Below are 72,089 nucleotides of genomic sequence, written 5' to 3' on the forward strand. Positions count from 1 at the left end.
TGGTTTGTGTTGTTTTTACTCTTTATAATTTATAAGCATGTTTAGTTTAAATGGCATTTCCTCCTTTCCATAATTGTTTGTGGGGGAGTTTTTTGTCTCCAGTCAAGGATATTTGGAGCTTTGAAGCAAAGTGAAGGAATAAAAGGGGCTTCATCTATTTTTGGGACTTTGTTTGTTTTGTATCCCACCCTGGGTCATCACACTAATGCTGGGAATGATTGAGGGCAAAAGAAGAAATGGACGACCAAGAATGAGATGGATGGATGGAGTCATTGAAGCATCCAGCTTCGGTGTGAGCCTAAATGGACTCTGGGGGATGGTAGAGGACAGGAAAGCCTGGAGGAACATTGTCCATGGGGTCATGATGGGTTGGACACAACTTCATGACTAACAACAATAAGGCAGTATAGTAACAGAATCAACTATTTGTTGTGATCTATCAGTTTGAAACTTTAAGGAAAGACACTAATATGGGAAAGGCATACTGGATACAAATAATAGTTTATCAATTATAATTTGACATAATTTGATCCATTATTTTAGAAGATGGATAGGCTATTGATTTTCAGGTGATACTGAGCAAAATAAAAGAAGCATCCACTGGGTTAGGGTAGGACATGACTTCACAACTAACAACAACAACAATAACATTTGAAGATTTGGATATTCAAATTTGGATATTCTGTGTTTATGTGCATGTTTGCAAATAAGGCAAGTTTGATGTCTTGAATTACATTTAAAAAAGATGGGATAAACAAATAATAAAAGTAACAATGATTCAAAGTGCCAATAGTGCAAAGGAGCAGAAGAAGTAGATTATATACTTAGCACGTGCAAGATTGCACAAACTGATGTAGACAGTCCTCCATTTACATCAGTTTACTAAGTGACCATTCGAAGTTTCAATGGCACTGAAAAAAGTGACTTATGACCGTTTTCACAATTATGACTGTCGCAACATCCTCATGCTCACGTGATCGAAATTTGGATGCTTGGCAACTGGCTCACATTTATGATGGTTGTAGTGTCCTGGGATCATGTGATCACCTTTTGTGACCTTCTGACAAATAAAGTCAATGGGGAAGCCAGATTCACTTGACAACTGCACTATGAACTTAACAACTGTGGGGATTCATTTAACAATTGTGGTGATAAAATGGGGAAAAATTCACTTAACAAATGTCTCCCTTAGCAACAAGAACATTTGGGATCAATTGAGATCGTAAGTTGAGGACTATCTGTATAAAACGCTGAAGTTGTTCCAGAATGACTACCGGTATGTGCACCTCAAAAAAAGAACTAATTTGAATTTCACATGAAAAGACCACTGCAGAATAACATTCTGCTCTTCATTAAAGAAGACTGAAGAAATGCTGGTTGAATTAAGGATTAATACATAGTTAGGGTGATTGAGTTATAGGAAGAGTTGGAAGTCAATGCCCTCTTTTCTTTCTTTTTCTCTACCTTTGTATTTCACACCATCTTTTTCCAGTTCCCTTTCCCTTCCTTAATTTCCTATTTTCTTTTTATATAATGATGATGATTTTATATAATGATGATTTTATATAATGATGATGATTTTATATAATGATGATGATTTTATATGATGATGATGATGATGATGATGATGATGATGATGATGATGATGATGATGATGATGATAAGGTCTTTATGTGATCAGTGATATACATAGCAACTTGGAATTCTACCATATTCAGTTTATCTGTAAAACTACAAATATTTATATGGAAAGCAACAGAACAACTGTTATTAAATACTTCATTTTTTAAAAAACACATAGTTATGGTGATTGCACAAATTCTGCAGCACTTCTAATGATATGTGAAGCCCTCCAGTGGTGGGATTAAAATGTTTTACTACCAATTCTGTGGGCGTGGCTTGGTGGGCATGGCGTGGCTTGGTGGCGTGGCAGCGGAAGGATACTGCAAAATCCCCATTCCGTCCCCACTCCTGGGGAAAGGTTATTGCAAAATCCCATTCCCACCCCACCCCACTAACCTGCTTTCCAGCTCTGTTCTCCTGTGCAGGGCAACAAAAGAAGACCCAGCTGATCATCTGGGATTCGGGAGGCAGAGAATTGATGGGGGTGGGCCAGTCAGAGGTGGTATTTGCTGGTTCTCTGAACTACTCAAAATTTCCACAACTGGTTTTCCAGAACTGGTCAGAACTTGCTGAATACCACTTCTGAAGCCTTCCCTTCCCCTGAGTAGAATCCCTAGGGCTCCATCTATCTTACAACTCCAAATAGGGCCAAAGAGGGGCTACGATCACACGAGGTCCAAGCGACTTCTTACAAATCATTTTAAAGCATTGTTCAGAGTTTTCATACTATTTTGCATAGTATGGTAAAGCAAGTGAGATATTGTACCTCATTTTCAATATGTCTTTGGGGGGTATAGAAAAAAAAATCCAGTTATACTATATTTTTCAGCCACAGCCAGCATAATAGACCACTGCCATAAAACATTAGCCAATAAAGCTAGATGAACCACATTATGCATAGGAGTTTTAATATTTAAAAACCATATACATTTATACATATATTACCCTGTTGAACATGTTTCAGGATTGGCTTCAAATCATTTAGGAGAGTTGGGAATGACTTTTGACTTGACACTGTGGTTTTGGAATATTAATGTTTTTTGTATAATGGACTGTTTTTAATAAATTTCCATCTAATATGTGGAAAAGAACTTAACCTTTACAGATGTACAGGGTTAGGAGTGGGATTGCATCTAATGTTTTGTGTTTGAGAGAGATATCTATAGCAGTGAGCACAAAGACTTTTTTTTTTTTTTGCAATCTTCTACTATATATGTAAATAGAAAATTTAGAATAACTTTATTCTCACTGTTTGAATGTACACTAATCAGCATACATTAAAATGAAATTTCGCTGCATACTGCTCTCGGAAAGAGTCACCACCTCCAATATATACTACCGTGTTTTTTCTCTGTACAAAATAAGGCCGGGCCTTATTGTTTTTTGTCCCTCCAGCATGAACCCGAAGGTGCCACTGGGAGAGGCTGCCCAAGGCAGTGATAGAGCCCACCCGTCCGTGGACAGGGAGGCAAGGTGATGGCAGTGCTGCTTCCTGACCGGGGAGAGAGCCGAAGTCGCCCGTCCTTTCCACCCCTCGCCCATCCCGTCCCCATCCCCATGCATCTCCAAATGTGCTGGCAGCTCCAAATGCTGCAGCAGAACGGGCATCAGGCCCAGGCGCCGACTCTGGTGGGGCTCAGCTTGGAGGAGGACGCGGTGCAGGCCGTCGCCTTCCCTCCCTGTCCACAGATGGGTGGGCGCTATCACTGCCTCGGGCAGCCTCTCCCAGTGGAACCTTCGGGTTCACGCTGGAGAGACTTGGGAAGGAAGCCAAGCTTGGGTTGGCCCGGCTCTTTCACTTGGCAGGCAAGCGCACACCCGCGGCTCGCTTTCCCAGCTCTGCCCAGCCCGCATGGCTCCAGCGTGGCCCTGGTGGGATGACCGGAGGGCCCGGCGGGGAGGCGCTCGCTGCCTTGGTGAGAGCTCTGCTGCCGGGCAGGAGGACCCGCCTGTTAGCTGCACTGGATGCCCCAGGCGAATCTCTTCGTGCTCTGCCTGGCGCCAGGCAGGGATGGCAGCTGGGTGCTTCTCCCGGGGTGGGCCAATCCTACGCTGGGGCCTCGGGAGATTCGCCTCCCCATGTGGGGTTGGGCTGCCCTCTCAGGCAGTGGAGGCTTTGTTGTAGTAGGGTGTCATTTTTTAAAGAATTGGCTTTACCTTCGAAGACAAAGGGAAAGTGGCGACAGGAGTGCCTGAAGCCAAGTGTCTCCGCAGAGCTCCGGTTGCAGGGAGGAGCCCTGGCTGCCCGCGCATGGCTGCGCCAAATGCCACGGCGTTGCTCTAAATGCTGCGGCAGTAAGGGAGAAGGGAAAGCAACGGTGGCAGAAGGTCTCCCAATACAAAGTGCCCCACCAACGCAGGCATCACCATATCTGGGTATGCAAGAAAAGTACTTCCTAACCGCAAGCCCCCCCGCCATTCCCCCCCATTTTGCATGTTTAATATGGGGGAGGGGGCCTTAATTTGGGGGGAGGTAATTAATTTGATTTTATGCCCTGTAAAACATGCTGGGCCTTCCTATTGGTGGAGGCCGTATTGTTGGAGAAACACGGTACATAAACATAAATAAATAAACAAACTAACTAATAAACGAATAAATAAATAAATATGCACTGGTGAGGCCACACTTGGAATACTATGTCTAGTTCTGATCACCATGATACGAAAAAGAGGCCATAGAAGCAGTGGTGGGATTCAAATTTTTTTACTACTGGTTCTGTGGGTATAGCTTGGTGGGCATGACAGGGAAAGGATACTGTAAAATCTCTATTCTTTCCCAACTCCTGGGGGAAGGTGACTGTAAAATCCCATTCCCTCCCCACCCCACTAACCTGCTTTCCAGCTCCATTCTCCTGTGCAGGGCAACAAAAGAAGACCCAGCTAATCAGCTGGGACTCGGGAGGCAGAGAATAGATGGGGCAGAGGCAGTCAGAAGTGCTATTTATTGGCTCTCTGAACTACTCAAAATTTCCACTACAGTTTCTCCAGAACTAGTCAGAATCTGCTGATTACCACCTCTGCATAGAAAGAGTTCAGAGAAGAGTAACCAAGATGATATGTGATCTGGAAGTTAAACTATACAATGGATACAGGAATTGGATGTGCTTAGCCTAAGAAAGTGAAGGGTTAGAGGTAACACGATAGCCTCTTCCAATATTTGAAGAGCTGTCCAAGGGAAGAAGAGGGTTGATTTATTCTCCAAAGAGGGGCAAGACAAGAAGCGTGAGTACAAGGTCATCAGAGGGAGATCCAATTTGGAACTAAGGAGAAATGTCCTGACAGTGAAGGGCTGTCACGGGGAAGAGTTGGGTTGATTTATTCTCCAAAGACCTAAAGGTAGGACAAGAAATGTGGGTATAAACTCATCAGATGGAGATTCAACTTGGAACTAAGAAGAAATTTCCTCCCAGAGTTGTGGATGCTCTATTAGCAAAGGTTTTCAAGAAAAGATTTGTCCAGGAGGAAATAAGGACTCCTGCCTTGGGTTGGAGCAGGGGTGGGATTCAAATTTTTTAACAACCTGTTCTGTGGGCATGGCTTAGCTGGTGGGTATGGCTTGGTGGTCATGTGACTGAGTAGGCATGGCCAACTCGATGTCACTCACATTGAGGGGCGCTTCTCCTTGCCTGGCCTCTCATGACAGTAGGGATGCTGAAATGGTCGTGTGAAAAACAGTCATGAGTCACTTCTTTCAGTGTCATTGTAACTTTAAATGGTCACTAAATGAACTGTTGTAAGTTAAGGTTTACCTGTACAAAACTACAAAAAGCTTCTTTGCTTGCAAAAAGTGGCCCTAAATACCAATCATTAGATTAAAAATACCTGCAAGCCAGAGTTACAAATCAGGCAGGGTGCCCAAGCACCTTGAGGAATTAAAATAGTTAAAATGCAATGATAACTATCAACAGCCAACTTTTGCTCATAAAGTGACATCCTTTAGCAGAGAGGTCATTTAAGCTCTCCTGAAAGAGCACACCCAGGAAAAGCAATCCTTAGATCCATTTGCACCACTTAAAGATACCAGCTGGTCTCACTCACCTCACAAGATATCCTAAGGAAATCCTCCAGGTTTAAGGAAAGATCACATGCCTCCCCCCCCCCCGAAAGGCAGTAAAAAAAATCAGTGGCAAGCTTGCATCCACCAAAAGGATAGTGCCAGGAACCACTAAATCAGTGAAGGAAGACCCCCTCCCCAGATAAAAAAAGAAACCATGAGGCAGGAAAAAATTCAAACACAATACAAATAATTAAATCACTACAGTAGCTGTTGCTCATTAAACCAATTACCAGAACAAATAGACACAGAACTAGCCAGATTTCTCAACTCAGTTTCTTTTCAGGAACAGGGATTAACCTTTTTCCTTCCAAACAAAGCTGAATAGGAAAAATTATCCCATCAATAAACACAGGATTAAACATAACCAAGGACAGAATTAAACTTTACCAAAAACCAGTTTTAGACCAAAACTCAGAAAGGGTATGTAAACTCATATTTGAATATCAATCTTTCTAGCTAGCCAAGAAGCCTTGCTGAATATCACTCATATTGGTTCCTTGTCATTAAAAGCTTCTTTCTGACAGCTCAGCTTCGTTATTCAATTATTTCTTCAAAGTGCTGATCCCGGCTGGAAGAACTCCAACAGGGGAGTATTTCCTCCCAACAGCAGTGTAAAAAGCTTAAAACAACCCTTCCCTTTTAAGAAAGTATCAGCAAAAAAAAACAAAAAACCCTCCTTCAGAGACAGTAAGTCTAGGCATACTGCCAAGAATGTAATAAGGGTGGAAAAAAACAAAAGGAGATTTCTTCCAAGAACTCGTTCGCCGAACTGCTTAGAAAGTTAACAACCAGTTCTAGCAAATTGGTGAGAATTTCATAGAATTTTATAGAATTTTTTTCTATATGTTTAATTATTGTATTCATTCCGCTGTTGATTTCTTACCTAAGAATCCATCAATGGTTGATGGTGAAAGGGAGAGGTTCATAATGTAATACTAGAATTTATTATTTGGGTGTTGTTACTTTGGGGTATCTCTGGCTTTTCAAATTTTACTGTCATATAGTTTCTTTATATGTAAGAGATTAATTTAATGCTTAATTTTGTTCATCAGTAAGAGACTATCATTTCCTATTGGTTGCAGAAGAGATCCTCAAAGATAAAGGCATTTATTTGTGAAGTGTACTTTCATTTCCCTGAATTGAAGGGGCTTATTATTGCTGGAACTACTACCAACAGTAGTTAACCTCAAATGCATAATCTTCAGCCTGACATCCTTTTAGTCACTTGGGATCTCTTCAAGCATCATATTTCAAAATAACAGGAATAATGCAGATAAAGTACTACAGGAATGAGTTTTAAGCATAATGCACATAACATGTTATTTATCAACAAATGCACTTTGGAAAAATTCACTGAGCAGCAATTTGAAGGTTGCCAACAAACAACGTTTGATAGTTCACTGAAGACGTCACCTTTGAGTACACAGATTTATTGAAAGTTTTATCACATATTTTTAGCCCTTCCTTTGTCTTTTAAGATACATAGATATAACCAGTTCTTCCTGTTTTTTTTGTTTGATTTCCCTATTTTTTAAAGATTGAAGGTATATATAAAACATATTATGTAACATGTATCTATTGCAGGGGTGTCAAACTCAAGGCCCAGGGGCCAGATCTGGCCCATGAGATGCTTAAATCTAGCCTGCAGAGCCACCTTGGAAACAACGAAGGCCCGGCCAGCATTGCCTCTGCAAGTGAAAATGGAGCTCAGGAGGGCTGCTCGATTTTCGCTGGCAGAAGATTACAGGAGGCTGTCGCAGGCAAAAACAGAGCTTGGGAGCCTGATTTAACTGACAAGAGCTCTCAAGCCACCAGAGGTGCCCCCGACACAAGTCACATTGAGCTGACCATGACCACCCTGGCCACATCTCCCCTGTCCCCCCACCGAGGTCAACCCCGATGCGGCCCTCAATTAAATCAAGTGACACATCTGCTCTATTGGATAAAATGGGCATTTAAAAAAAAATAGACTCTATCAAGGTGTAGGTCCACAAAAGAACAGTTAAATCTGTAAGTTGCTAGATATGGCATTGTGGTAAAATGTCCATTTAGTACAAGTTTATTGTATGTTTGTTATACAATAAACCTTGTACAAAAATGCCACATCTGAAACCTTGCAGTTTCTCTCTTTCTTTTTCTCTGTCTCTGTCTCTCTGTCTCTTTCTTACACACACACACACACCTACCTTCCTAGATTTCTACTATCAGTACAATCAAAACATCTGATTTCCTATTTGAGACTTACTGTTTGGTTAGTTTCACTTTTTGTTTGCTTGATGATATCAGTCCCTGAAGTCAGAAATACTTTATTACCCAGAAACCATTTTATTTTACAACATTATTTACCTGTCTATAAAAGCTTAATGTGGCTGATATCCTCAAAAGATCAGAGTCAGTCATATGCAAACTGAGTTCTGTGACTTGAATTTGTACTGAAAGTTAAGATTGTAAGATTTTTCTTAGAAGAATCCAGTTTGTCAGGAGTGTTTGTAAGCAAAAATAGTAACATAACTTTGTAAATATATGTTATATGCTGTCATGAAAAACTATAAAAAGGTATACAAAATGGGGAAAAAATACTGCAAATGCATATTTTTCACACTCTATTACTCAGATAGTATAGAACTGGATTATTATTACAGATAATAGAAAACTTGCAGCATAACTGCAACAGCTTTAATATTTCTCACACAAAAATTGCTATGTCTTCAAGGCTCTGCAGCAAAATCTCCCTTTACTATGACAATAATCGCCTGATTAGATAGAATATGAAATAAAGAAACATGCATGCTGCACTACCTAACTATGCATTTGGAGCTGTTTCTTTTTCTCCCCCTTTCTTTCAGCTTTCATTTAGTATAAATGTCTAAAATAATCTTTTCTTTTGATATTGTCCCAGATGTTCCAGTAGGACTCCTGTAAATATTCCCTGGGGCCAAAATAATTGGAAAACCATAAAGAAGTTGGGGACAGGAGGTGAACAAAACCTATTAAAACTCCTGAAGCTAGAATTAGAAATAGAGAACAGAAATGCAACAAAATGCACACAGTACGCAGCACAGCAGAACCCCCAGTGCAAATACAACATTAAGTATATGAGAATCAGAGACGAAAATTGAAGAATTATCAGCTATAGAGATGCTATAATAATCCTTGAGCAAATTTAAGTGCCACATAGGGAGGAACATAACATTTTTTTTCTGTACTTCTGGGGAGATTACTAAAGAAATAAAATCTAATTGAAGAATTGGATTGGATTGGATAAATTGCCATTGAACTATCTGGAAATCTTTTAAAAAGAAACACATTTGCTTTATTATTTTCTAGGAGTAAGTATCAGCTTGGCCCAAATCTCTTACCTCAACTTGAGTCATGGAGAGTGAGATATTATTCCTACAGAGTTACTGGAAGATATGAGCTGCTACATTCAATTATAATTTCCCCAGTATATGTAAAAGAATGGAGAGTGGGAAAAGCATGGAATAATGTGACTGATAGATATATCTAATAAAAACAACAACAATAACAACAACAACAATAACAACAACAATAATAATAACAATAACAACAACAACAATAATAACAATAATAATAACAATAATAATAATAACAACAATAACGATAATAATACTTTATTGTCATTATACGGATATACACAGTATACACATACAATGAAATTCACATAACACCCAGAGACCAGACCCAACACGCACACACACACGACAATCCCCAAACACACCCCACCCGCCAAGGTTCCCTACCCCCTAAAAACACACAAGCATCCATACAACAGACCAAGTAATACTGTCCAACAGTTCACTGATGCTGGTCCTTAAGTTCATTGTTAAGTGCAATTATAGCTCTGGGATAAAAACTGTTCAGAAAATGTGTGGTCTATGTTTTAATTGTTCTGTATCTTCTGCCAGAAGGCAACAGTTCACAAAAATTGTGAAGGAAGGGAAGAGGAATTGCTCAGTGGTTCTCCAATAAAATTGCTGTAAGTCCTTTGCTTAGTAGAAAAATAAAAGCTGCAGTATCAAATATATGTCATCACAAATTCTGTTTTCCTTCTACAACTTTATTTTTATTTATTTGTTTGTTTGTTTGTCAAACATGCACAAGATAGCAGGTATAAGTATGAACATAAACATGAATGAAGGAAGTGAATACAGATAAATGGAACAGCAAAACAGGGACAGTAGGCACATTGGTGCGCTTATGCACGCCTCCTTTATGGACCTCTTAGGAAGGGGGTGAGGTCCATGGTAGACAGTTTGAGGTTGAAGCTGTAAGGGTTTGTGGATGTAACAAGGAGTCAGGTAGAGCATTCCAGGCATTGAGCACTCTGTTGCTGAAGTCATATTTTCTGCAATCAAGTTTGAAGCAGTTTACCTTGAGTTTGTATCGATCGTTTGCCCATGTACTATTGTGGTTTAAGCTGAAGAAGTCATTGACAGGTAAGACATTGTAGCAGACAATTTTGTGTACTATGGTTAGATCGGACCACAGGCAGCACAGTTCCAGATTGTCCAAGCCCAAAATTTTAAGCTTGGTGGCATAAGGGATTCTTTTGTGAATAGAGGAGTAGAGTATTCTTCTCGAGAAATATTTTTGAATCTGCTCAATCACGTTAATGTTCAAAATACAGTGAGGATTCCAGGCGTATGAGGTGTATTCAAGAATTGGTCTGGCAAAGGTTTTGTATGCCCTAGTTAGCAATACAATGTTACTGGAGAAGAAGTTTCACAAAATTAACTTGCTCCTCCCTCAGATATTACTCTGAAACTGGGCAGGTATGATCCCCATAGGATGAACAATAATGCATAATTTTAATTTCAATCTATTAAAAAAAAATCACAGAACAGATTTTTAAAAAACGTACACTTTTTCATTTGATAAGTTTTTTTAAAAACTAAGACAAACTTTTGTCTGCAATTTTCATGGAAATCATCTATATGATAGGAAACATACAAATTCACACACACATATACATTCCCGCCAATGCATAATCTATGGATCTGATCATACACAAGATTTTTATGTCTAGCATTCAAAAACTGAATTTTACTCTTGTAACTGTGATCCAAATGTGTTCTAAAACAATGTGATAGACATTTATAAGAAAGCACAATTAAAATATTTTAGCCCTGAAACACTTAGATTTACTTATCTGCCATTTAACAGATTTATATTCCATCATAAATCTCTGGTTTAGCTACAACTTTTATTCAACTTTTTTTAGTCTTCTGTTAAATAATAAAAAGATATAGCTATTTATATGAATTTTCTGTTTCCCAAATCTTCCTTCTGATATGAGTAATATTTAAAGTGGCCAGTCTTCCATCTGATCTATTTTTCTGAAGAATGAAATTGGGCCTATACAGACAGAATCTTGTCTTCAGTGCACAACTCCTATTATTATTCTTCATATTGGAATAATATGCTAACATTCAGCACAATTTTCATGCTTTCCATTTCCTTCCTACTTGACACTTTTCATTATTCCTTCATTTCTTTAAAGAGAGAAAAACTCATTAGTATTATCCTGTAGTATCATTCCACAGGAATAGCTGAACTCTTCCAAATTGGGCAACATGTATTATCACCTCATGTTACTGAAAGGAATATTTAATGCAATTTTGTGTTCACAAGTGGGTTTGAAAATGTTTTTTTCCCTTTCTTTTTATGTTTAATGTTTGAATAATTCTTAATGTTTGTAAAATATTATAACTGATTTTTTTTAAAAAAATGTTTTTGTCCTTTAAGGTTAAAGAATTTGAGAGAGGTAAAGGTAAAGGTTCCCCTCACACATACATGCTGGTCGTTTCTGGCTCTAGGGGGCGGTGCTCGTCTCCATTTCAAAGCCGAAGAGCCAGTGCTGTCCGAAGATGTCTCCATGGTCATGTTGCTGGCATGACTAAACGCTAAAGGCACACGGAACCTTCCTATCACAGTGGTCCCTATGTTTCTACTTGCATTTTTACATGCTTTCGAACTGTTAAGTTGGCAGAAGCTAGGACAAGTAATGGGAGTTCACTCCATTACATGGTGCTAGGGATTCAAACCGCTGAACTGCCGACCTTTCTGATCGACAAGTTCAGCATCTTAGCCACTGAGCCCCCCCATCCCCATATAGTAAATTGTGTTAATATAAATGATGATAGTTTATAAAGATTAATAGGTATAAACAGAAATATATACAATATATATATAACATAACCCTGCAATCCCTTGCTTCAGGGTGGAGTCAGGGTGATTGATTGGAACCAAGTGTTTACTGGCCAGATGCCCTACACAGAGTTCACAGCATACTATTATTCATTGATCCTAGAGAGAGAAATATTTGCCTCTATCAGGATCGAACTGTGCCTTCTGATTGTGAGGCAAGAGCTCCACTTCTACATCCCACACCGCTCAGAAATGGATGGTATATATTGTTGTGTAAAAGTAAAAAGTTGAGGTCGTAGTGTTATTATCTTCTACTGTGCTAAGGAGGGCTGGAAGTCAACTTTTTTTTTCTTTCTCCCCTTTTACCTCACATTCTTTTCTTTTCCCTTGTCCTTCCTACTTCCCATTATTTTTATTTTCTTTGTATTTTTTATTCTAGAAACTAATACAATTTTCAAGTAAAAAGTCATCGCTTCATTCTTTGTCCTTCTGGAAAACATTGTTTTAATACTTTTCAGAATGCCTCACAGAGACGATGGTATACTGTTTGATTTCTTTCCCCTGGAATTTCATTTATTTCTCTTAAATTTCTTTGTCTGTACAAACTCATCTTGTTAAAATGAGTGTACAACTCCTGTGTAATGATTTGAATTTTCATATGCATAAGGATAAGCCTGCGTTTCATTTGCCTTCATTCTAATCAAGGCTATAGATCTTGGCTTCAGTGAACAACTATTTATAACTGCTGTGCAGGAAAAGTTCAAGACCTCAATACGGACTAATTAGCAACTATTTCTTCTCTCTCTCTCTCTCTCTCTCTCTCTCTCTCTCTCTCTCTCTCTCTCTCTCTCTCTCTCTCTCTCTCTCTCTCTCTCTTGCTAAACATTAATTTTAGGATTGGAGGACTGAAAATGCATATTATTTCTGGCACATCAGAAATAATGAGAATTGTAGACCAGATAAAGGGGTTTATGGGCCCCAAGCTGATTCTGTCAAAATAAATATTAGGGATCTAGCATAGATAATCAGGCATAGGTGGTTAATCTGTGTTGCAGACATTGATTTGCAATGATGTCAGTTATCATAGTTTGTTCCAAACAACATGATTTCATAATAGATATGTTTAAAAAAATAGCATAATTTTAATACATATAAAAAGTTGAAATCTAGTTTCACAATGTTTTAAATACATATACAGTATCTAAATTGCTTTTTTTCTTCTACCCAGTGCTCCAAAAACATACAAGATGCAAGCATTTTTTTTTTTAAAAAAATCAGTTTTAAAAGCAGCAATAAAACACTCAAGATGCAAAAACGCCTACCTTTGAAAACTTCAGATTAAAAACAAAGACTTTGTCAGGAGACTAATGAAGTAAACAAAAGAAATACCAAACACAGACATGCAAATGCTCAAAAGATAAGAAAATGAACACGTTCAAAATATGTGAAAAGTTCTAGAAGATTAATAATTGGCAAAATATTCCAAACGAAAATACCAATCCCATTTTTTCAGTTAAACAAGGTTCTTCTAATGGGCATTAAGAAAAACATTACTGAGTTTCAGTGTTGTGGTTTGCCGGCAGCCTGTGCAGATGGCAGCAGAATCGGACAGTGGGGAAGAACAGGGATCAATCCAGGAGTCTGGGAGGACTTGGACTAAGGTCCTGCATCTGATGCAGAGATGGGGCCTGGACCATCTGAGAGTTATGTGCTGAGTCCGGAGCCTCCAGAATCTGGCAGCAGTGAGGCAGAGGAACAAGGGGGACTTGTTCCCAGGGCACATGTGTGCAGAGCTGCCAGAAGGCAAGAGCAGCTGAGACAAAAGGGGCAACGCTGGAGTAAGGTTTGGAGGTGATTGCCCCTCCCAGAAGGTATAAAGGAAGTGCAAAGGTAGGAAAATCTTTGCAGGAAGCAACGTCGTTCGCTCTGATCGGTTTGGACTCTGAAAGCTTTGTGGTGAATTTGTTCTCTGTTTGGTTTTTGAAAAACTAATTGGGACTTTAGCCCTTGGCAGCACTTCAAGTAAAATAAAGTGCATTTTTATCAGATCTCTCGAAGAACTTTGGCAGATGTCCCTGAGACTAATTATAATTGGTTAAGATTCATTCCGGGCTGTGAATGATGATAATTCACAGCCATTGAACTAAAAAAAAGGGTTTTGGATTTTGTGTGTGTTTGTTGGTGTCTCAGGAAGGCTTGGTCAGAACATTTAGCAGTTAGAGTCCTACTGGTTTTCAAGTACAGGTAGTCCTTGAATTATAACCACAATTTAGCTCAAATTTTTTATCACTAAGTGAGATATTTGTGAAATGAATTTTCCCCCCTTTTACATTTTTCTTGCCATGGTTGTTAAGTGAATCACTGCAGTTGTTCAGTTAGTGACATGGTTCTTAAGTGAATCTGGCTTCACCATTGACTTTGCTTGTCAGAAGGTCACATCACATGACCCCAAGACACTACAACCGTCATTAATATGAGTCAGTTGCTAAGTATCTAAATTTTGATCATGTTATCATGGAGATACCACAATGGTCATGTGAAAAATGGTTATTAGTCACTTTTTCAATGATGTTGTAACTTTGAATGGTCACCAAACAAACTGTTGTAAGTCAAGGACTACCTGTACTAGGTTAGTTGAACCAACACCTCAACTTGGTGCTAAATTGGATTTTGGCTAAACAAATAGCCAGTACATACTCTGAATTGTGGCATAGGAAGAAGCCATTTACCCTTTTGAGTTGATATGGTCCTGATCAAAATTATTTCCTGTGCCTAGAGTTCACCAGAAGAGGAAGGTTTCTTTTGAGCCAATAGATGAGCAATTCCAATGTGGGATATAAATAAACGGAATGTGTGAATGTGTCATACAGAGATATATGGGAGTATATCTATATCAGGCACGTCAAATTCTATTTCATTGAAGGCCGCATCAGGGTTGTGTTTGATCTTGGTGGGTCGGAAGTTGTGGTGGTAAGGCGGTATGGCCAGGATGGGTGTGGCCATTTCAATGTTACTCGTTGAGGCTCCATTTTTGACCACAATGGACTTCTGCAACCCTCTGCCACCGAAAATGGAGCAGGGAGCTTCCCTGGGCCTCCGTTTTAACTGAGGGTTGCAGGAAGCCATCATGGCCAAAAACAGAGCCTGGGCAGGCTGGGTATGGCCTCCCTGAGCTCCATTTTTGCTGGCAGAGGCACCACTGGCCACCCCTTTGCTATTTCCAAGGCGGCCCTATGGGCTAGATCTAAGCATCCTGTGGCTGGATTTGGCCACTGGGCCTTGAGTTTGACATCCCTATGTAATCTTTTTTGTATAGATTCCACAAATCAGATATTGCAGCATTAAGTAGTATTCAGCATATTCCACCAGTTATAAATCTTATAAATCATCTCTTTTCTTTGGAATCATTTTCATTTCACAAAGGAACCTAGAGAATAGACATCAAGTAACCCTTTTTTATATATGTGATAATATATAGATATAGGGTGTTAACTTTGTAGTTTTGCCCTCATTATGTAGCAAAGCAGGTGTATTTTACTGTGCCTTGTCAACAGACAGAGGTTAACTTATTCTACAGAAACATAATTATATTGCTCGGTAAAAACTTAAAAAGCAAACACATTTTAAAAAAGGAACTTGAAAGGATTTGCTGAGAAACCCAGTATCTAGAAGTGCCCTACTATCACAGAAAGTTGAATCAATGGGATGTATATAATAAAGCAGAAGAAAACATCTGTTTGCAGTAATATTTCCTCTGTAATGAACCAACCAGGGTGAATACTGACTGCATGAAACATTCATATTCCTTGATTCGTTCATAAATAGATTGATTTCTATGATTCCATTCAGTTTTTGTGAAGTTTTCCATGAGGAATGATTTTAATAAGAGGCAGAAGCCTATGCATACTAAAACCAGCATGCATTGGAGAATATAAGAAAGTTCTGCATGAACAAACCAATGTAAATAGACAACTAGTATGCTAAGCCGAATATAACACTGCAGTGTGATGCAGCGGGAGGGGGGGGTTGCTTTGCAGTTGTTATTGCTATCAAGTCATTATCATTATCATTATTACTATCAAGTCATTATCATTTGGTTAGTTACAGTCAGCCAGATATTCAGACTGGATTTGGCATTTTTGTCAACTTATCGAATCATTCACAAGGATCTGGGATAGGCAGACGTGGAAGTTTGATGGTGTCACAGATATCACTGCAGGATGTAAGCTGTTCCAAGCTATCTTTTGCCATTGACTGATGGTGAAATGTCAATGTCATGATTATTTATTATTAGGTAGTGTTGAATCCACAATCCACAAATTAGCACAAAAGGCAGATCAATTGCACAATTATCAACAGTCTACACAGATTAGACTGTATCACTTCAGACTAAATGTAGTGCTTGATAGCAAGGTAGGATAGAAATCATGGACTTACATTTTTCCTTTTCCTTGAGAATATTCCATGTTTTTTTTTAAAAAAAAGTTATGTAGGTTTTCCTAGTTGCTGTTTGACACAGCTCAAATTCATCACGGTATAGCATATGTAGTACATGACACAACACTCTGGAAGTATGAAGTCTCTTGCTCACATATCCTAGACCAGGGGTCTTCAAACTTGACAGACATGTTAGCTCAGGAATTCTGGAAGTTGAAGTTCAGAAGTCTTAAACTTGCCAAGTTTGAAGACCCTTGTCCTAGACCCTTCTTCATGGTGCTTTCTTAATCAACCTTAAACACCTGGTTTCAATTCAGCCAAGCTGAACTTCTTGTTTAAAATGCTCAGACAAAGCTGAGTAAGTTTAGCCAATCAAAGAAATATTTTTACTACCTTCACCCTAATTAATTAAATAATTATTAAAATGTTTAAATACTAAAGTATAGTATTTAAAAAGAACTTTTAAAAAAGGGGGAGATCTACTTTGCCATTAGTCAATTCCATAATAACCATTAAATCTGTGGTATTTTTCTTCTGTGTCTTCAAAGTAGAAAATAACATTAATTCAGTCTTTTGGTCTTATAGAGGAATGTGTCAGAAAATAACAAAGAAACTTTGACCTGAAGTTAGACAGGAATAAAATTCTATAGCAAAAAACCCCATCACCATTCTCTTCAAATTTTCTGGGAGACTCAACCAAAAACATTAATGCTTGACTGCCCCCTTACAAGTGAAATATCATTGCCTCATGACTGATTTAAACAGCAGTTTGTGACCTTTACTTGACTAAAAGTACATGTTTTTAGGGAAAAAAAATGGTACCTGCAGTTAGTAGTAAGGCTACAGTTAGAAATTTCAAGATTTCAAATGGTTGATTAATCTTTCAGTCTTGAAATAAGAATGCAAACAAAGTAGGAGAACAAAATTAAATCTAGCCCATTCTTTTCATTCAATTGTCAATGAATTGGCTAAAAGTCCAATAATGGTTTCTAAGTGGTTCAGTTACTTCTGCATTTTTTTGATATTCTTGGGTGTTGTGCAAACTAGTTGGACATTGGACCTTTCCAAACTGTCACACCCAGGGGTATGCTTCAAAATTTTTAGCAAAGGGTTCTCTGCCTGGTTGCTGAATGGGCGTGGCCATGGTGGCCATGGCCTATTTGGCCTCCTGCACCACGGTGGGTGGGGGGCATTTTTGTCCTCCCCAGTTTCTTTGGGCTTTCCTCGAGCCTCCAGAAGGCCAAAAATGGTCTTCCTGGGTTCCAGAGGCTTTCTGGAAGCTGGAAACAGGCCCATTTCTGGCCTTCCTGAACTTCTGGGAGGCCTGTTTTTCACCCTTCTTGAGCCTCATATGTAATCTGCACTTACCTGCACATCCAAAAAGGACCATGTGGGAACTCCTGGGGAGGGCGGTTGTCCTTAAATTTGAATCTCCTATTTGTACAGTGAACTATGAGATCCTCCTCCCTCCTCCCATTCGTTTTGCACCCCCCCTCCTCCGTAACTCATGGCAGACTGGAACCAAAGTGAAGGTATAAGGCAGGTGCAAAGCGTGAGGTGACAGTTCTAAGACAAACATTATAAACAGGAGCCAAATTTACATATCTGTGGAGTATATGCGTGTGTTATACCCCTGTCAGAGTCTGAATCTGAGGAGGAAGATGAACAGCTGACAGGGAGTGGGAGTGTGGCTCCATTGGCTGTGGAGGAAACTGAGGAAGGGTAAAGTCCACTGGGCAGAGCAGGAGAGAGGTAGAACAAGGAAGTGGGAATTCAGAGGAAGACCCAGTCCCATCCCCTCTTCATCCTAGGGCACGTAGGGAGGAACGGAGAAGGGAGCAATGAGGGTTGCGTGGCTTATGGGGGAGGAAAGGACCCTAATTCCCTTCATAGGCCACAGGTGGGAAGAGAGTTTAAAAGATATGCATGCTGAGTGTGGCAGTTGCTGAGAGCAAACGTGAGTTTATCTTGTGTTGACTTTGGTTATCTGTACTCCTGGTGTCCTTCCAATTGAGTTATTACTGTGCCTTCACATCTGGAATTCTTGCTCTGCCCTGGTGAACTTATTACCTTATTTTGCCTTGATTGGACTTATAGTTACAGTTTTTTGTTGACCACATTTTGGACTTGATTCTCTGCAGCCGAAGGAAGAGTTTTTCTCCAGCCAGAAGATAACCAGGACATTGGAGGCAAAGTTGGAGCTAATAAAGGAACTCCTACTGATTATCTGACTGTGTTGCCTTTGTGCCATGCCCCGGGTCATCATAGTGTACGTATCAAAATCTTCAAGATATGGAATGGTATCACAACTGAGGCCCTGTCCTCTTTGTATGTGGATATGACGTCAATTACAGTGATGGGCTTGCTATTTTTCAGATTTTAAACCTCACTCCTTCAGGCTGGAACTAGACGTTCTAAACATGCTTCCATGCTTCTAATGTTCTTAAAGGGCAAACAATTTCTGAAGTGAACATTTCACAACCATGCAGCAGTATTAGGTAGACATCTGCTGTTCAAAGAAAACAAAACGTGAAATTCCTCCAAGCAATTTATAAGGTTAGTTGGCTGAAGCAGAATATTCTAGTTGATTGGAATAAGAGGAAGTTTTTTAAAAAATGCTTTTCAAAGTGGAGATATGAAGAGGAAAATATTTTCCATGCTATCCACAGGGCTAGGAAAAGTCTAATTTTTCCCCACCTAGAACTTTTCTTTTGCTCTGTAAATTATTTAACATCTATTAATGTTACATCTGGACTATGTCACATGCAGATGTTTTCAGATCATCAACTAATTTTAATCTTTTTATCTTTTTAAATGACATATGATGAGTAATGAACATAGGCCCATTTATTTTCCAGATAGCATAGGTCAGGGCATTTGCTCCTTATCCCAGCAAAATTCTAAAATCCATACTTGACAAGCAACTATGGTTGTACATTTTTATTGATTTTTGTCCTATTGGCAGGATTCAAAGCTTTCTGAGCCACCCATAGTTACTTAGTATATGCACAGCCAAACCTAACCATCTTTTTTTTTGGGGGGGGGGGAGAATGAATAATAGAAAAAGCATAGTTTATGTATGTGTGCAAGGAAGATGTGACGAAAACAGAAGCAAGGGAGTAATGAAGTGATCTACAATACATGATTTTCAGTCTATCACTATTTTTTGTAATGTAATTTAAAATGGTATTTAAGATATTTTTAATATATTTAATATATTTAATGTATTTAAGCCAAAGAGCCAGCACTGTCTGAAGATATCTCTGTGATCAGGTGGCTGACATGACTAAATGCTGAAGGCACATGGGACGCTGTTACCTTCCCACCAAAGAGGTCCCTGTTTTTTTACTTGCATTTTTACATGCTTTCGAACTGCTAGGTTGGCAGAAGCTGGGACAAGTAACGGGAGCTCACTTTGTTACACAGTGCTAGGGATTTGAACCGCCGAACTGCCAACCTTTCTGATCGACAAGCTCAGCATCTTATCCACTGAGCCAACACATCCCCTTTGTTGATATATTACTATCAACGAATTACCTCAAATCTCATGTTTCCTTAATGTCCCTCTCTATCTCCTCTCCCTGCCATTTCTCTGCAGCATGAAATGTTTAAGGATTAAAGTTTTCCAGGATTAAAATTTCATTACAATTTTGAATACAATTTTGAATACACTTCTCAGGTTTTTGGATTCATAGCTCTTCAAAAGCCATACCAGACAAGGTACTTAACTATAGCAAACTGAAAATTGAAAACAGTAATCAGGGATATAAAGACCCTGTTTAGTATAAGGCATCAGGGCTAGAAGCTGAGAGATCATGAATTATCAGTTTAAATGTAGATAATTTAATTGTTTCAAAAGATAAATGAATATTTATAATTTGACTTTAAAAAATAGATGTATGAAGGATATAAATCAATAACAACAACAATAATAAATCATTGCACAATCAGCTAGATGGTCAGATTGGGTTTAGCATTTTTGACTACCTATTGAGTCCTTACCAAGGAATTGGGATAGGCAGATGTTGATGTTCGATGGTGTTAGAGATATCATTGCAGGATGGAAACTGTTCCCAGGAAAGCCACCTTTTGCAATTGACTGATGGCAAATTTGTCAATGCCAATGGTGTTCAAGTAGTGGTCTAGTTGTTTTGGAATTGCAGCCAAGGTGACTACTACTACTACTTCTTCTTCTTCTTCTTCTTCTTCTTCTTCTTCTTCTTCTTCTTCTTCTTCTTCTTCTTCTTCTTCTTCTTCTTCTTCTTCTTCTTCTTCTTCTTCTTCTTCTTCTTCTTCTTCTTCTTCTTCTTCTTCTTCTTCTTCTTCTTCTTCTTCTTCTCCTCCTCCTCCTCCTCCTCCTCCTCCTCCTCCTCCTCCTCCTCCTCCTTCTCCTTCTCCTTCTCCTTCTCCTTCTCCTTCTCCTTCTCCTTCTCCTTCTCCTTCTCCTTCTCCTTCTCCTTCTCCTTCTTCTTCTTCTTCTTCTTCTTCTTCTTCTTCTTCTTCTTCTTCTTCTTCTTCTTCTTCCAAAAGTCTTCTGGCATTACAAGCTTCCAGGTATTACCAGGGTTTGTCGATCACTTTGGATCTAGTTCTACTTTGATCATGTTTACTGGTGCATAAATGTACTATACATTAATAATATTATAGTATATTATATATTATATATAGAGTAAAATCTGTGTGTGTACATAGAGAGAGGGAGAATACAGTATTAAAACATATTAGTACTTTATAATACTATTTTCCAATTTGTAATGGTTATCTTAAATATCCTTTCTCAAGAAGCAGTTGGACTTTCTTTGATTTTGGGATAACAAAACAAGAAGAAAGTCCAGTTGTCTCTTGAAAAAGCCCCTTTGGGATGATTTGATTTCTGTTGTAATTGGCAGATTCTGGTAACTAACTTGACTGAAATCTTCTTCATGCTGGTGATGGCGGAGGATAACTACAGCTCTAGAATTAGGCCATGCTGATCCACCACTTAGAAACTCTATTTTGCATGGATGTATATAAATACTTTTATAGATAAACGTTGTGTTGTGTGATATCAATTAACAAATATTTAGAAACAGTAACAGGAGATGTTTCATATGTATCTACAAGCATCATTAAATAGTCTTCATATAAATAAAGCAATGTATCCCAGGATGAGCAACTCAATTCTGTTTCTGCTGCCCTGAGAGGAGTTTTGTGATTGGACTAATAAATTTTGGTGACAAAATGTGAAAATTAAACAGTGTAATTGTGTAGCTTTTTTTTTTATTGGACTGCTAAACATGAAAAATAAATATATTAAGCTCTTCAGGGCTTAATGTAATTGTTTCCCTTTGAAACAATATCCAACCATTTCTTGCAACAAAATGAAAATGTCAGCCCCATCCTATAGTAATACCATGCCGTTGCTACCCCTGCAGACCTTGGAGTCTCTGGTGTACAATCACTGAGTGAAGACCATCATTCATAGATAGGAATGCTCCTGGATACAAACCAATAAACCAACAAACAAATAATTGGTTGTGCAATAGTTCATAGATATATGATGACATGCTTTGCTCAATAGAGAAGCTAGTTCTTTGAAGTGGAAGATGAAAAAAATATATTTTCTATTTGTAGGTCATCATGGAATGGATTCTTTAGATTCTGTAGATTGAATTCCAAGATGGCCTATGAATAGAGGTTATATCACATCCTATTTGTTTTATGTCATTCTTCATCTAGTTTAATTTATGGGACATACCTGGCAGAAAAGAAAACCACTATTTGAAAGTAATGAACTGAAAACTTTTGCCATTGTGTCATTATGTTTGTATGGGCTATTATTATGTTAATCAGGGATGCTGAAAACCCATTATTAACAGGGAAACAAAGGGATTCACTTTGAAGTGAAGTCCTTAATAAGGTTTCTGTTGATTATGACTCATTGAAATCTAAGGTTACCAAACTGCTATCCTAATGGATAGTTCCCATGAGTCATTCTTAGTTCTGACAATGTATACCAGAATTAAAAGCTAAATGTTCAAGAGACAACTGGAAAGTTTAAATAACTATTTCACATAGTTGCATTCTGTAACCAAGAGAAGACAGCATGACAAACAAACATGCATAACATTTGTAAGCAATTTTAATTCAGCTGGTATATTTTTTGCAAAACTATTAATATAAGAGTGACTGAGATTCTCAATAATCCAGGTCATGATTGACCCAAAGGTACTTTTTCAAGAGACAACAGAACTTTCTGGGTTTCTTTTCTTTTCTTTTTTTTTTTTGAAGACTTTTCGCTTCTCATCCGAGCTGAAGAAGTTTCTTAGATGAGAAGCAAAACACCTTCAAAGAAAAACTAGAAAGTCCAGTTGTCTCTTGGAAAATGACCTTTGTGCCACGTTAATATAAGAGTGAACAAACTGGCCTTCCAGAAACTGTTAAACTAAAATGTCAGATATGTATCGTATACCTTCACCATGGTGCTGGTTATTGATGTTTAGCAACATCTGAAAAACTATTAGTTGCTTATCCCATATTAAGATGTCAAATAATCCATGTTGCCCCAATTGCTCAAAACCTACTAAACCTTGCAGAGGCAAAGAAAATTCACAGAAACATTGCAAATTGCACCAAAACAAATACAGTGTATATGAGGAGTTATCACTTTCTTTATTTCTATTCTTAGCATCCCCAAAGAGAATAGGAAGATAATCAGTTGTCATTGAGATTGAGAAATATTAATGAGGAAGCCATTTTATTTTGTTAGGCTGTTTAAGACTTCCTTACAACTGGGTAAAAAGCTATTGTGATGAGCTAATAAAAATCTTAAATGGGAATCTTGCAAGTTTTTAATAGTCCTAAACTATATTATAAGACAGTGTTTCACAACTTTGGCAACTTGAAGTGACATGGACTTCAACTTCCAGAATTCCCCAGCAGCAATGCTAAAAGTTACTCAACAAGGTTGAGAAACATTGTTATAAGACATTTATAGTCTACATTTACAATTCAGAAATGGTTCCATTAGTATATGTTCCTGGCCATTCTTCATAATCAGATAAGGTGAGATAAGGCCTCTTCTATTAAACAATGTCACCTGGTGGGACCTAGAAGGCAGACCATTTCCCTAGTGGTAGAAGAATAGCTTACCATCCAAGATCCAGAGAGCTGGGTATTTGCTTCTCTTGGTGTTCTGGAAGACTGATGACTTAGCACTTCCTTCAGGTACTGGGCACAGATGGGAATCGAGTCTAGCACATGTATAAGTTGGTATGGAGACTATGGTACTTTGGTTGTGTATGCTGACTTTAATTCTGTGATTTATTTTTATACTTTGTTGTTGTTAGCTATACATGTTATAGTAAAATTATTTATTGTGCTATAGCTTCTAGCAATCACCTGCATTTTCTCTCCAAACTGTTCTTTCAAGTCTTCTAATGGTGCACTTGGTGCTTTGCGGCTGGCTATCCTTTTCTTCTGTTATCCTCCACCTTTCGTAGCATTGAAGCCTTTTCCAGAGAGCTGGGTATTTGCTTAATGTGTCTGAAACAAGATAATTGGAGACTGGTAATATAATGCCATGAGTGAGAATTCTGGATTGATTTGTTCGCCAATCCATCATTTTGTTTTTCTGGTATAACATTGTATTTATGATGAATATTGTATATACCATCATGTAAGTAAGCCTTGTAAGTCTAATAAATTCTGATCAACTGTGAAAACATTCTCTACCTAGGGTTGCTCTTGAAGAACACTCAGGAACTTCATCTGATCCAGAATGCAACAATGTGAGTAGTTATGGGCTTTCCTTGGTATTTCCATGTGACACTTTTACTCCATAATTTGCACTGTTTGCTCAAGGTCAAGATGCTGGCTTTATTGACTTTACCAATAAGCCAATAATGGCATAGAACCTGGTTAAGTGAGGGCCTGCTTGTATGGTCTGCCAGAGTGGCATGGTCTGGATCTCCTTGATTAGACATTTTTATCATTCAGGATTCAGGAATGTATGCCATTAAAACTCCTGAATAAAAGGTAGAATATAAGTCTAATAAATAGACATAGCTGAAATGTAATTTGCATGTTGCCATGATGTCTGCCCAATTTATATGAGCTGACAGAGTTGATGTTCTCCAGGCCCCTTCTAGTGAACAATGCCATCTGTCATGATATCCATCCCATGACCAATGAGGTCCTTTCAAGATCTGTGTGTCACACATACCTTGACTGCATTCTGCAAAACCTTGAAAACTGGTTGGTCTCCTAACCTTGAGATAGGGTGTATGGAACGCCTGTGTTTGTGATAATTTGTATTTTGATATGTTCCCAGATTGCCATTTCTTAATTATTTTTGTAGTAATTTTTTGTCAGTTGCTCTGCTCTACTTAATGGCATTTTATTCTTCTTAAATTGCTCTTTATTTTTAGAGCCCCCCAGAATCAATTCGAGTTGGGTGCCATGTAAATGGATTAAATAACTAACTAAAACAAATGAATACCTGAATAAGAATAAACACACAAACAGCTTGAAAGTGCTCCCATTATGACTCATGCACCTTCAAAACAAAATGCCTGCCGGTAGAAATGAAAATATTATTGTGGACCATAACATTTACAGTTCATGGCAACGATGATGAATGGAAACCAGATTTCTTTTTTTTCTTTTTTTCTAAAATGATACTATATAAATCTTACATAAACCTACAAGAAGAGTTTTCGGTTGCTTTTCACTTTGTAAATTTAAACATAGATGTAATAAAGATTATTCTTGATAGCAACATTTAGAACTAGATATCATGTTATTTTAAATATTATCAAAAATGTTATGTTTGTATTCTCTTCTGTCTTGATCATAATCAAGGAAGGCAGGGAATGTTGTGAGTCCCATCCCTGAGGGAGCTACACCTGGTAAGACCCAGAAGAAGGGCCTTCTTCGTGGTGGCTCCCTCTCTCTAGAGTATCATTCCCCGAGAGATTAGAATGGCCCCCACTCTAATACTCTTCTGAAAGGCACCGAAGATCTGGTTTTGCCAGCAGGCCTGGGGAACCCAGAGAGGCATGGAGCCAATCAAATGGCTAGTGTGATCTGCTGTCATCGGGGAGGAGGGTGGGAGTTGGTTTTTGTTTTTTTTGTTTTGTTTTTTGTTTTCCCAAATTTTGCTCTATTGTACTTTACTAATTTATTTGATTCTTTTTGTTAGTTTTTTTATTGTTTTTTATTTTTATTTTTATTTTAAATATGGTTTTACATTGTGTAAGCCACCTCGAATTGCCACGGGAGAATAGGCGGCAATATAAATTAATTAATAATGATGAATGGAAACCAGATTTCTTTTTTTCTTTTTTTCTAAAATGATACTATATAAATCTTACATAAACCTACAAGAAGAGTTTTCGGTTGCTTTTCACTTTGCAAATTTAAACATAGATTTTGTAGGAGATCCAAGAAGATCCTCATTTTTGCACATTAATGAGGATTTCCACCAGCTCTCTGCCACACAGTCTCATATCTAATTCAGAAGCTAGATGTATTATTTCTTTGCAGAAAATGCTTAATGTACAGACTTATCTTCTTTTCTATTTTCTTTTATTCAAAAGATAATACAATTTCAAGGACTTTGAATTTTAACCAATTCAATGAGTAGGAAAGAATTATGTTTACCATGATAAATCCTTGCTAATCTTCATTCACATGCTAAGTCCACTTCCCCCATCTCACCCCACCACCCCCAAACTCTTGGTGAGAACCAAGAATGCCTTTCCCTTTTAATGATGTTTGTTTGGCAGATTGATTATAACTCTGAAGCCCCTTCAACAAATACAAAACAGGTAGAAGAATTATGAGGTGTTTCAGAATATTTTACTGCAATAAAAGCGGAGATGGGGGGGGGGAGAAACTTTTAACTCAGCAGTTTGTATATATATTTCACTTTGATCCCTTCAGTGCAAGCTTTGTGTCAAATAAAGTGATAACCTCAGAAACAAAATGCAACAAGAAAAGCTATAAAGACCCACAAGAAAACTTCTAAATCTCCAGCCTGTCCCAAAACTTGTCTCCAACATTACTACTTGCCTGAATATGAATTTGCTTCAATGGAGATACCGTACAAGTTTTTCAGAGTCCCTGAATGGCACAACAAGGCTCGGATTCTAAAGAGCCATATGACATGAATTCATTTGATATTTAAATATAATGTTATGCCCAAAACTTAATTAGCTAAAGCAACTAAATTTATTTGAAGATACTACATAATTGTATTTGCATACATGATGTAGGAGATGACCAGGCTGAGCCTGAGGGAGGGATCAAATGCGTCATCAGTCTTGAGTCTCTTCACACCTACAAGAGATCTATGTCCAGCCCACATTGAATTCCATTGACTCTTATCTGCCACCAATTTGCTTTGATTGTTAGTAGTTCAGATTTTTCCAGACAGTGTTAGCAAGCAATAGACCTGTATTCATTTGAACCACCTTGATGCCTGATTTCCTGCAGTTGGCACATAGAAGCAATTACACAGTATATACTGGACACCTAGTAAAGCTAGGGTATCTTTATGAGTAACCATCAGGAAATGCAGAACCTGGATTAATATGCATTGCAAAGGCAAAACAAAAAAAAAGGCAGTGTAAATTACAGTGTGACATAAAAATGGAATTAATTATATTTTGTAATGTAAAGGTTTTAAAAGTTCATTCTCATAGCAATTCTAGTAAGAAGCTAGTAACCCATCTGATTCAAGTACCTTTCCTGTTTTACCCTTTTTAATAGCTTTCCTTGTTGTCATAAATGCATTCATTATCTGTTTCTCTGTAATTTTGGGTAAAATATTGATCCCTTCAAAATTCATCTATTTTCTCCAGGAAATTTCTATTCCTTTTTATGAATTGGAATAATATTGATGAAATATGTTTTGCATACTCATATTATCTGTTATTACAGTATCTCCCTCTTGTAATTTCAATATCATTTTTTTCTTTTTGTAAATTGCATAGCAACCATTTCTTTTGTCTGTTTGCAAACTCATTTTTTAATGTTTAAGTGAATTAGTATTTGACACAGAAAACTTCTTACCGAATTCATCATACATTTTTTGCAACAACTCTTGTGTAATTCCTCTTTGTGCAATGATCCTCTACTCTAATGATCTTCTACTCCCTTTTTTTGCTTTTACCACTGTTCTGATGGTTGCCATTCTAATACTGTTAACCAAAAGTGAAAGTATAATTCAATTACAAGGTAAAACATTAAAGACAAGCCCTTCTGACCTCACACCCTTTTTGCCTTTTCTTTTTTCTATTTTTTTAATAATTTTTTGGGGTTTTTTTTTCACAAAACATAATACAAGTAAAATTTCTTTTTTTGAGAATAGCATGGTCCCGGGTTATCACTTCTCCATACAGACACAAATTCAATTTCATATTCATCTTTGTGTTCTGTTCCATATCTTATTACTATTTTAACATTTTCTCAATAATTTTCATTCTGTTTAGTACATTCTAAAATTACACAATGTATTTTATAAGAAAAAAACAACAACTACAAAAAAACATTTATAATTATATAAGACCACTATCAATGCCATTAAAAAACTAATCATACATATTAATACTCATTTATATCTTAAGCATTTTATTCTAAATACACATATAAAAACACAATCTTATGTACCCTTGCAGAATCCCCCTTTCAATTAAGTTTTCACCCATTATCTCTGTTTCTTGTATGTTTTCCCTGTTTCTCTATGTCCTGGTTCTGTCCTTTATAATTTCTTTTCCTTTCCCTCTTCTCCCTCTTCTTCTCCCTTCCCTTTTTGACCCCTTCTCTCTATAATTCTGATTCTCTCTTCTGTAATCTTCTCTTCTGTTTCTTCCGAATGTTATAATTACTTTTCAAACTATTATTTTTTGGGGTTGTTTTTTCAGATCTTAAATTTTTCACTCTCTTTCCCCCCCTTTCCTTTCTTTTCCCCACATAGAAATACTTGGTCATTGAAGATGGCTTCTTCTTTGTCCCGCCCTTCTTGTTCTACAGGCATTCTTGTTGTTTCTCATAGTTCAGGATCTCCATTTTTAAAAATTGAAATACGAAGCCAAAAGAACCTCTTCCTTCTTGTGCATCTTCTTTCTGTTTTTTAAGTTCCATTCTCAATTCTTCCAAGAGTGACACCATTTTAAAAACTTTTAAACAACCACCCAATTAATTTTAGTCCTTTAGATCCAATAGCCAAAAATCAAAAAATCACCAAGTAATCCAAATAATCCAAAGCTGTTTCTTCTTGCTTTTTTCCCCACTTTCTCTTCCAGGGTTCTCTTATCTTGTTACAAAGTTTCAGTTAAAATGTATCTTTTAGGAATCTTGTTAAAGTTTCACTGTTAATTCCTTTCACTTCCAGGTGGTCTCCTCCCTTTTTCCAGATCCCACACTTTTGTTTTTTTCCTTCTTTTAAAAGTTTTTGAGAATCCCGAAATCTTTATTATCCCTTTGAAATTTTATTTTCAGCTTAAATACCTGTTACTGTCAAAGTGGATTTTTGCTGATTTCTTGCTTAAATCTCTTAGTTGTCAATATAGGGAAGAAAAGAAAAAAACCCAAATCCTTTCCCTTCCCTCTCTCATTCGCAGCTTCAAAATCTTCTTTTGGAACAATGATGTTCTTTATAATTCAAATTCCAGGGTACCTTGTATTGCTGTTTTTCCAGTTTGATCCGGTCAGCCAAAAACTTTATCTTCTAATCTTCCTCCTCACATTCTTTTCCAGTTGGGTTCTTCTTTGAGGTGGCCATTTCTGACCACTGCTGCAACCGCCTTCGGGAAAGGGAGTAATGGCCAGCTGGGGAGGAGAGATGTGGCTCTCCTCAAACCTGCTGGCAGTCTCCCCACTCTTCACCACCTTTATGGGTTGGCTTAGCCCCAAAACCAGCTGGCTTGGGGTGCTCCAGTGGCAAGCACAGATTGAAACTGCGCACAATCACATATCACCATCTCTATCTATTGGACCTGATGGAATATGTGCCTACTTCTTAAGAAAGCTATCCACTGCCATAGCCAAACCTCTAAGCATAATCTTTGAAAAATCTTTCAGGACCAGCTCCTTGCCTAACCTATGGTCACAAGCCACAGTCATCCCCATCTTCAAAAAGGGAGACCCAAGCCTAGTTGAAAATTACAGACCAATCTCCTTATGCTGCGTCACCTGTAAAGTCATGGAATCAATTATTAACCAATCCATCATCCTCCACTTAGAGACAAACAACCTACTCTCCAATAAACAATTTGGTTTCAGAAAAAAACTATCCTGTAATCTGCAACTCTTACACTGCAAAAACATATGGACGACACAACTCGACCAGGGCAAAGCAATAGACGCAATCTACATAGACTTCTGTAAAGCCTTTGATTCAGTGGTACACGACAAACTACTCCTAAAAATAAAATCCTATGGTATCTCTGGACAACTGCATAACTGGATAGAAGCATTCCTGGCAAACAGACAACAAATGGTCAAAATTGGGAGCGTCCTATCAAATTCTGTACCTGTCAATAGGGGTGTCCCCCAAGGCAGTGTTCTAGGACCAACTCTCTTCATACTCTACATAAATGACCTCTGTGATCATATTAAGAGCAATTGCGTTCTTTTCGCTGATGATGTAAAGCTGTTCAATACCACAGACAATACTGCTCCCCTACAAAAAGATCTTGACTATGTATCAGAATGGTCAAACAAATGGCAACTTCAAATCTCAACAAATAAATGCTCTGTCTTACATATTGGCAAAAAAAAAAAATCAGAAAATAAAATACAAGCTGAATAGTCAAGATCTTGTTGATGACCCAAGCTCTGTAAAGGACCTTGGAATACTCACCTCTAATGATCTAAGTGCTAGGGCCCACTGCAACTACATAGCCAAAAAGGCATTAAGAGTTGTTAACCTAATCCTACGTAGCTTTTTCTCTGGTAATATCACACTACTAACCAGAGCATACAAAACATTTGCTAGACCAATACTCGAATACAGTTCATCAGTCTGGAACCCACATTACGTATCTGATATTAGCACAATTGAGAAAGTCCAGAAATATTTCACAAGAAGAGTTCTCCACTCCTCTACTCGTTGTAGAATGCCTTATGCCACCAGACTTGAAATTCTAGAACTAGAAAACCTTGAATTACGCCGTCTTCGGTCTGATTTAAGCATGGTATATAAAATCATACATTGCAATGTCCTACCTGTCAATGAATACTTCAGCTTCAACCATAACAACACAAGAGCACACAATAGATACAAACTCAAAGTTAACCGCACCAAACTTGATTGCAGGAAATACGACTTCAGCAATAGAGTGGTCAATGTCTGGAATACTCTACCCGACTCTGTAGTTTCTTCCCCAAACCCCAAAAACTTTAACCTTAGACTGTCTACTATTGACCTCACCCCTTTCCTAAGAGGTCTGTAGGGGGCGTGCATAAGCGCACCAACGTGCCTACCGTCCCTGTCCTATTGTTTCTCTTATTCTTCTTTTATTTTTCTTATATGTACCCATTTCATGTATTCACAACTATGTATACACTTATACTTATTATCTTGTAAACAATTGGCAAATCAAATAAATAAATAAATTTTGGTCTGTTGCTGAAGAAGCTCAAACTGGATCTTTGCCTTTTCTTAATATTCTAGCCTCAATTGACATTCCCATGAAAATCCAGTCCATTTATCTATTTTGTTCCACTATTTTCATAAGTACTTTCAACATAAATTATTTTTCAAAACTATTGTCCCTTTTATCCATTTAAACTTTCTTGAATCCAATCCGTATCAAGTTTTTTTTGCTAAAATACTTCAGAACTTTTTTCTCCTTCTTTAATCCAGAAAGAATGGCTGACTTTCAAAAAAATATTCTTTATCTATAATTGATGACATATGATAGTGATTAAGAAAGCGAGGCTTTTGCAAAGCTAATGTCCACTGCAAGCTGTATTCCAGTTGTGATTAAAATCTCTAAACTCCTAACCTCTTGAATCACAAGTGTGATGGAATGTGGAGGGCGGGCTGTTTCCCAGGAAGCAAAAAGACATGCAAGTTTGGAATCTTTGACATGCAGAAAAAGAGCTAAGGCTGGATTCCCTCCCTAGCCGTTTGCAGGATATATCTAGTAATTATGCAGATAGGTGTTTTAGTCTTGCAAGATTTATAAGCAAGCAACAATAAAGAAACCACTCTGAAGTAGCTCCTTGAGTTATTCTTGGGCCATACACAAGTTACCCACAAAAACTTCACTGAAGAAACACCACAAGATGAAGAAATAATTAAGAGGATACTAGACTGTGCAGAAATGGATAGAAAGAAAGAAGACATGGGATATTATCAAACATGGAACTTATTCTACCAGTGGTTGGAAAAAAGGGGTAGAAAGTAAGAACAGAATCTGTATTGTTAAGCAAATTAAATATCCAGACAACATGAAGTTTATTAAGTACTAAAAATGTAATTAATAGAAAATTAATACAATTTATTTTTTTCAAAAAGTCACTTCCCATGTTTTGTACATGAGGAGAAGCTGTCCGGAGTGTAGTTGGGAAATCTCATGTTCTCATTTTGTCTACAGAGCTTCCACTGGCCAGAATTCATCAATCAAATCTGCATGTATAGTATTTAATACATTTTCCTTTGTGGGATATGGAAAATTACAATTTGATAGTAATCTTTGAAGAATTGGGGTCAGACTCAATTGCATTGGCCCTTGGATGACCTTCTATTGGCCGTCTTTAAGACTGTTGGTACTTACAAACAGAAGTGGATGATTTAATTGCAAGTTTTTCTCCTTCTTGAGGTGGAGAGAGAAAAAGAAAAAAGTTTTAAAATTTATTAATGAAATAAAACAAACAATTAAAAATTATTTAACAGATTAACAGAGTTGGAGGGGACCTTGTAGGTCATCTAATCCAACACTCCACTCAAGCAGGAGATCCAGAGGTGGTATTCAGCAGGTTCTGACCAGTTCTGGAGAACCGGTAGCAGAAATTTTGAGTAGTTCAGAGAACCGTCAAATACCACCTCGGACTGGAGATTTTACAGTATCCTTCCCCTGCCACACCCACCAAACCACACCCACAGAGTGGGTAGTAAAAAAATTTGAATCCCACCACTGAGGAGACCCTATACCAATTGCTGACAGATAGCAGTCTCTTCTCTCCAGTCTCTTCTTGAAAGCTTCCTGTGATGAAGCTCCCACAAACCATGGGTTGATTGCTCTCACTATCAGAAAGTTTCTCCTTATTTCCAGGTTGAATCTTTTTTGAATTTTTAAAAGCATGCATTCATATGGCATTGGTTTGCAAACAGAGTAAACCAGAGATATGCATTCAATGTGAGCTACTTTTTCAGCTACTTTTTTAGTTTAATGTGAAGACTCTTTAACAGTTCAAATGTACATACATGTTGGTTGGATCTCAGCCTGGCAAGCATAAAGGCAGCTGAGCGAGGGAGAAAAGAAAGTAATATATTTTAGATTTCTGAAACATCAACTCTGAAATTCACTAGCCAGTATTATAATTGCATACATTTTGTGTCTGCAAGTATTTTTCTCCCAGATCTCTGTAATGGCACAAAGCTATATTTTAATGATAAAAGTTTTGGCTGCAGTTTTGTCTGTATAGCTATGTACTTTCAAGTCTCATTAACTTCACTGGAATTTAATTACATATAATGATACAAAGGATTTCTGCCAAAATGTGTACCACCAAAAGCAAACTTCATGGTATAATTCGTTATCATTTCAATAATTTGGTATAAGCAAGCAGCAACTAGCTTTAGCACTTCTAAAATAGGGGTTTGATCCCAAAATGGATCATGTCAACTTGCATCTTCAGTGTCCTTTGAAATAAATTTATTTTTTTAACTCGTATCTAGCAATTTTCTAACTGATTTCTACTCCTTCTCTTTCCCCTCCTCCTCTTCCTCCCCTCCCCCAGCTCCCCTTCCCCACTTTTTCCTTGCAATAATAGCCATTAGTAATTATTGGGCTTTGCTTCTGTCTTAGCATACAAGAGTTAATTTCTTTGACAATAAAACTAGATATGACTAAGTATAACTATCCCATCCTAAATAAATTTTGATGGAGTGGAAAGGAGTGTAATCTATCATCTTCCTGTTTGTTATATGCTAAATACAGTAATGAAGCTTTCCACAACTCATGTCTTCCAGATGTGTTGGGAATAAAACTCTAATATTCCCAACTAACAACTAATTTGGAGAACAGCTGTTTGTGAAGACTTCATTAATCAATCCTTTCTGATCCTGTTCAAATTTAGAATCAGTTGAGTTGGAGATTTAAAAAAAACTTGAAACAATCAGGCAAGACTGAAATATTGCAGTGAGAATAAAGTGAGTAGGCACAGGCTGGAATTTTCTTCCAACAACTTTCAAACTAGATATCAGACTTTTCAGGAAAGTGGAGAATGTGGATGTTACCCAGAACATATCTTTCTAAACAGAAAAAAGTGTAAGATAGTCAAAGCTGAGAAGTCAAAGACAATAGAATTTGCTATAGCCATTAAATTAACTTGATGGAGGGTGCATTGTAATGGCTGATTTTCATTTTTATTTGGTAATTTTCACCATAACAGAAAATGGTGATATGGGTGAACAATAAAAAAAGTCAGACTATAGGGATCATGACTTAAATTTTATATCCATTTTACAATCCTTTCTTTCTTTCTTTTTTCTCTCTCTCTCCCTTTCTTTCTTCCTCTCTTCTTTCTTTCTTTCTTTCTTTCTTTCTTTCTTTCTTTCTTTCTTTCTTTCTTTCTTTCTTTCTTTCTTTCTTTCTTTCTTTCTTTCTTTCCTTCCTTCCTTCCTTCCTTCCTTCCTTCCTTCCTTCCTTCCTTCCTTCCTGTATTATTTTATAAAATCTTTCAATATATACCAACACAGAAATTTAAATCAGTGTTCAGGAGCCAAAAATTAAATTCAGTAAAAAAAAAAAAAAGGAAAGTAGTGATATTCTTGAGACCAATGAATGAAATATGCAGGAATTGGAAGATTAAACAAGGATAAAAAAGGAGGTAGTTATCAAAGAAGGACTTACATCATCTATAAATTTTGTCGCCATCTTAATTATAAGATGTATCTTTGATCAGAAGTTATACCTTTAATATCTCACATATTATTTCTTCATTACTCTCAGACATTTTAGCATCTTTTTTTATACTAGATCTGATGCCCTAAGCAATGAGATTTAATATGTAGGTCAAGCCAGGATATTAAAGAGCTGTTTAATGTTTCTTTTTATACGCTTGCTGATCTTATGCTTTTCTGGATAAATGCTATTTTAATTTATTTTTTATCTTTTTTTAGATTTCTTAGTGCATTCAAAGTATTGCCATATTCTTGGAAAACATTTATGCCTGTTATATTGGAAAAGATTGATGGAGCTTGTATGTGTGCCTAGCAGAGACAGATGATATGTGAGAGTAAACATACAGTTTTAGCCACTTGTGTCAGATTATCTGGCTTGAGTCCTGAAAAATATGGTCTTTTTTTTTTTTTTTGGTAGATAGCTAGGTAGACAGGTAGATGGGTAGATGATAAGGATAGATAGATAGATAGATAGATAGATAGATAGATAGATAGATAGATAGATAGATAGATAGATAGATAGATAGATAGATAGATAGATAGATAGATAGATAGAAGCAGGCAGGTTCTCCAAAGATTCTGAGTGGATGGGCAGATAAAGAGAGACACTGAAAATAGTTAAATTTTTTTTTTGCTACAATTTGCTTAAGGAAATTATGTAATAAAGATTATTCTTGATAGCAACATTTAGAACTAGATATCATGTTATTTTAAATATTATCAAAAATGTTATGTTTGTATTCTCTTCTGTCTCGATCATAATCAAGGAAGGCAGGGAATGTTGTGAGTCCCATCCCTGAGGGAGCTACACCTGGTAGGACCCAGAAGAAGGGCCTTCTTCGTGGTGGCTCCTCTCTCTAGAGTATCATTCCCCCAGAGATTAGAATGGCCCCCACTCTAATACTCTTCTGAAAGGCACCGAAGATCTGGTTTTGCCAGCAGGCCTGGGGAACCCAGAGAGGCATGGAGCCAATCAAATGGCTAGTGTGATCTGCTGTCATCGGGGAGGAGGGTGGGAGTTGGTTTTTGTTTTTTTGTTTTGTTTTTTGTTTTCCCAAATTTTGTTCTATTGTACTTTGCTAATTTATTTGATTCTTTTTGTTAGTTTTTTATTGTTTTTTATTTTAAATATGGTTTTACATTGTGTAAGCCACCTCGAGTTGCCATGGGCGAATAGGTGGCAATATAAATTAACTAACTAACTAACTAACTAACTAAATAAATAATATTTATCCTTTCCATCCCTTTAAAGCTGTACATCAAATATTTTGCAGAACAGTAATAGAAAAGGTTTTGTTTGGTTTTGGTACCTCATTCAGCTTAGTTATTAATGAAGGCAGGATATAAATAAATAAAATGATAGTGATGTGATGATGATGAACTTAATGATTATCATATAATTGCTCCAATCTTCTGAACAAAAAGAAAGTGTACCACATACACTGTAAAAAATGTGCTCCAAGGTTAAATGTTCACTTAAGAATATTGATATGTTTCCCTAAAATGTATCTGAAATTGGCTCTCACTTGGATAAATAATGAGCAATCATGTCTCAGTGGGATGACTATGAAATGGAACTCATTCAAAAATATACAGCAATGGACATTCACTCAATTGTCAAAACAATTAACTAAATGACAAGAACTAAATTGGACAAGCAGTCTAATTTTTAACAAATAACATGACAACCCTATGAGTGACAATTCCCAATTTAATTGCATCAGTGTTAATTTATAACTCTTTTTCCTCTGTTTTAATTATGTAGTGCTGGTGGGCCTTTCCAACAGAGGAAGCAATGTACTGAGTCAAAGGCTGTGGCTGGAACTGTAATAATCTCCATAGGATACATGCGCTCCATAGTCTGATCTAATAATTGAACAATGTCATTAATCATGGTCACATACTTGTTTAACATGAAAAACAAGCTAAGAATGAAACCTATGAGTTATAGATATGATCAAATAAGAGACTGAAGGCAATGAAAGATATTTCTTATATGAACTGTGCCTGCTACTAAGACAGTTACTTTTAATTCGGTAGCTTTTTATTTTTTTTTTTTTTGTAGAATAGAATAGAATTCTTTATTGGCCGAGTGTGATTGGACACACAAGGATTGTCTTAGTGCAAATGCTCTCAGTGTACATAAAAGAAAAGATACATTCGTCAAGAGTCAAGAATCATAAGGTACAATACTTAATAATAGTCATAGGGTACAATAAGTAATCAAATCATACTAGGAAAAAGTCAATATAAATCATAAGGATACAAGCGACAAAGTTACTGTCATACAGTCACAGTGGGAGGAGATGGGCGATAAGGAGTGATGAGAAGATTAATAGTAATAGTAATGTAGACTTTGTAAATAGTTAGATAGTGTTGAGGGAATTATTTGTTTAGCAGAGTGATCGCATCCTAGTGTCCTAGTGTCTAATTGTTCTGGTTTGCAGTGCTCTATAGCATTGTTTTGAGGGTCGGAGTTGAAACAGTTTATGTCCAGGATATGAGGGGTCTGTAAATATTTTCACAGCCCTCTTTTTGACTCGTGCAGTATACAGGTCCTCAATGGAAGGCAGGTTGGTGGTAATTGTTTTCTCTGCAGTCCTATTTATGATTGATTGATATTGGGCTGTCAAATCAATGTTGATTTTTTACTTACCACAAAGACAGACTTCCTCCAGGGTGAGCTATCCTCAGTCTGACAATTCAGGTCCCCAAACAGTGAATTCATTGGGCTGTGATTGAGTCCATACACTTTTCATGTATGTACACCAAGACCAAGTTCAGTATGTACACTGAGAACTTATACTCCAGAGACGAATTCCTGGTGTGTGCAATCACACTTGGCCAATAAAAAAAATATATTCCTATTCCATTTTTGGCTTCACCTTTGTCATCATTATAGACTTCTCAAGAGTACTAGACTTCCCCTAATGCATGGGTGCCAAACTTGCCATGTCATGTTGCCATCATGTGATGTTTGGCAACATTTTCCCCATTCGTGGAGCTGGGGTGGGCCTGGCCTGCACATGACACATCTGGCCTGTGGGCCACCAGTTAAACATCCCTGCACATGACACATCTGGCCTATGGGCTGCCAGTTAAACATCCCTGCCCTAATGTTTCCAACTCATAACAACTTGAGCCTACTTATTTGGGCTTCAGATGAAAAAATGAGTTTGATTTGTTATATTATTCATTTGTTTATTTTTCAATATTTCATGGTACTTTCAAGGTACTTTTTCAACTCCAGAATTCCAAATATTCTGACAATCGTCTTTCTTCAAAGTGCTACTTTCTTTGTCAATAGCCTCATAGAGAAAATCATTCCATTATAATTCAGATCTTTGTAGGTATGGATAAATTATGACATCTTAACATATTTCCCAAGGTCTTCATTGCTACTTCCCAAGTGATTGAATTGGCATCCTTCAGTCTCAAGAGACTATGGTATCATGCTGTGAAACCGGTAACTGTTACCAAGTGATACTTCATAGCACATTTCTTTTTTAAAAAAACAAATTTTATTAATTTTCAAAGACAATACACAGACAAACAAAACATAAAACGTAAGAACATAGAACATCTTTTCTAAGAACTACTTAACAAAACAAATAAAACATCTTATTTAAGTACAACATAATTCTAAATTATCACATTTCTATACAAACACAATTTAATATGCATCTTATGTATTCAACTTCATATCTTATTACTCTTTTTCCAACTTCTCACTGTTTCTTCCTTTACTTCTGTTCAATTTTATTCATTAAACTTATACTTTCATCTATTTCATATTACTATATTTCATATTATTACTGTTTCATATGTTCTTATCCAACATTATTAATTCTCAATAAACAAACATAAACAAACAAAATACATAACATAAAGACATAAAACTTCTTTTTAGAAAGCGGCTTAACCCCGGGTTACAACTTTTTGTACAAACATAAATCAAATTCATGCTCACCTTATATACTATTTCATATCTTATTTAGCATTCTATATTTTCCATATGTCTTCTCCCCTCTTTTCACTCTCTTAATTCTATTTTATTTATTTAATCTCAATTTAAATCATTATACTTGTATCTTTTGTCCATTCTTTTTCAATTATCTATTTATCTTTTCTCTTTAATACAAACTTTTTCCTGTAATCACTGGTTGAAGTATGACACCTTTCTATCTTTCCCCCAAATTTAACACTTAAAATAATACATAATTTCCATTCTGATTCTGCTCAGTACATTCTACATAACATTTTAAAATAAAAAACATAATGAGCTTATAGTATGGTAAAAAAAATGTTCCATAACAAATTAATTAATTAAACTCTATTAGTTAATTCTTAGATATTTTACACATTCCCTAGAATGTTCTATTAACACATATGTTATTCCAATTTTCTAACTCTATTTCAAATACAAATACTACAATACAATCTTATGTACTTTTGCAGAATCTCTTTTTAGATTATATTTTACCCTTTGTCTCTGAAAAAAACCTGTTTTTTAACATCTTGTTTTAAGCCTTTATAACTTCTCTTCACTTTTTCCCTTCCTTCCTTGTCAAGTCTAGCCTTTTTACCCCCCACTCTCAATCTCCAGCCTCTTAGTCTCCCCTCTCTGTTGTATTCCTCTTTTCTGTTGCTTTCTGACATTATATCGATTTTTACCTTATTTTTCCCTTTCTTGGTTGTTTTTTTAGAACTTAAATTCTCCATTTTCTTTTCCTTTTTACCCTTTTCTTCCTCAATTAAAATTATATGTCCATTAAAGATGGCTTCTTCTTCTTCATCCCAACCTTCTTGTTGTTGCATTTCCTGATAAGTAGAAATCGCCATTTCTAAGAAGCGAAAAATAGATTCAAAAGAGCCCTTGCCTTCTTCTTCCTCTTCTTTTAACTTTTCAAATTCCATTTTCAATTCTTCAACAGATACCATTGTGAAAAAAAATTTTTTAAACAATCCAAATGTTTTTTTAGTCTTTCAAAAGATAGTTTACAAAAGTCCCAAAGTCATCAAGCAATCAAAGTCAGCACAAACTGTTTCATTTAGCACTATCTTCTTTTAATACTTTCTCTTCCTGGGGTAGAATTCAATTACACAATTCCAAGGTAATTTTTGGAAGTTTTATTGCGATTTAATCTCTGATCTTATAAGTTCCAAGCAGTCTCCTTCAACAAAGCTTGGTATAAATCATTTACCTCTCTTCCTTCCCACTTATAGCAAAAAGATTTTAATTTTTAAATGCCAGTGTTTAGAAATCTAATGTCCCCTTGGCTTTAATTTTCAAAATTAGTACCTTCTGCTGCCAAAGCGGGTATTTCCGATTTCCATCTGCTGTCTCTGTAGGGAAGGAAAGTGAGGAGAAAAAAAAGCTTTCCCTTTCACTTTCAACCGCAGCTTTGCAATCCTTTTGGGAACAATGTATCACTTAAAGAGCCAAAGTTCCAGGGTATTCAGATGTTGCTTGTCATCCCGGTTCAGCCAAAAGCTTTCACTTTCTCAACTTCCTCCTGCACAAAACTTGTCCGGTTGAGAGGTTCTTTGTGGTGGCCATTGCTGACCGCCGCTCCACTGCCTTTGGAAAAGGGAGTTAAACCGACTGGGGAAGGGGGTTGCAATACCCCCAGACCCCTGCCCGGATCTCCCCTCTCTTCAGTTATCCCTACAGGATAACTATAGCCTCCCAATCCAACTGGATCGAAGGCACTCCAGCAGCGAGCACGGCAGGGATCGCGCACAAACGTGAATTCCTGCCGCCTCCGAAGCCTGACAAACCGGAACTCCCTTCATAGCACATTTCTTAACTCCTGGTTCCTTTAGCATTATTAGATTATCCTAAAAGCAGAAGCCATCCAGCAGTTTAGTATTTTCATCCTCAGTTCTAAAGCTGGTTTCTGTACAGTTTATATCAGCATAATCTTCTATATACTTTATTGTTGTATTCTTGGGGCACTTTGAATATGGTAATTTTCTTGCAGACATTTTGTTACCAGGCTAAGCAACAAAATAATCAATCCCTGTAAAATATCTTACAACACAATGAAAATCAATGCTGAATCAAAAAAGTGCTTTTCACAATCCACTACAATACAACCAGTGCAACTTATGAAATGTGCAATGGTTCTATATATCAAAGACATCTTTGAGACAACCATCTTTGAGACTACCACATTCACTTGGCCTCATTGTAGGACACAAATCAACATAATCCCTTCAAAACATCATGCATGGACAAATTAAACTACATAACAGATGAGAATATTTTACAATAGAATAGAATAGAATAGAATAGAATAGAATAGAATAGAATAGAATAGAATAGAATAGAATAGAATAGAATAGAATAGAATTCTTTATTGGCCACGTGTGATTGGACACACAAGGAATTTGTCCTTGGTGCATATGCTCTCAGTGTACATAATCAAGCCAAATCCAAAAAGTGCCTGGGAATTTCTGGAAAACTTGGCTTCCAGACAAATCAATATACATATAAAGATAAATCCAAATTACATACATATTTAAAAGATACAATCAAAAGCTAGGAAGGAAACAAACAGCCCAGAACACATTCTCTCTAGCACATAAACTTCAGCTAAGTGAAAGCAGCATTGAATGAACAATCAGAGAAGAAGAAGAAAAATACCCTAATCAGGGAAGCTTCAAAGATGAATCTTGGCAGGGCAAGGAACTATATATAAACAACCATCAAACTCTACTATCTCTTGCACTCTCTCACACTATCCTAGCCATTTATATCACAAGAAAACAATTAAAATCTCAGAGCTCTAAGAACTCAACAGTCCAATCCTGAGCCACATTATTCTCTTTTATAGTTAAATATATCATTTGCCCCCTCATTTCTCATTACATTTATTATTTTCATTAATTTCGCAGATCATTTACATTTTCATCTATTCAAGTAGTGCATGTTATTGATGCTTCTTCCTCCAATTTAAAAACAATGATTATCTTCATCTAATCCAGTCTTCCTCATCTATATGCAACAAGTAGGTTGAATAAACCAAGGCATAAAATGCAGACTGGTCTCATTCCTTTATTGACCTGAAACCAGACTACCTTGCTATTTTCCATCAGGACTGTGGCTTCTTCTCCTGTGTATAGGTGTCATAGCGTATTCAATATTCAGTGACTAAATAAACCAAGGGATAGTGTATGAATACATCTAGGAGTACAGTAAAGGCAGAGTAAATGGAATTGATACATTGGTCAGTGTTAAAGATACTAATTAAAGCAACTTAAAGTCATGTAGTGAAGTGCATTTTTCAAGAACACTGGGACCTATTCAATGAAATGTAATTCAATGGTGAAAAAAAGCAAGATTTTTCATTTAGGCAAGAAAAATCAATCGCACAGGTATAGAATAGATGTCCTATTTTAATTTAATTTTTATCTTTTTTTTTTAGATTTCTTAGTGCATTTAAAGTATTGCCATATTCTTGGAAAAACATTTATGCCTGTTATATTGGAAAAGATTGATGGAGCTTGTATATGTGCCTGGCAGAGACAGATTATATGTGAAAGTAAACACGCAGTCTTAGCCACTTGTGTCAGATTCTCTGGCTTGAGTCCTAAAAATTCTGATCTTTTTTTCTTTTGGTTGATAGATAGGTAGTTAGCTAGGTAGACAGGTAGATGGGTAGATGATAAGGATAGATAGATAGATAGATAGATAGATAGATAGATAGATAGATAGATAGATAGATAGATAGATAGATAGATAGATAGATAGATATTAAATGGTGAAAAAAGCAAGGTTTTTCATTTAGGCAAGAAAAATCAAATGCACATGTATAAAATAGGTATCCTTGGTTCAACAGCACTAACTAAGAGAAGGATCTTGGAGTCCTAGTGGACAAACACAAGTATGAGCCACAAGTGCAGCTGTCCAAAAAGTCAATGCAGTCCTGGGTTACATCAACAGAGGGATAGTACTGATATCCCATAAAGTGTTAGTATCACTTGCCCTGGCTTACCCTATCACTGTGATGGCGAACCTATGGCACATGTGCCGGAAGTGGCATGCAGAGTCATTACTGCCGGCATGCGAGCCCTTGCCCAAGGAAGGTCTACTGTGCATGCGCCACCTGCCCGATAGGTGATTGTTGGGTATCTGGCATGCAGATGCAGGGGGCGGGGGTACGCGGGAGAAACACACGCATGCACAGAGACATGTGGCATGGGGTTGCTCGTGCATGCGCAGGGGACATGGGAGGACCTGCACACATTGCATTCTAGGTGCTGGCATTTGAGCGTGCACACACGAGCGCATGCACCATTATCAGCACAGGAGCCCAAAAAGGTTAGCCACCACTGCCCTATCAGCATTGGTGGCAACTAATATATAAAAATAATAGAAGATCCACTAGTATAGAACAGTCACTAATCAATAAAAACAAGAGCAAACCACATTCCCTCCTAGCACTGATGATATTACAGATGGCTGTCAACATACAGCAGTTCATTTAGCGACTGCATTCAAAGTTACAACGGCACTGAAAAAAGTGACTTATGACCATTTTTCACACAACCGTTGTCACATTCCTGTGATCACATGATCAAAATTCAGGCACTTGGCAACTGGCTCATAGTTATGACGTTTGCAGTGTCCTGTGGTCATATGATCCCTTTTTGCAACCTTTCAACAAGCAAAGTCAATGGGAAAGTGAGATTCACTTAGCAATCATGTTACTATCTTAACAACTGCAGTGGTTCACATAAACAACTCTGGCAACAAAGGTCATAAAATGGGACAAAACTCACTTAACAACTGCCTCACAGCAACCAAAAATTTGGGCTCAATTTTGTCGTAAGTCGTGGATTGCCTGTATTTAGTTTGGTAATGAAATATCTGCAAGAAAACCATTAAGCTCAGAGAACACCAAGGACCCTATAATCTTGTACATTACCACTGCCTACCTTATGACCTGTTGTAGCCTATAAATTCTGCACTGATAATTCATTTTAAGGCCTCCATCATTTAAGGCAAACTAATATAATGGCACGTTTTGCCATGAAACACATTGGCTCTATTCTTTATCTATTTTTTAAGAGCACATAAAAAATTTTTTTTAAGCAGGTGTTTGTCTACATACCGATGTTTTATTTAAAGTACAAGCAAATCAGTTTTTAGTTTCTTTGAAAAGTACAATGAAAGTTACTAAGCAACAAAAACCTAGTAGCATTTCTACATTGTATGCTGTTTCGTAAACACTTTCTTCCCTAAAACATAGTGAGGTAGCAAATCACTTTGTTTAAACCACTGCATTTTAAATTTATTTTGCTCTCAGATTTCTGAATATTGCCAGGTTCCTCTTTCTCCTTTAGAAGACTGCAAAGTTCATCAAGTATTGCCAAGAAATAAAAGATACTAATGCTCAGTTTTGACGGAAGGAATATATGTCCCTACGTTAATGAAACTGAAGGGGGGAAAACGCCCTTAGATTTCATCAAATTCTTTCAAAAACTTCAACCTCTGCAATCACGCTTGCTTTCGGAATTTAGGTAGGTGATGCCTAAAGGCAAACCTGTTTGGTTTAGTTTTCAAACATCGTGTGCTTTGGGAAGACTTGGTGATGGCAATGACCTTTTTATTGGATCACAACTTCCGGCCCATTATATAAACTGATTGTATTTGAAGATATGTATTGATTTTTCCCTCTGTTTTATTGTCCTGTTTCTTCTTTCAGTGGAATGGCTGTGAGATTTATTTGGTATTTGGTATTGTTTTTATGATTGTGGTAAGCTGCCGTGACAGGTCTGATAAACTGAAATGGGCAACAGAAAAGCTCTTTTAAATAAATACTCTGCCCATGCATTTGTTTGAGAGTGAGCCAAGAGCAACTATTAACATATCTTTCAGTGAATATAACACTTTGTCTTCTTCTTGCACAAAATAGTTGTTAGTTGACAAAGAAGTTATGGACATTAAAAGAAAACTCAGAATAATCAAAGGGGAAGGGTGGCATTTCATTTCCCCTCAGACTTTAAGATGAATTGGGCTTTAGCCTAAATCATAAAAGTGGGATTCAAAGTGGTTCTTCTGTTCAGTTGATAGTCAACCATTAAATATATATTGAAAATTACCTAAGATCAAATTACCTAAGATGTTATTTCTGAGAGTTATATTGAAGCTTAAAAACATGTATAGAAGCTTATAACTAGCAAGAGTAATTATTTTTTAGGAAATTTTATTAGATTGGAGGAAGTCGAGAAATGGATCATGTCATCTATCTCTCATTCAGAAGTGAACTGGAAGTATAAAATAATATTTATTCCTCATGTTGTCATTCCTTCTGTCTTGTAAAGTTAGACCTAATAGCAACTGCATAAGATCTCTCACCCTTATATCTTTCAATACCATGATTTTATTCTCCTAATCCTAACTTTTGACCTTTGGTGCACAGATTCCATGAAGCCCATTTTATGACGCCTCCGATTTTTCCCTGGTTGTCATGTTGAAGTCTGGCATTGTGGTTTCATCTTAATGCACTTTTAAAAGTAAAAAAAACAACAACAACAAAAAAAAAGTCAGCTTTGTTGGAAAGAATAAAAAGCTCCTAGCTTCAAAAGATCTCCAGACCTGGCCAGAAACCTACTGGATCCTTATGAATTTGGATCTATGTTTTAGCAGAGAAATATTTATGATTTTCACAAAACTTCAGTTGGAATACCAGAAGGAAGAAGGAGACAGTTTTCCTAACATCCACTTTTATATTTGTTGAATATCTATCTATCTATCTATCTATCTATCTATCTATCTATCTATCTATCTATCTATCTATCTATCTATCTATCTATCTATCTATCTATCTATCTATCTATCTATCTATCTATCTATCTATCTATCTATCTATCTATCTATCATCTATCTATTTTACCCTTACACATTCATTATTAAACCTTAAAAACATTTTTGCAATGGGACAAACTTTAAATGAAGTGTATGAGTCAAATTGTCAACCCGTTCCCTCCTACCATCTTTGGTTGTTCAGGTCATTTTCAAAACAGAGAAAATTTAGCAATTCAAAGGCTTTTTCAATGCTGAGCAACAATGGACTTTCCTATTATTATTCTCTCACCCTTCCTGTGAATCTCTATGTGTTCTCCACTGATGCATTTTTTTTCCACCTGAGATTCTTCTTCCCATACTTCCTTTCAGTGTAATAGATAAAAGTGGTTCCACAGTGACTTATCTAAGAGGCACCTTAAATGTGTAGCCTTAGGGACAAAGAGAATCTCAAGGTATTAAAAATATACATGAGGATAATGGAATTTGACTCTGCCTCCTTAGTATGTAATTTTAATATATGCAGTATCCTTAATAAGTTTCTCCTGGATGCCAATAAAACAATCTAAATATTTCTAGGTGACCAACAGCTCCCTTATCTGCTTTCATAATATATATTAAATGAAAGGTTTTCCTAGCTTTTATTTTTTCTTTAAAAAGCAAAAAATAAATAAGCAATCAGCATGATGTAAAGAAAAACCAGTCTCAAGCACAATAGTTATTTCCAAGTAACTATGTGGGATTCACACAGGCACCAGAAGTATTTGTGGAAAATAAAATGGTGACAGCTACAGTACCCTTTCTTGTTTGGGAGTGTGTTCATAAATGAGAAAGGTAAGATGAGGTGGCAGAGAACAGTTTGGAACAATAGATAATATAATACAGAGCCATATTCCCACTTTGCTTTCCAGTTAGTGAGCATTTTATTTATTTGTTTGTACCCCCCTTTATTAGTTTATAAACAAATCAAGACAGCGAAAACATACAACACAGATTCTTCTTCCTATTTTCTCCACAACAACCACTAAGTGAGATGAGTTGGGCTGAGAGAGAATGACTGCCCAAAGCCTGGCTGCTTTCGTGACTAAGGTGGCTTTCAGGGCTAAGGTGAGACTAAAACTAACTGTCTCCACTTTCTAGCCTTTGTTCCTTAGCCACTAGACTGGCTATGAGCCATGACTCATAGTCAGTTTTCAAATATCAGCCATGACTCCCCCTCCCTCCCTCTCCCCCTCCTTCTCTATCTTCCTGTCTCCCTTTCCCTTCCCAAAAGGCAAGTAAGTGGCTGCTGCTGGATAGGAGGGAATGTGTGAGTGGTGGTGGGTTGCAATTGCAGAGACAGTTGGACATTTCATTGATTTTCTCTCTGCAAACATTCCCTCAAGCAAAGATGGCAAAGATTGTAGGAGGTTTGTCAATGGCTTCAGTTCGTTCCAGGTTCTCCATTGACTTATGGGAAACTGTAAGGGAACTTTGAAAATGAGGATCACATGACCACAAATGATTTTGGCAGCATGGTGACACTGAAGAGCAACAGCACAGCAGCATTGAAATGCCCTCTCCCCCAAAATCCACCAGATTTCATTCCGGCAGACGTAATGAGTCTAACCATTCTGCCTGCAGTTCGACAGTTCGATTCTCACCTGGCTCAAGGTTGACTCAGCCTTCCATGCTTCCGAGGTGGGTAACTCCTTCCCTCAAAACGACTCTATAGAGCACTGCACACCAGAACAACTAGACACAAGAACATTTTTTTCCTGAAAGCCATCACTCTGCTAAAAAATAATTCCCTCAACACTGCTCAACTATTACAAAGTCTGCACTACTATTACTGAGAATCTTCTCATCACTCCTTATCACCCATCCCCTCCCACTTATGACTGTATGACCGTAACTTTGTCAGTTTATTTATTTATTTGATTTGTCAATCGTTTGCAAGATAATAGGTATAAGTATAAACATAGTTATGGATACATGAAATGAATACATATAAGAAAAATAAAAAGAAACAATAGGACAGGGATGGTAGATGTTACGAACTAACTAAATAAACTCATTATTAAAAACTCTTCGAGCTTCGCTCCAACTGTAGGCTCGTAAACCTGCAGTTCGGATTGGTCCGCAAGTAAGCGATCATGATTGGCTGCCTTCAGCTAACCTGATTGGCTGACAGCGGCCGTCCCGGATTGGAAGACTAAGTGCGGTTAAACTCGTTCTCATTGGTTGTTTATTTATTTATTTTTATTTATTTATTTGATTTGCCAATTGTTTACAAGATAATAAGTATAAGTGTATACATAGTTGTGAATACATGAAATGGGTACATATAAGAAAAATAAAAGAATAAGAGAAACAATAGGACAGGGACGGTAGGCACGATGGTGCGCTTATGCACGCCCCCTACAGACCTCTTAGGAAAGGGGTGAGGTCAATAGCCAGCTCTATAAAAGAGCTGCTGCTGCCCAAGTTGGTTGCTCTGTTCTGAAGTCACTATTAAAGAGTTGTGTCACAACCCGATGCCTTGTCTCCGTTATTATGCCCACTCCTCCAAACATAACAGCAGGCACGTTGGTGCGCTTATGCACACCCCCTACAGACCTCTTAGGAAAGGGGTGAGGTCAATGGTAGACAGTTTAAGGTTAAAGTTTTTGGGGGTTGGGGAAGAAACCACAGAGTCAGGTAGTCTTCCAGACCACTCTGTTGCTGAAGTCGTATTTCCTGCAATCAAGTTTGGTGCGGTTTACCTTGAGTTTGTATCTATTGTTTGTCTTGTATTATTATGGATTAAGCTGAAGTATTCATTGACAGGTACGACATTGCAATGTATGATTTTATATATTATACTTAGATCGGACCGAAGGCGGTGTAGTTCTAGGTTTTCTAGGTCTAGAATTTCAAGTCTGGTGGCATAAGGTATTCTGCAACGAGTAGAGGAGTGGAGAACTCTTCTTGTGAAATATTTCTGGACTTTCTCAACTGTGTTAATATCAGATACATAATGTGGGTTCCAGATTGATGAGCTGTATTCAAGTATTGGTATAGCAAATGTTTTGTATGCTCTAGTTAGTAATGTGACATTACCAGAGAAAAAGCTACCTCAAAGCTAGTTAAGAGATTAACAATTCTTAATGCCTTTTTGGCTATGTAGTTACAGTGAGCTCTAGCACTGAGATCATTAGAGATGAGTACTCCAAAATCCTTGACAGAGTTTGGTCTGTCAACAAGGTCTTGAGTATTCAGCTTGTATTTTATTTTCTGGTTTTTTTTTTTTTTTTTTGCCAATATGTAAGACAGAGCATTTATTTGTTGAGATTTGAAGTTGCCATTTGTTTGACCATTCTGATACATAGTTGAGGTCTTTTTGAAGGGTAGCAGTGTTGCCTGTGGTGTTGAATAGCTTTACATCATCAGTGAAGAGAATGCAGTTGCTCTTAATATGATCACAGAGGTCATTTATGTAGAGTATGAAGAGAGTTGGTCTGAGAATACCGCCTTGGGGGACACCACTGTTGACAGGTACAGAATTTGATAGGATGCTCCCAATTTTAACCACTTGTTGTCTGTTTGACAGGAATGCTTCTATCTAGTTATGCAGGTATCCAGAGATACTGTAAGATTTTAATCGTAGTTTGTCGTGTACCACTGAATCAAAGGCTTCACAGAAGTCTATGTAGATTGCTTTGTCCTGATCGAGTTGTGTAGTCCATATGTTTTTGCAGTGTAAGAGTTGCAGATCACAGGATAGGTTTTTCTGAAACCAAATTGTTTATTAGAGAGTAGGTTGTTTGTCTCTAAGTGGAGGATAATGGATTGGTTAATAATTGATTCCATGACTTTACAGGTGACTCAGCATAAAGAGATTGGTCTGTAATTTTCAACTAGGCTGGGGTCTCCCTTTTTGAAGATGGGGATGACTGTGGCTTGTAACCATAGGTTTGGCAAGGAGCTGGTCCTGAAAGATTTTTCAAAGATTATGTTTAGAGGTTCGGCTATGGCAGTGGGTAGCTTTTTTAAGAAGTAGGCGCATATTCCATCCGGTCCAATAGATAGAGATGGTTTTAGATTGCGTAGTGCTTTTTCAACATTGTCTTCTGTAAAATCGATATGTATTAGATCATTGTAGTTGTCTATGGTTTGAGTAGGAAATACTGGGCATGATCCATTGCTGTTTAGAAATACTGAGCCAAAGAATGTGTTAAGAGGTTCGCTTCATTGCAGTCTTAGGTCCTTTCAGGGGTGGGATGGACCTTGAGTCTTTTAGTTTGTTGTTTACAAAATTGTAGAAAGCATGGGTGGAATTGGTGCATAGAAGGCTTTCCTCTTGTTTAATGTGATAATTGGTACATTCAGTCTTTATCTGGTAGCATAATTTTTTGTATCGGATTTTGAAGTTGGCAACGTGACCAGATTTGTTTTTCCACCAAAGTGATCTCTTTTTGGCTTGAAGCTTCCTTATTGTTTATGGGTAATCTGTTTTTTCTGGTTTTGGGAGTTGTTATTGGTACATATAGTTTGATGACTCTTTTGACTTCAAGTAAAAATATGTTGTAATGATCTTCAACAGTATTGCATCCAGTGAATAGAGATTGCCAATCAAGGGATGAGAGATCGTTGTCTATAAGATCATAGTTGCCTTTTTTGAAGTTATAATTGGGGATCAAGTCATTGTGATGATTTTTGTGTGGACGTATGTTGAGACAAAAGTCAATCATGTTGTGGTCACTGTTGGAAAAGGGTTCTTTAATTTGTATTCCGTAAATTGAACTCCAACTATTGCAGAAGATGAGATTGAGGCAGTTGTTAAGTCTAGTATTGTTGGTTACTAGTTGTTCTAGTCCCAGATTTGTTTCTGCATTGTAGAAGGTTGCATGTGTGGGTTCAATTGTACATTCATTAAGGTCCAGTTAATATGAGGTAGATTGAAGTCACCAAGAAAGATAAAAGCATGTGGGCAGGATGCTGCCCATGTTAGTAGTGAATTTAGCTTGTTTACATGTTTGATGTCATAACAGGGGCTCTGTAACATAGTAAGAATTGAAATGTGATATTTAGGGACAGTTCACAGACAATGGTCTCAGGAAGAGCAAGTCCTGGGTAACTTGGATGTTTTTTAGATGTAAGGACTTTTTATAGAAGACAGCAACAACACCTCCTCTATGGATTTCATGATCTGATCAGTAAGCATGATACTCTCTTACTGTGGTAATGGAGTCAGTGAGAGATGCGTTGAGCCATGTTTCACAGACAAATATGATGTCGAATTTAGCTGTATTTCATAAGAGGAGAAATTCAGGTATTTTATTCACTTGTATCCTTATGATTTATATTGACTGTTTCCTAGTATGATTTGATTATTTATTGTACCCTATGACTATCATTAAGTGTTGTACCTTATGATTCTTGACTCTTGACGAATGTATCTTTTCTTTTATGTATACTGAGAGTATTTGCGCCAAGACAAATTCCTTGCATGTCCACTCACACTTGGCCAATAAAGAATTCTATTCTATTCTGTTCTGTTCTGTTCTGTTCTATTCTGTTCTGTTCTGTTCTGTTCTGTTCTGTTCTGCTCTGTTCTAAAATGAGGACCCAGATGGTTGGGGGCAATAGGCTGACTCTGTAAACTGCTTAGAGAGGGCTATAAAGCACATATAAGTCTGAGTGCTTTTGCTATTAATGACAATAAGAGTTGAATACTTCTACCCTAGTTTAACATTTTTTATGCTTCTTTTTTTTAAAAAAAAAAACAAGTTTTATTAATTTTTCAAAAACAAACAAATCATCATTAACCATAACATACTTAAACCTTTTTCCATTATAAATTTAACAAGTCAGATAAAACCTATAATTCTATTTTAAACCATTTCCATATAAGCATACAAAAACCTCTTATCCAGTTTCTCTTCACTTCTCTTTGCTCTTATTCAATTTCATTATTATTATTTCATCTATTTCTTTCTGACTTGGTTACCATTATTCTCATTCTATATTTCTGCAAGGTTTTATTAATTCTCCCAGAATCATAAACACACAACACACAAGACATAAAAAAAAAAAGATCTTTTAGGAAAGTAACTTGGCCCCAGATATCTCTCTCTTCATGGACTTCAATTATATTCATGCTCATCTTACATGTCATTACTTATTTTATTTACCATTCTAAGTCTTCTATATTAGCTTCTCCACACATTTCACTCTTCTTAATTCTATCTTAATTAATCCATCTTAATTTGAGTCATTATATTTGTATCTTTTGTCCATTCTTTATTGTCCCTTTGTCTCGTTCCTTATAATAATAATAATAATAAAAAAAAGAATTTCTCCTGAAATCACTAATCAGAGTATGATGTCTTTCTATCTCCCCCCTAAATTAATCAAATTAACATTTAAAATAACACCCAATACCCAATCCGATTCTGCTTGGTACGTTCTATCTAAATAGTAAATCCAAAATAATTAAATACATAGTTAAGCAATAGATCTAAATATTGAATCTTATAACATTCCCATTGCCTTTTCCAAAAACAAATGCTATAATAACATCAATACCATAATCTTATTAAACTCTTCAATTAATTAAACTCAATATTCTAAACCTTCCCTTTAATATTATTAAATTTTAAGATCAATCATTACTAAACATTTCAACATTTTGATCTCTTATCAACTCTTAAACCATTTTAGTTTTCTATTTCTAATACAATGCTACGATATCATCTTATGTACCTTGCAAAATCTTTTTTGAAGAATTTATACTTTACCCTTTATCCCTAAAAAAATTTCCTTTTTTTCCCATCTAGTTTCAAAACTTTGTGGCTTTTCTCCACCTTTTTCCTTCCTTTCTTCCCCCACCAAACCTTTCTACCCCCCCTTCTTCTAGCCTCTGCCTTACTGGCTTCCCTTCTCTGTTGTATTCCTTTTTCCTTTTGTTTACTATCATTATATTGATTTTGCACCTTATTTTTCCCCTTCTTAAGTGTTTTTTTTAAATCTTAAGTCCTTCATTTCTCTTCCTTTCCCTCTTCCTTCTTTCTTGGTTAAATTCTGAAATTCATTAAAAATGGCTTCTTCCTCTCCTTCTTCTTCTGCTGTCTTCATCTGTTGTAATGTTTGTTGATAGTTAGCAAGCGCCATTTCTAAGAAAAGGAAGGCTTCTTTCAAACCATCTTTACCATCTTTTTTTGTTTGCTCATATTCTTTTCTCAATTCCTCAACAGAAAAAGCCATTATAAATCTTTTCTTTTCTTTTCCCCTTCTTTCTTCTTGCAGCAACCAAGATATTTAAAAAAAAAAAAAAAAAAAAACAGTCCCAAAGTTATCAATCAGTCCAAGCCAAGGCAAAGTTCTCACTTTCTCTTCCTGGGGTAGTATCAATCAGAAAAAAAAGAAAGTCCAAATCTGTTTCTTAAAGTCTTATTGCAATATATTTCAGTCTTCAAATCCTTAAGGCATCTCCTCCAACAAAATCTTAGCATATAAATATTTTTTTAGTCCTCTCCCTTCTCACTTATCACTTAAAGCCAGTTTTTACCTAAAAAAATAAGTTTCTTAATATCCACTTATTAATTCCGTAGGGAAGGAGAGTAAACTTTCCTTTCAGCACCACCAAATTGCCGCTTATTTTCTCTTCTAGAAGGTATCATTCAGAAAGCCATAATTTCCAGGAATTTTGTTAAATATATCTCAGAGTCCCGGAACCAAAAAAACTTTCTCTTTTCAAAAGCTTTCTCCACTTCCTCCTGCGCATTCTTACCTGGCTGCCAGCTTCTTTGTGGCGGCCATTACGGACCGCCGCTGCACCGTCCTGGGAAAAGGGGGTTCTGCCGGCTGGGAAGGGGGTCTGCAACACCCCCAAACCTCACTCTGGATCCCCCTTATCTTCAGCCACCCCTGCAGGGCAGCCTTAGCTCCAGACCCGTCCGGGTTGGAGCACCAAAAACGGCTAGCGCAGCAGGGATCGCGCTGTATCGCGAATCCCTGCCGCTCGCGAAGCCGACAAACCGGAAGTACCCCAACATTTTTTTATGCTTCTTCCATTTTTCTGGAGAATTTTTTTTACACTATCTGCTGCACTATAGAAAAATGGCAAAAACCGGCAAGACTATAAATAATGAAGTAGTGAATCAGATCTTGTTCATCCTCCCATTTAGGCATGAATTCAAGCAAGTACAAAGATCAAAGTTTAAGAGTGCTCAAAATTTCATTTACAATTCATTCCAATATTTACATTTGATTTGAAATAAGTCACCAAATCTCACTGCTTTCCCCTTTACTTTCAAACAAGGAATTTCTTTAAATAGAGTAACATTACTTCTACCTGTTGTTGGCTGTGATGAAATAGAAAGATTTAAAATTCATCTATAATATTTATATTCTTAAACACCTTGACAAACATTGAACTTTCTTTCCCTTAAAATGTTTTTAAACTGGTCCTGAATTGTTGCTAATGGAAACTATATTTCCATGAAGTGTTGTACAGTTTCTGGTTTTGTTTGGAAAATCTGCTGAGTGATTTGTTTGTGTAGAATCAATGTCATTGCTTGGTGACATTTATTGAATCTGCAAAGCTAATCCAATGTAAACATTGGCCATTTCTGCTTTCCTACTTCCAACATCCTTTGGTTAAATGGAAATCATACTTACAAATAAGAAACTAGAATACACTAAATGCAATCTCTTTTTATATGGTCTATATAACCTGTCGTTATATTGAATAAATATGGAGGATTTGAGCTGAGTTAGATACAGATTTTTGATGTTACATTGATCTTATTAAGAAATTATTAGGAAATGTCAAGGATGCAGTCTGAAAACTGATACAAATGAACCAAATTTAGTTCGAAAGTCCTTAGTATATAGATTAAAGATTAATTGCATGTCATGATCTGCTGTTGCTAAAACCCCAGTTGTATGTCATGTCCCCCAGTTGTATAGGTAGTGGATGGGAAAGAGTAAAGAAAACAAAATATTAATTCTGAAGTTTCTTGAATATTGGAAGTATTATGAAAATACTTTTAATACATGAACACTACTAAGCACAGGAACATAAGCAGCAAAAGAGGTATTGGACTAATTATGCAGAGAAAGGCCTGGGTGGGAAGGAAGAATTAGCAGGAGAATACAAAAAGCAAACAAAGATGTCCTGTCTTAATTACCAAGAGCAACAGAGTCATGAGAAATTGACCAGAAATGATATTTAATTTGATTGCAATGCAAGCATTGCCAAACTTTCGGGACTAGTGGCCACATTTGACAACGTGAGCAAGAAATTGTGGCTTGCCATTAAGCATTGTCTCAATAATGATGTCTCAGGAAGTAACCCAAAACCCATTCAGAGATCACGAATATTTGTATGCACCCACTTATGTCAGTGTATGATGCATATCAGTACAAATAGTTGTTGCACTTGAAGGCAGAAATAAAATGAATTAAATAGTAGGCATGCTGCTCCTTGCAAATGGTGATTATATTTATTTACACATAGTCCTTCCATTACTTTAGAGGCAGATGCTGTTCATTTCTATTCTTCTTTAATTTCCAGGTCTTTGTTGAGCCATTGAAGTTCTTATTGTGATGTGTGGGTAGAAGTAGCTCTCAGAGATTCTATTATTCCAAGTCTCCTTTCTCAATAGAAAATTTATGCTTATTCATTTACCCACACATGTTCTTTAATTTCCACTTAATATGGAAAAGTGCTCTGCATTCACTAGATTTGTATTTTAAAAGGAAGTTGTGCAATATAATACTAGCCAGTAAACAAATTTGAGAATAGGCTGCAGTCTCTATTTAGTCCTCTGCATTAATGTACAGAAAGGTTCTTCTCCTCCATGACAACAGAATATGGTTTGCAGGAGGCCCTATGCATTGTGCACAATATTATTCTATCCATTCTTTTGGGAAGTTTGGACAAAATCCAAATGTCTAAGATTTGGACTAACAAGCAGGTGTGCAACTATTGAGAACTTTCCCATCTGTACTACCCATCCCATTCTATGCTACCTCAGTCTTCCATTCCCTTTTAAATTAAGGAAGTTTATTGAAACAATAGAAGATAATATCTGTAGCTTGGGGGTTGAACTGTGGAGTCCTTGGTGCTCTCTGAGCCTGATTATTTGCTTGTAGATGTTTCATTACCAGACAAGGTAAATGTGATGACCCAGGGCATGGCACAAAGGCAACACAGTCAAATAAGCAAGAAATGTCCCTTTAATACCTCCAACTTTGCCCAGGTTACCTTCAGCTGGAGAAGAAACTCTCCCAAGAACAGTCTCTAAGTGGAGGAAATTCAGTCTGAAAAAAGAGTACATACAAACTGTAAATAAAAATCCACACAAGCCATGCTGCAATAATTAACTTGAAAGGGCAGGAGAAGGAATTGCAGGCTTGAAAGCCCAGCAAAACACACACAGTTGGGAAGATGCCAGGAACCCAGATAAGCCTCAACGATACCAGATAATTCACGATTTGCTCCCAACAACTTTGCTGTGCACAGCTTCCCTTTTTAAACACTGTGTTCCCAGCTGCAGCTAATGAAGGGAATCAGGGCCCTTTCCTCCCCCATAAGCCACGCAACTCACGTTGCTCCCTTCTCTGTTTCTCCCTGCATGCCCTAGGATGAAGAGGGCCTTCCTCTGAATTCCCTTTCCCTTGCTCTACCTCTCCCCTACTCTGCCCAGCCAACCTTTGCCCTTCCCCAGTTTCTTCCACAGCCAACGGAGCCACACTCCACTCCCTGTCAGCTGTTCATCCTCCCCCTCCAAATCAGATTCCGACAGGGGCATGATAGTAACAGCCTGGATGCGTTGGAGAGAACTCACAGTGTGTTATGTGACAGACGAATGCCAACCCATCTTAAATCTAATATTTACAAGACAACCATCTTCCCTGTTGCACTGTAGGACATTGAATGCTGGGCAGCAACAACAGGGACTGAAAGCTATCTTCATGCCATGGAAATGCGAGTGCTCCATTGAATATCAGACATCTCCCTTCTTGACTACATCACAAATGACACCATTCAACAATATTTTGATATGACACCAATTACGAGAACATGAGAGAAGGCCGGCTTTGCTGGTATGAACATGTCCAGAGAGTAGCACCTTCCATCATTGCCAAGACTGCCTACCAACTATAAGTCAATGACAGGCGACCTCACGGGTGTCCAAAACAGTGATGGAAAGACACCATCAACAAAGATATGCAAGCCACGGGGATGCACCCCGGAGATGCAGCTGATCATGCAAAGTGGTGTTCAATGATCAAAAAAAGCAGACCCTGCACTTGCAGGAATACACAAGGAGGAGGAGGAGGAGGAAGAGGAAGACAAACATTTTCAGTGCTAGAAGGGAACAAGGTTTGGCCTGTTTGTATACAGTAGCTTGCTCTGTCACAATTGGTGGAGGTATTATTTTATTCTTGGTAGTTTTTTTTAATTAGGCTCTTATTTACTGCTTGATTGTTTTTCTGGTGTTAACACCAGAAATCCAATCCAATTTTGGTCTTGCAGAAGACTCCTGAGAATATCATAGCCAGTGAAGGAAAACAAAACAATGTACATTGAACAAATCAACCCTGGAATTCTCACTTGAGGCACAAATGATGAGGCTCAATTATCCTACTTCAGACACATTATGCAAAGACCTAGCTCTCTGGAGAAAGCTGTAAAGCTGGGAAAGATGGAAAGAAAAAGAAGAGGAGACCATCAACAAAGGTGGATAGACTCAGTTACAGCTGTAATGATTGGAAGACCATAAAGAGCAAGTAAGGGTCAGATCATCATAGGGGGAAAATATTTCTATGTTGTTACTAAGAACTGATTACAATTTGATGGCACATAATCAATCAATCAATTAATTTGGGATCCTAGTTAAAAAAATCTTTTTCAATGGATATAAATACTTTCTGTTTTTTCAGTTTTTTGTTTTTTAAATAGTATTGTCTGTTCTGCTAAATTAGGGATTGCTAGAAAGAGAAATGCTATTTAATGGAAAATTGTTCTAGATGTTGTCCCTTTTGTTTAAAAACCAAATTGTTGTGCTTATTGTTTTGCATTGTATATATCTTTGTATATTTTAATTAATAGAAAATCAGCTCATAGATTCAGGTTGATAGAATTTATCTGCTGAGCATACTTTTGCAAAACCATGACTCAACTTTATTCTATTATTTGTATCTTTTATAATTGTCTTTTAATTGAGTATTCTTTCTGAATTTTAAAAATCTATTACTGGCATATAGAGACACTGAAGAAGGATTAATTTTCTGTTTATTGCATTACTGCTAAAGAGACATTAATAAAAACCCTAGAGTCTGGGCAATTTGCTAGTTGTCAGAGCTAGGGTTACTCTTAAGGATGCCACAAAGAGAATATTGCATTACAGTATCTTTCTCTAGTTTCCAAATAGCGATATTGATACTACCAGCCCGCCTGAAGGTATCAGTCATCAAAAAGCTTATTGACTCTTTAGAACAGCTATATCAATATCCAATTTTCTGTTTGATCTAATGCATGGTCTATGCAATATTAGAGTATTGACTCCTATTTTTCATAATCATGAACAATATTCTTTCTTTCTTTCTTTCTTTCTTTCTTTCTTTCTTTCTTTCTTTCTTTCTTTCTTTCTTTCTTTCTTTCTTTCTTTCATTCTCTTATATTTTAATCATCATCCTTTACAACTGGACTTTAATTTTAGCCTACTTTTCAGAAAACTGCTCATTGACTAATTTTAAAAACTGAGATCTGTCTCAGTTACAGGTTTTGAATGATTTTATATGTATCTTCTATATCTCATCTTCAGATTCACAATGTTTTGATTATATGAGTTCTGTTTTCTTTCCTGGAATTGATATGATACCACATATAACTGAAACTGATTCAGCAAAAGCACGTCTGCGTGTAATCAAGATAATCTAATACTACAGAGACATCCAAATTCTTTTCTTGAATTGATTTTATCAGTTAAGAATGTTCCATGGATGTGTGTACCCAGTTTCTCTTCTCATTATTTATTGTTAAGTCAATTCAAATCAGCTTTGCATCCTTAAAAAAAGGTTATAATATTTTGCAGTATTTTAGGGCATGGAACAAAACCCTAAAATATAACGTATTATATAACATTATAAAAATAACATATTATATCTTAATGCAATAGAATATGATTTCACTTTTTTTCTTTTCTTTTTCATCCCTACTATATTGAAGTACCCCAAAACATGACAGTGATGAATCTTAGGACAGTTTTGAGAACATATTAAATTGAACACGTCCAGTTTGAGGAACTAAATTTAATAGTCCCGATAATCTGGTAAAATTCCATTGGTTAATTTTCACCTAGTTCATTGCAGCCATGTTTCTAAGATAACAGTCTGGTGACAAATTGCAAATTTTTGTTGAGATGATTCATCCTGAAATTAAATAAATGTATACATTGGTCTCTAGTAAGGTTCTATGTGGGATACTATATAAATGCACTCTGCAAATAAAATCTATTTAAACTCTCATAGGAAATGTGTTGTTAGATATCATATCATAATTATACCACCATTTTTAAGGTATACTATTTCAAGTGTCAGAGAGTGAGAGAGGGTGAAAAAAAGAAAGCAGACACTAACTATTGAAATGTTGCTGCAGAAAGGTGATTACACAAGGGAATCGGTATTCTCTGTTATTCCTCGCACTTATGTTCTTCACAAAAAGAAAAGAGGGAACTTTTATCTATGAAATATGTTATTATTAATGAGATGCTTTCAGCACGGACTTTGAAAGTTAGAGGCAGCAAGACTAAAGACTGGACAAACATTTCTCCATACTAGTATAAGATCTCCTGTCTCTAACAGGGGGTTGAATTAGAAGACTTCCAAGGTCCTTTTTGAGTCCTATGGTAAGAGGTCTGGAGCAGTGGTGGGATTCAAATGTTTTTACTATTGGTTTTGTGGGCGTGGCAGGGGAAGGATACTGTAAAATCTCCAGTCAGAGGTGGTATTTGCTGGTACTCCAAACTACTCAAAATTTCCGCTATCGGTTCCCCAGAACTGGTCAGAACCTGCTGAATAGCACCTCTAGTCTGGAAGCTAAATTATATGAGGAATGGTTAATGAAACTAGGTATGTCTAACCTAATGAAGATTAGGGGTGACACGATAGCTCTCTTCTGGTATTTGAGGGGCTGTCACAGAGATGAGAGGGTTGACTCCATTTATATATATAAAACATTTATATGGCTATCCATCTTTCAGATAATTCTGGGGGGTGGGGGGAGCTCCCGACTCTGGCCAGCCTTGGATCACACTAAGTAACATAATAGTCATTCTTAGTATTTGCTTCACATTTCTAGTCCTTGGAGAGAGGGTGCTTATGGAAAATCCAAAAGGAAGTCTGGAAGAGTAGAACTGGCTGCCTGTACACAAATGTCATTAAATATTTCCCTCTAAATTTCTGGTAAGAAAAATTGGGATGATTTCTCCAAAATTTCTCCAGGGGAAGGAGAATTTCTGAATGATACAAAAGATCCTTCCTATTGGTAATTTCAGTAAAAAGTCAAACAATAGAAACATCTTCCTGCAGAGCTTCACTGATACATAGGATACAGAGAGACGTTAGACTGCTGGGGACATTATATACACTGAAGAAAGGACATTCACAAATTTCCACATCCCTTGGTTACTTTATAGCTAAATGTAAGAACACAATCTACCTGACTCTGTGGTTTCTTCCCCAAACCCCAAAAACTTTAACCTTAGACTGTCTACTGTTGACCTCACCCCTTTCCTAAGAAGTCTATAGGGGGCGTGCATAAGCGCACCAACGTGCCTTCCGTCCCTGTCCTATTGTTCCTTTTTATTTTTCTTATATGTAACCATTACATGTATTCATAAGTATGTTTATACTTATACCTATTATCTTGTAAGAAATTGACAAATCAAATAAATAAGTAAAATTCTACCCAAAAAAGCGTTTTTTCCCCCTTTGAATAATACCTAAAGTATTTTTCCCCATCAAATTGAATGAGAAGTAGGCTACTGTTTTGTACTAGTTTGTAGCATATATAATCAATTATGTATCAGCCTTCAATTTGTCAGTCAAATGGTTAAAGAAATATACCCCATTTCACTCTAATCACAGATCTTAAGTTTTAACCTTGTTTTAAATTTCTTTAATTCTCCTTCTTCCCCCCTCCTTGTGCCATTCTATTGACAATGTTTTGGGATAATTGCTTATCCCCAGTGACTTAAACTGTGAACTAAATTAATGTTTTGGGGTAGTCTGTAGTAATCTGAGCTCTTGGGAAAATCTACTCATGGTGATAACTGGATTAGAAGAGGACAAATCAAAGAGTGAGCCATAGAGCTGGGGCAATTATGTTGCATACACCCCTGCAGCATTTTCTAAAAGGTTTAACCTGAACAGTTGAAGTGAACATGATGAATTACATTGTCTTTTCTAGGTGGCCATTGGAGTAGCAAAAAGCAACAAAACATTTGTCAATATATTTTGGAAGGAGGGAGGGGAGAAGGGAGCAAGGAAGGAAGGGCGAACACTGAAATGGTCCATTTGAATTTGTTTATCTGCAAAGAATAACATTTTCAAACAAAAATGTCAGACTAAACTAAACCAGCTTAAAAAAATCTTATGAGAAAAACAATGCTACAGAAAATAGGTCCGTTTTATTAAAACATTGTATGAAAAAAAACCACACATTTCCTAAAGTACAAAAATGAATTCATGGAAAAATTGTGTAAGAATATATGATGGTGAATAGAATTTTCAGTAAAAAATGAGAATTTGGCAGAAATGGAAAAAGTAATCCCACCCTCTCTTATTTTAATGGATAACCTATCCGGATTAAGAACAGAGTAAGGCAGGGTTATGTTCTGGCTCCTCTTTTGTTTAATCTATTCTTATCTGACTTGGCCTTTCACATTGGATGTATTGAGTCCCATGCCCCAAAGCTGTCAACTATGAAGATCCCGCTTCTCCTTTATGCTGATGATGCAGCCCTCCTTTCATTGTCAAGGCCAGGTCTGAAAAGATTACTTTCTGCATTTGGGTCTTACTGTGCTGAGAACCACTTGTCCATTAATTATGACAAATCCAAAGTATTGGTGTTCTCTAGAGCCCAGAAATTGTATAACTGGGCTATCAGTGGTAATGCTGTTAAGCAGGTTTTCCATTTTAAGTATTTAGGTATTCAATTTCAGAAAACCGGTGCTTACCAGCTCAAATCCCCCAGCAACTAAGACTAACCTGAGCACAACCAAGCCCTCACCTGAACAGAACACACTCCCAGCCAATCAGAACACAGCCAACCCCCAACCAATCAGAACATAGCCAAACCCCCAAACAATGAGAACACACCCCCACCCAATCAGAACACAGCCAAGCCCCCACCTAATCAAGTCACACCCCCACTAGCAGTTAAAAGGAGGAAGCAGCTGCAAGCTCACATTACTCCGAGAAGCACAAGCCGAAGACACAAGCCTGAAGATGACGAATGAGACTTCGTTGAAACGTCGCCAAGACATTTCCAATTTTACGTGGGAGAAAACCCAAATAACCAAAGATCCACATACAAATACCTGTGAAAATCTCAGAAAACAAATATAGTTTTATATATATATCGTTTTTATATATATATATATATAGTTATATATTAAAAGCAATAAAATATTGTTTACTAATAATTTTACTTCTTCAATTAAAATAGAAATAACATTATATATTTATTTCTATACTTATAAATGTTATTATAGCCTTCCAACTCCATGGACTTCAAACCCAATGATGACCTGTAGCAGAAAACCTGGTCCAAAGCCATTTAATTATAGCTAGTTCTTCTAACCATTATGGCTTTAATAAAACTATATTTTCCTTGTTTATGAACCAACTTGAATCTGCAGAAGTAGATGATGCATAAAATCTTATTCTTGTTCTTCTTGTTCTGCCTTCAGGTGCTAAGAATAGGTTGACCCCCTATTCTTGGTGGCTGCCCCTCAGATATTGCAAAACTGCTATCATATTACCCCAGTCCTTCTTTTCATTAAACTAAACATACCCAATTCCTGTTACCATTCTTCATACGTTTTTGCTTCTAGGTCCCTTAATCATCCTTGTTATTTTTCTCTGCACTCTTTCCAGAGTCTCAACATCTATTTTACAGAAGACAATGTTGAAAAAGCACTACGCAATCTAAAACCATCTCTATCTATTGGACCGGATGGAATATGTGCCTACTTCTTAAAAAAGCTATCCACTGCCATAGCCAAACCTCTAAGCATAATCTTTGAAAAATCTTTCAGGACCAGCTCCTTGCCTAACCTATGGTCACAAGCCACAGTCATCCCCATCTTCAAAAAGGGAGACCCAAGCCTAGTTGAAAATTACAGACCAATCTCCTTATGCTGCGTCACCTGTAAAGTCATGGAATCAATTATTAACCAATCCATCATCCTCCACTTAGAGACAAACAACCTACTCTCCAATAAACAATTTGGTTTCAGAAAAAAACTATCCTGTAATCTGCAACTCTTACACTGCAAAAAACATATGGACGACACAACTCGACCAGGGCAAAGCAATAGACGCAATCTACATAGACTTCTGTAAAGCCTTTGATTCAGTGGTACACCACGACAAACTACTCCTAAAAATAAAATCCTATGGTATCTCTGGACAACTGCATAACTGGATAGAAGCATTCCTGGCAAACAGACAACAAATGGTCAAAATTGGGAGCGTCCTATCAAATTCTGTACCTGTCAATAGTGGTGTCCCCAAGGCAGTGTTCTAGGACCAACTCTCTTCATACTCTACATAAATGACCTCTGTGATCATATTAAGAGCAATTGCATTCTTTTTGCTGATGATGTAAAGCTGTTCAATACCACAGACAATACTGCTACCCTACAAAAAGATCTTGACTATGTATCAGAATGGTCAAACAAATGGCAACTTCAAATCTCAACAAATAAATGCTCTGTCTTACATATTGGGAAAAAAAATCAGAAAATAAAATACAAGCTGAATAGTCAAGATCTTGTTGATGACCCAAGCTCTGTAAAGGACCTTGGAATACTCACTTCTAATGATCTAAGTGCTAGAGCCCACTGCAACTACATAGCCAAAAAGGCATTAAGAGTTGTTAACCTAATCCTACATAGCTTTTCTCTGGTAATATCACACTACTAACCAGAGCATACAAAACATTTGCTAGACCAATACTCGAATACAGTTCATCAGTCTGGAACCCACATTACATATCTGATATTAGCACAATTGAGAAAGTCCAGAAATATTTCACAAGAAGAGTTCTCCACTCCTCTACTTGTTGTAGAATACCTTATGCCACCAGACTTGAAATTCTAGAACTAGAAAACCTTGAATTACGCCGTCTTCGGTCTGATTTAAGCATGGTATATAAAATCATACATTGCAATGTCCTACCTGTCAATGAATACTTCAGCTTCAACCATAACAACACAAGAGCACACAATAGATACAAACTCAAAGTTAACCGCACCAAACTTGATTGCAGGAAATACGACTTCAGCAATAGAGTGGTCAATGTCTGGAATACTCTACCCGACTCTGTAGTTTCTTCCCCAAACCCCAAAAACTTTAACCTTAGACTGTCTACTATTGACCTCACCCCTTTCCTAAGAGGTCTGTAGGGGGCGTGCATAAGCGCACCAACGTGCCTACCGTCCCTGTCCTATTGTTTCTCTTATTCTTCTTTTATTTTTCTTATATGTACCCATTTCATGTATTCACAACTATGTATACACGTATACTTATTATCTTGTAAACAATTGGCAAATCAAAGAAATAAAATAAATAAATAAATAAAATATTCTAACTGTGGTCTTATCTAGTGGTGTTAACACTTTGTGTGATAATTCTTAGAACTCCAAACCAGAAGTTGCAATCATAGCCTTTATGGGTAATGCTTAGTTGTGTGAAAACTGTCTCAGAGAGACAGTTTCCAGGTAGAGATTCCAGTATTCAACCAGATGAACCAAAAACAATCCCAGAAAGCCACCAAACAAAACTAAAGCTGTTTATTTCCCTTCAATACTAGTCATAGCATGTTTTATTCTGTTCTGTTTTATTCTCTTCATTAAAAAGAAACAGAATTGTATCTACTTTCACATTACACACACACACAAAAAACAACCCATTTAGTTTCCCTTTTCTTTTTTTGAGTCAAGTTCTTTATAAACTTTTTTAGGGATTTTTGCAGTTTGAGACATAACAATGTCCTAATCTGCATTTATTAGATTTTTATCATGCTTTTATTACTTTCTAAATAATTCAAGATGTTGAATATACATAATACTCCTTCCTCTTCCTATTTTCCCTTCACAACAACCCTATAAGATGGGTTGTGCTGAGAAAGAGTGACTGGCTAAAGTCACCCAGTCAGCGTTCATCAATGGAGGGATTCAAATTTTTTTGCTCTTTTTGGGGCGTGGCTTGGTGGGCATAAAATGGCTTGGTGGGCATGGCAGGGGAAGGATACTGTAAAATCTCCATTCCCACCCCACTTCAGGGAAGATTACTGCAAAATCCCATTCCCTCCCCAACCCACAAATCTGCTTTCCAGCTCTGTTCTCCTGGCAGGGCAACAAAAGAAGACCCAGCCAATCAGCTAGGACTTGGGAGGCAGAGAATAGATGGGGACGGGGGCAATCAGAGATGGTATTTGCCAGTTCTCTGAACTCCTCAAAATTTCCACTGCCAGTTCTCCAGAACTGGTCAGAACCTTCTGAATACCACTTCTGGCTTTCATGCCTCAGGTAGGACTAGAACTCACAGGCTCCTGGCTTCTAGGCCAGCCCCTTAACTACTACAATAAACTGTCACATCTTATAAATTTAAATTATTTCTAAACAAGTAATTTATATGCCAAAAGGAAGAGAACATGCCATGCCATTCAACAGGTATTATACCAAGAGAAAAATCAAGAATTAATACTTGGCTCGTAAATACTTTAGCCTTTTACTCATGTTGAGTACATTTTATTAGTACTGGAATGGCACTTTCTAATCTTATGAAAATTGATCCAAAATATATTATTTCACATTTTTATATCTAGTTTGTTTATGCCAAAACTGTTTCCAAAGCAATCATCACAAATACTAAAAAAAGCATATATCAAAAAGGATATTACAATTACCAATCATTAAAATTAATCAATTCTTGTTGCTAGGTGCTGTTATATTTGGTTCAGATGAAACATTGTACATTACTAATAAAATTAAAGTAGCTCTTTTAAGGGGTGACAGGGGACATTTGAATTTGGGTGAAGGTGAACAAAGTGAAGAGATGACCACAATTTAACATACATAACTATCCATTTCAAACTTCAGGGAATCTTTTATGCTAATATATCAAGCCATGACATCTTGAAGCCTGCAAATATTTTAGAAGACCTCCTAAGATTAGAAGGTAGGTTTGCACACTGGCAGGACATTACCTTGGAACTGGCTAAAATATACCCAGGTAAATTCAGTAACAGAGAATATATGTAGCTCAGGATTGAAGTATTGCATTCTTGGTATTCTTTGAACTTCTCTGCTTGTTTTCCTGCAGATGTTTCATTACTAGGATAAATTAATTCCTCTTATATGGTAATGTGTCCTGCCAGTTTTGATAGGAGAGTATTGTATTCCTTGATGGTTCCTTGACTAGGTTATTGCTACTTCCATGATTGATCTGATGCAGTTTCCTGCTGGTCTAGGTGTGGGCTGCCAGGAAGGATGTATTCTGGGATGTTTCCTTCCTTCCTTCCTTCCTTCCTTCCTTCCCTCCCTCCCTCCCTCCCTCCCTCCCTCCCTCCCTCCCTCCCTCCTTCCTTCCTTCCTTCCTTCCTTCCTTCCTTCCTTCCTTCCTTCCTTCCTTCCTTCCTTCCTTCCTTCCTTCCTTCCTTTCTTCTTGCCTTTTGATTGTCATCTTTTAAATGGTATAGATAGGGTTTACCTCTATGCATATTTGATGACTGATTTGTCTGTATACCAAAACTTCCAAGAATTCCTTAGCATTTAGAATTTGGCGTGGTCTAGAATACCAAATTTCCCAATTGAAACTGTGGTTGAATTTGTCAATGTGTTGAGAGATTAAAGAATGATCATCATGTCTTATGACTACCAGTTAATGTTCATGGTTGTGTTCTGCCAGTCTTCTACCTTTTTGTCCTACATAATAGTTATTACAATCCTTATATTGGATGTTGTACTTGATCAGGGGTGTCAAACTCACAACCTGCGGGCTGGATGCATCACTTGACACCGCCGTGATGACATGAGTTTGACACCCCTGTACTAGATGATTCTAGTGATGGTTGGTTGTAATGAGTTTAATAGCAAGGCACTTTTTAATGAAACTGTGGAGCTATTCTTTGTGATGCTAGATATTATGTGGCTGTCCTTTGTATTGCTAGATATTATAAAGATAACCAGTTTCCTCTTTTTGGAAATCTTGGTTAGTAAAGTCAAGTCATGTGCTATCAGCAAACACACAGAGATAAACTCTATCTACATACTTTAAAATGATGTAATCAAAACTCAAGAAAGGAAGCAAATAGCTCTGAGCACATCCCCGATAGTAGCCAACATCAGATAAGGAGGAAACAACATGAGAGAAACAATCATGGAAGAGAAAAAAAGTTTAATTAGGGATACATCAAGAAGGAAACCATATCCCAACCAAGACTGGCAGGGCAATAGAACTAGCAAATTCCACTTTCTCATACACTAATGATGCAACTTACTCTTGAAATAAAATTGCAGGAAAACAATTTCAGAGAACATTAAGAACCCAGTGATCAAATAGTTATTATGTTACACATTATAGGTAAGCTTTTAACGGAGAGCTATTTGAATTCTTAAAAAGTATTCATGTAATTACTGATATTTCACAACTTGGAAGATGTTTGCAGTATTTTCTAAAAACATCTGGGGTGATTTTGAGAGAGTCAAAACCTTAATAGTAATCAATAGTTAAGTTTGTATCCCTTAGCTATCTAGTCTATGGTGTCTGTCTGTCTGTCTGTCTGTCTGTCTCTCTCTCTCTCTCTCTCTCTCTGTGTGTGTGTGTGTGTGTGTGTGTGTGTACGTCTGTGTGTGTACGTGTGTGTGTGAGTGAGAGAGAGAGAGAGAGAGGGAGGGAGGGAGGGAGGGAGGGAGGGAGAGAATCTTCTTAGTAGTATCTTCTTTCGTTTGGACTAACCTTTCCCTTTTACCTTTGGTAGGAGAAGCAAATTGGTTAATCCAGGAGTTTTCTTTAAGTAGATACTTGGAACAGAAATAATTTAAAAAAAACCAGTGAAAAGTAATTTTTAGTCTTGCATATTGACTAAGGCTGTGATCCAGCAAGGCACTTAAGAAAGGATATAAATTTAAGAGGTTGGTCAATATCTCTTCATTTAATGAAACCATACACATTCCTTACTTGAGATATACAGGAAGAGAAAGAAAGAAATTTATGGAAGTAAGAATTATTCACAATTCTTATATTGCACCATTTGCTTTAAAAGACTGACTAAATAGATCTCTAATGCAAATTATGACATAGAAATGCTCAATATTACTCTCTCTCTCTCTTTCTCGATGCTTTCCTGTTTTCCTGTTTAAGCTTATGTTTTACTAAAATTTGTCACATCCCACCATAGTCTTTTTTGTGCTCCTCTATCAAATGGACAACATAAATTGTTTGATTATGTGCATCCAAATAATGGGGCTTTCAGGTCTCAGGGCACTCAACACATGATTGAGGAAGACTAAATAACTTTCCAAATACTAATGCTGTTTATGATGCAACTAGATTAAAATCTGTGGGATGTATACATGGAAATATATATATGGTGAAATTCAACATACTAAAAATGAATCAATAAATCATTTCATTTATCAGCATCAACAAATTGAAATGGGCTGGAATTTGACACTTTCTGTCAGAAAGTCATATTACATACATACATACATACTGCTGAGGATGTGAACAACAACAAAAAAGAGATGGTGTTGCTTTCATAATCAAGAAAATAAATAAACTCAAGTCTTTTATTCAGTACAGTCAGTGACAGAATAACACCTATTAAATTTTGTGGACATTTAATATGACAGTTGTTCAAATTTAAACTTCAATGCAAAAGAGCAAATTTACAAGTTTATGGTTTAGTTGAATTTGAAATTGACAGATATGCAAACAAGATGTGTAGTTGAAGACTGAAATGTTGAAGTTGGAAATATTAAGGAGGAAAGTATAGCTGGGGCATTATGGTCTAAAAACAGAAATGAAACAGGGTAATTACAGTACTTATTTGTTTCTTTACTCTTAACACCATCATCCAACAGTCAAAATATTATCACAAGTAGATATGGATATCATCAAAGTACATCAAAATTAAACTGAGCTTCTATATCATTGGTACAAGAAGGTGGAAATGACAAAGATGGCAAGATATAGCGAAATGTTGTCTGTGAAACAGTTAATAAAATGTTCACCTGCGAGTTCCAGATAAATCTAAAATGGAAGAATATTCTCACAGTTCCTATGATATGTTCTTAAGCATATATCTTCATTTTCAAGAAAAACATCCTGAGGCTTATTGATAGGGAATCAGTGAAATTCTGGAATGCAATCAAAGCTGCAAAAATGGGGATAAAGAATCCTTCAAATAAATGAATATAGGCAAAGATGTCAGGAACAAACATAACAACAAAAAAAATCCAAATAATTATTAAAAGACAGAAGAAGCCACATTACAACACTATCAGTATAGATACTGAAGATGGAAACAATAACAGAAAAGCAAGAATAGTCTTCCAAATATCTCTGTTCTTTGATGGACGTTCTAACCTCAAATTGGTTCAATCATCCCATTATGCCTGCAATTTTGACACCGTTGACCCCAGCTTCATTTGTCCCTGACCAGAGTCATAACTGATAGTATAGTTCAGATAGATTTCTCCTGTGGTTTGGATTGGATTTACATAATCAGACCGACTACTGCATGTTTCATGAAAGAAAAATAGCTTTACAATTTTGCTTTTTGGCTTTTAGTGGACCTAAATAATTACTTATTTGAGAGTAACTAAATATGATTATTGCAAACCAAGTTTTTAGCAAATCAGGTTTTCAGCACTGACTAGAGACCACTAGATTTCATGATATTGGCTTTATATTAACCCCTTTTTAAAACTCTGTTTTGAACATTATTCATATCTTTGGCTCAGAATGCAAACTATGTGTGGGACAGATTTATAAATTACATATAAAAAAGTGCAAATAATTGATCCAGGATGAAAAATGAACTGTCCAACCTTAGCAATATTGATGAAAAGGGGTCTAATATGGACTGTTTATAGTTGTTAGTGACAAGTTGAAGTGTGGAATGAAGGATAGTCTGAATTTTTATTTTACAAATCAGTACATGACTCCTTATTTAATGTTATTCTTAGGAAGAATAGACAGAAAATAACTTGTATTTGTTCAGTCAGATAGTTTAGCATATTGAGACATTGGCTTTTGAATGTATGAATGAAATGTGCACTCATTATCATCAGTAGTAGGTAAATTTCTTGAATCACCTGAAGGATAAATGGCTATTTCCCACAGCTGTGTCTCTGATATTATGAGGGATTTTTTTTTCCTGGCACATTATGTTGAAATATATCATAGGGCCATGTTTGTTAAATATGACCTTTTATGTTTCCAGATAGATCCCTGACTGCCTTGTTTTCAAAACTACTCAATTAATGACATGTTGTTTGCCTAGAACAGCTAATCCCCAACTGTGCAAGGAAAACAAAGCACAACAAAAGGAAAATTTGTAAATTGTTCTTGGAGCTTCTGTAACAATTTGGAAATGCCAAGCTAAAATGGCTTAACTGGGTTTCTTTGCAGTTGTCTGAAACAACTGCAGAAGACTCCTTTTTCCTAAGGTAAAACTGGATTTTATTGTGGTTGCTGTTGACCAAGAATTACTTTGTCTTCATCAATTCTCTTTTGTCCTGTTTTTGCTGGAGAAAGAGCTTGTGGTCAGGATGACTGCTTCTTGGCTTCCTGCTGTCTGCTATAGATTGTTCAGCAGAAAGCTGTGTGGTCAATTGTATTTACAATTTCTCCTCTGCACTGTAAGTTTAATTAGCAAAACTGATAATGCTTGCTAACTGCTGAGAGAGAAATGTGCAAGGAGAAACGTGATGGGAAGCTGTACATGTTATTTGCTGAAAATTTCAAGGCCTCCGAGTGGTTCATGGCACATCACTCATCAGTCTGGGGAGACACTTAAAATTTGTAGTGCTTAACAGAGCTTGAAACATGCACCTGTTCCTTCATCTACCTTGCAATTAGACTGAGAAGGTAGACAATTGTGCAGATAATAAGGAATAGAAGAATGTAAGGCAATTTCTCATAATGCTAGGTTTCTTAGGAAAAGTATTGATTTGGTACATGGGCTTTCAACAGCCATAATCTGCTTTTTCTGCTGTTGCAAAATAATTCAATCAGTAACATTTGCCTATGAAATAGAACTGAGTTTTTTATTTTTTAAAAAAATTCAAAAATAGAACTTGCTGTTTAAATTTTTCTGTCAGATAAAATTATGCTTTCAGTATCTCTTTATTTCTACTTCAAGTATCTATTTCTAGTTCTTACAATGTTCTAAATTTAGTAAAATATGCTGCATTCATCTATCTATCTATCTATCTATCTATCTATCTATCTATCTATCTATCTATCTATCTATCTATCCATCTATCCTCTCCCTCCCTCTCCCCCTCCCTCTCCCTCTTCCTCTCCCCCTCCCTCCCTCTCTCTCCAGAGAAATATCTCCTACAGTTTTTTGAAGACCTATAGAAGAACATTGTCAAGCTGATCTGACCAAAGCCATTTTGAGGTTTCAATATTGCCAAACTGAAGCTGAAGGATAGTGAGAGGGATAGTTGGAGTTTTGTAGCCAAAACAAAAATATTTTCTCCTGGGAACCAAGGACATTCCCATAGGTGGTCGGAGAGAGGAGTGATGATACCAGGCAACTGGACGAAACCTGATTGGACCATGTGACTGAATCTGTGGGGAAGGGAGAAAAGTTTTACTTTTAATTAGGTGAAAAAACTCAGAGTCAGTTTTCACCAGCTTTTGCCAATATGACATATCTAAATAAACTATTCTTTGAGGAATCTACCTGCTTCTGAGTTTTGTTCATTGTGGGTGTATTACTTGGCACCCTGACAAACATATTTGTAGCTCAGGATTGAACTGTAGGGTCCTTGGTGCTCTTTCAGTGTGAATGTTTTCTTGCTAGTGTTTCAATGCCAAACTGATAACATTACCTAATTTGGTAATGAAACATTTGTAAGAAAACAACCATCCTCAGAGAGCACCAAGGACACTGCAGGTTTTTTTTTTTTTTTTGTTTGAAAAGCTCAAGTATTTGGATTCATTTGGATTTATTTTTTGTTAAATTATAGCATCACCTTCTTGCAATTAAGTAATGCCTGTTAAAATATTTTCTTAAATTAGCATGTTACCTACTATCAATAGAAATCAAAGGATATGCGCAGTTTGGCCAGCCTCAAGGTTTGACATAAAAGTGAAGATTTGTTGCTCACCCATTTCAAATTATCCAAAAAGTTTAAAGAGATCAGACTGCAGAACAACAGAGGAAAAGAGCTCCATGGCACAGGGCCAAATTACTCACAGGTACCGTATTTGCCGGCGTATAAGACGACTGGGCGTATAAGACGAGCCCCCAACATTTCCACTCAAAATATAGTTTTTGTTATATACTCGCCGTATAAGACGACCCCCCCCACTTGGAGGCATGTTTTTCAGGGCAAAAAAGTCATCTCATACGCCGGCAAATACAGTAA

Source organism: Notechis scutatus, chromosome 4, assembly GCF_049901735.1.
Source record: "Notechis scutatus isolate UNSWTSFEM ecotype Mainland chromosome 4, rNotScu1.2, whole genome shotgun sequence".
NCBI classification, from domain to species: domain Eukaryota; kingdom Metazoa; phylum Chordata; class Lepidosauria; order Squamata; family Elapidae; genus Notechis; species Notechis scutatus.